At 32.6% G+C, this 72,089-nt stretch overlaps 1 protein-coding gene across 1 annotated transcript; it reads right to left on the reverse strand.

The window, feature by feature from the left end:
* Positions 1-25,415: 25,415 nt before the first annotated feature.
* Positions 25,416-30,565, reverse strand: LOC114939063 (uncharacterized). The gene has a single exon (XM_029313293.1). The coding sequence runs from the start codon at positions 29,383-29,385 to the stop codon at positions 26,392-26,394; it is 2,994 nt and encodes a 997-aa protein (XP_029169126.1). The 5' UTR covers positions 29,386-30,565; the 3' UTR covers positions 25,416-26,391.
* Positions 30,566-72,089: the final 41,524 nt, after the last annotated feature.

Below are 72,089 nucleotides of genomic sequence, written 5' to 3' on the forward strand. Positions count from 1 at the left end.
AATTTTTTTTAGATATAGATAATACGTATTTTTATTATAATATCTATATAAAGATAAGATGATGCCAAAATTTCATCTAGATGATCATCTATATAATTTTCTTCAGATAACAGAAAACACATCGCTTCTCTCATGCTTATTGTGCAAAATCAGTCAATTCCATCAGTCTACAAAACTCTATCATTTTCCTTCGCACGCGATCGTTTTATTTTCTTCTCAGAGTTCTCTCTTCCACTTAGTGAACCAGTTTCGTTTCCACGTCCATCAAGATTTACCAGTGTAGAACGGATTTCGTTCGTGACAATACACGCGAGAGCCTTTTTTTCTGCGGCGACGCAGATTTCTAACCAGTCATAAGCAACCCCTGGAGCATATGTGTGCATTTAGGAGAGCGAGAAGACGCGAGAGAGAGAAAGAGACTGAACATATTTTTCGGGAAAAAGGATTCCGTGGGAACGTGGGGAGAGCAAGCAAGAGTTGGATTTCGTGAAGAGCAGGAGAGACCGTCTGCCCGTGTTTGAGGATGATCATCAACGCGATGGTGGGAGGAAAAAAGGGGACGGGAAAATAATGTCGAATGTCGGAAGAAAGGGGGATGAAACGGTCGTCGCAGATTTTTCTACGGTTTCTACAGGGCGAAACGGAATCTCTCTTAGGGTGCCGCGAAAGAGATGAATTACTGCGGAGAGACGAAACGATGGATTTTCCGATAGCCTTTGCGAGTCATACCTTGAGAAAGGGTTAAGTTCGAATATATACACTGAGGAAGAATTGAGACTTCGCAGAACCGAATAATTGGTGTGAACGCATATATAGATTCTGAAAAAAGGGTTTCGCATAAAAAAAGGGTTTTATTACGTTATTCCTTTCTTTGAATTATTTCGCAGCGAAGGGTGACATTCTTATGGTTTACGAGGAGCAATGAAAATTCTCGTTGCAACCTTCAAGCCAAAATTCTTTTCTGACTAAAACTGGTTTAATAAAAGAAACACTGTAACTCTTTTTTTTTTCGTTCAAGCCAAAAGCTCCAAGAAGGTTACTTTCGTTATTAATAACGTATGCTTTAAAAATTTTTAAATTTTATTGTTCGAAAATACATATTTTCTATTCTTGTTGGAACAGAACTGGAAATGATTTATTTTCGAACAGCATGACATTTTTTACGAATACTCTATCTCTCGAACCATTGAATCAGTCACGTTTTAAATTATTCAGTCTTAACGTATACAATAATATATGAGCGCAAAAATTTTTAAATTATTTTAAGAAGCTATACATGTATAATAAAGATATACATAGATATAAAAAATAAGGTAAAATAGATAATTTATAAAATAATTAAATTCATGTCGATCGAAATAGATCAATGGAAAATTATTATTCCGTGTTATATATCGCGTATAAAATATATATATTTTTTACGTATACAATAATATATATAAACGCAAAAATTTTTAAATTATTTTAAGAAGATATACATGTATAATAAAGATATAAACATAGATATAAAAAATAAGGTAAAATAGATAATTTATAAAATAATTAAATTAATGTCGATCGAAATAGATCAATGGAAAATTATTATTCCGTGTTATATATTGCGTATAAAATATATATATATTTTTAAACACATATTATAGACATCGGTAAGACATGTGTTATGAAGACATGAAATACTCTCAAATTTCCACATGGGTCTCTACACGGGCTGAAAAAAATATGGATATACGTACGCAGTAGTCGAGAAACACAATTCTATTGTCGGAGCAAATCCCTTGTTTGCTCAGATATCTGACGAACAGTTGATTGAGATTTTTGAGTTCTAGGTCTGTGCGGATTACACATGGTGTCCCTTTCAAAATGATGAATGCTCTCGTATTTGCAAACTGCAGCAAACAACGTCCGAGGACTCTTTGAGAGATTAAAATTAATTTTATTTATATATATTCAACGGTTCTTTTATATTAATTTAACTGAAACAACAAAATGGCAGCAATGTTGTTATTTTCGCAATGATGGTAGAATAGAATTTTTCCAAAGTATAGTATGTATATAATAATTCAATATAAAATTATAATATAGTATCGTTAAAGTGGACAAAAAATGAAAGAAATCATATTGTAATTAATAATAAACATTGTTATTCAAGAAATAAGAAATTCTTTTTTTTTTTTTCATTTCATTCAATTATTTAATGATTTTTATTACAAAATGAACAATGAAAGATTTATCAAAATTATTAAAACAGAAGAGTATATATTTCTTTATTTATATATTAAATATACAAATTAACTAAATTAAATTAATAAATACATCGCTGCAATTTCGTTACATTTTTATTGCACCGATTACTCCATCTTCATATAGAATTTATGAAAAGAATTGCATGTATTTGAATATATAAATGGGGCACTTTAGAATTTGACATTTCATTATTGATGTATATATATTTATTCAATTCCCATTTGACGTTCAGATAAATTTTATTTTACAACTACCCTAAATTCAAATTATCAAACGTAAAGATGTATTCGTATTTTTACGACAAAATGTTGAACAGTTTTTTTATGCAACATGTACTTAATAATTATCATGACTATTAATGCACTGTACGGCTGCGTCTCTTCCCGCCTCCGACAAGTCCGACAAAAGAGAGAGAAATCGCCCCATCGTCAGGTTTATTTAATACAAAGCTGGGCGGGGTGTGTGGGGTGGCACTCGGCTGCCGCCAGATGTGGGGGAGGAGGGAGGGGGATTGCGACAACCTGTTGAGTCAGACAATATCGCGTTTTTACTAATGCCGACATCGTCGTCCCGACACGGAGAATCGAGGGGGTGGCCGCATTTTTGCCGCAGTCCCCAGCTCGGGATCATTATTATTGAGTCTGGAATTATTAACTCCGAGATACCTGTAAATCCGCGGGATGGAGAAAGCCTAGCTTTGCGCAGAAACGCAGCGAAAAAGCGAAAATAAATCATGTAGTGCGCATCAATTTCTCATAAAATTATATGCGCAAGTGCGCACACGTAAACAAAAATTATTACAATATTAGGAATATAATATACCTAATTTGGCTCTTGAAATAAACATATAATATATATAAATATATATATAATATATGTAATAATATATATACAAATATATAAATATATAAATATACAAATATATAAATATATAAATATACAAATATATAAATATATAAATATACAAATAAACAAATATACAAATATACAAATATACAAATATACAAATATACAAATATACAAATATACAAATATACAAATATACAAATATACAAATATACAAATATATATAATAAATATACAAATATACAAATATATATAAATATATAAATAATATTTATATATAAAAATATATTTATATATAAAAATATATATTATAATATATATATATATATATATATATATATAAATATATATATAAATAATTACATAAGTATGCTGTCTTCTAAGCTGGGCAATAGAGCCAAGGAAACAAAACGAAAAATTAATTAAACGGAACTGTATCTCAATTTAAGATCCCAAAGTTCCACATATAAATTAATTTCGAAACTTACATATGGAAAAATAAGCGAGAAAAATATAGGTCCGAAAAGTCGCTGAAGCGGGAATCGAACCCGCGTCTTTCACTTTCCGGGCGACTGCTCTTACCAGCTTAGAAGACAGCATACTTATATTATTTATATTGAGAGCCGATAAAAATATTTATTTCTGAGTTTATTCACGCCTTGGGCTAATCACGGCGGTATTTACTAACATCTACTAAAAAGGCAAATGAAAAATATAGGATCGAAAGGGTCTGAATAGCTTAGTTGGTAAGAGCAGTCGCCCGGAAAGTGAAAGACGCGGGTTCGATTCCCGCTTCAGCGACTTTTCGGACCTATATTTTTCTCGCTTATTTTTCCATATGTAAGTTTCGAAATTAATTTATATGTGGAACTTTGGGATCTCAAATTGAGATACAGTTCCGTTTAATTAATTTTTCGTTTCGTTTCCTTGGCTCTATTGCCCAGCTTAGAAGACAGCATACTTATATTATTTATATTGAGAGCCGATAAAAATATTTATTTCTGAATAAATAATTACGTTAATAAGGATATAATTAATAATTTATATTTTTCTTTCCTTGCGTTTAGCCCTTGTAATAATGTACTCTTAAATTTATTTTAAGCCTTGAATGAACACGTTTATTTTATAATCTTTCAATTTTAATAATGCAAAAATTAAACTCATAAAAATACCTTATTCAAATAAAAAAATGTCGTTTATTAAATTTTGTAATATTATTTTAAATAATTATAATACAATACTTGTTGTTTCACATTTTAACTACATACACAATTTAATTAATATTTTTTTACATATATCGATTTGTTTTACACATTCAATTTTAGCTTCTCTTTTTATTAAAAAAACTGGTTATAAGTTATAGAAATACACAAAAAGTTATGTACATATTATACATATATTAAAATATTATTAACATTATATAAAAATATTATATATTTATTTATACAAAATTTTATCAAAAAGATATTTCTTAACATTTATCAACAAATATTGAAAATATTAAGCGATAATTTGGAAATGTGCATAAAAAATCGCCGAATTAAGTTGAGAACTTTATTACAGTTAAGAATAAATCTTACGATTCTCTTTTTAACGTTTACTGTAATAATTTTTCGCTACAATTGACGAGTTTCGCTCGTGTCAAAAAAATAAAAAGAAATATTTAAAGACAGATTTCACGGAATCATTCGTACTTTATGACCACACGTGTGAAGCAGCCGCTTTTATTTAATGCCCACATTCTTCTTGATTTTATGCGAATAAATATTTTATTCTACGAATATAAAAACATATCTTTCTTTTTTTACTACTTTTTGATTTTATTTTATAATTTTATTAATATTTTAAATTTATTTATCTGTTGTTCATCACAGTTCATTCTGTTAGTAATACTTAAAGAAATAATAGTATTCGAGCGTCTTCTCAATTATTCAATTTTTTTATTTTTTTATGTTCTGCTTATATTAATTTTATTTTTAGAGTTAATGCTAATATACATACATATGTATATATTAATCATACTCTTCGACTTTATTAAGGCTGTAAGCAGATTGTTAACTAATTTTCTAGTAGACTGGCAACAGATGCGATCAGATATATTACGACAGATTCGCATTAACTGTTGACATAGAGAGCCTGCAGGCAAGATTTTAGCGGCAAAAAACGGAGTAGATCTGTCGAACGTAGTTTGACAGCGGATTAATGACAGAAATTCAGCAACTTTCTATTTCATTTTTATCCGCATCTTTCTATCATTATTTACACAAATATTCAGGGTGCCTAGCAGTCAGAGAAATCTGGAAAACCGGGTAGGAAAAATAATGCCGAAAAGTCAGAGAAAAAATTAATTTCTGGTCTTGAAATAAATATTTTTCATATCAAATTAATATTATTATTTATTTGAAGAGTATGATAATAAATAAATGATTTATTTGAACGTATCGAACTAACTTTTTTTCAGTGTTATATTTGGAAGAAATAATACTAAATAGTCAGGGAAAAAATGAATTTCTGGAATTCTTGGAAAATCTGTAAAAAGATAATTTTTTTCCTTAAGTCTGCTTGACACCCTGATATTCTTCGACATTAGCAGTACCAACGCGATACACACGCCTGTCGATATATCCGCGGCTTATCAATCTCCTATCTTCAAGCGAGAACGTCCTTTCGGCTCTTGTACAAACCTAGGAACGCAGATAAATCTCCGGAACGATGAGCTCCGGAGCACCTACGGGGTGTCTCGTCTATTGAGCCGATCTTCAGGGCCGTATCTCCATCGATCTATTCAAGTTCACGGGAGCATGTCCGTAGGAAGGATTTCGTGAAGCGAGTATCCGACAGAGGGAATACATAGTGAGAAGGAAAAGGAGAGAGATCGAGAAAGAACGAATGTGCACTGGCATCAGAGTAAGGACCAGGTGCATCCCCGGGAGCCTGGGAAGCGCAAACTACGGCGAATGAAAACGCCGGCAGATGCTACCACGAGCCGCGAGCGGGCTCCTCATCCGAGTCGTTCGTCGTCCATATATGAACAAGGCGCATCCCGTCCACGTCGCCGACTTTGCTCACGAGCGCGTCGCGTCGGCGCGCCGGAGATTTGGAGCCTTCATCTCCGTGTCTTTCGAGTCACCGAGTCGCCGCTCGCGGAAAATCTCTATTGTTTCCCCCGATGGGAGTCCCTCGGACAAACGCCTTACGGTTATCCTGAATTGTCGAGAATTATATATATATATATATATATATATATATATATATATATATGTATGAAAAATAATTTTTTACAGAGTTCAGTTATATAGATTTAATAGAGATGAAGAGAGGGGGAGAGATGTGAGACAGAGGGGAGATAGGGGAGAGATAGAGGGAGAGAGTGGAAGGGGAGAGGATATAAAAGAGAGAAAATAGATAAGAGATAGAGAGATAGATAGGGGATATATATGGTGACAGATTTGTTCAGTTATTAGATATTTTAATTATATATATTTTAATATATTGTGAATATTATGTTTTATATATTTTTTATACATATTTTATATATTTTTTTATATATATATTTTATATTATATATATATATATATATATATATATATATATATATATATATTATATATATATTTTTTTTAATATACATTTTATATATTTTTATATATTTTTTTATTATATATTTTTAATTAGGGTTGGGTAAGTTAATAATTTTTTTAACCTAAATTAAGTTAAAGGATTAATTGCTTATAAAATAAATATAGTTAAGTTATATTTATTAAATTTTTTTAATTTTTATTAAACAATTTTAAGTAGAATTTCTCAGCAAGGTTAAAAAACGCGGGATATTTATATTTTATCGCGAAAAATAAGAAATATATGAATAAATTTATAAAAATTGCACGACAAGAATTCTCTTGAAATTTTCTGAAAAATACACTTGTATTGAGAGAAGGAGATATCGCGAAATATATTTTGTAGTAATTACATCGATCTCCCGATTAAGTAGCCAGTAATAAAACATCGTTAAAGGCACGTGAGAAACGCTCATTACGCCTGGACGATTGCGTTAACGAGCGGTTTTTTTCTCTCTCTCTTCCATCGCATTCTTTTCCTTCTTCCAGTCAACGTTGAAAGTGTTGCGCGAAAATAAATGTGTCGTTTTGCATTACGTCCGGCCGTTTCGTCACATATTACATAGAGAACGCCGGCTTATAATATTCTCCCTGTACTTTCTCTGTGTAACTTTCACCATGGCCATTGCGAACAATCGCGGCTGAACGATCTTTATTATTTGCGTTATATACTAGCACGTGGTTACGTAATCGTTCGAATACTTTCACGGCTTCATCACGTGAAGCACACTGAAAAAGATTCATGTACTTTACATGGAAATTACTAGTTCAGAACTGGAAAAGTTACTTGCTTATCACTGTAATTTTTTTTCATTTTTTTTAAAGTGAAAATACATATTAATGTAAAAATACAGGTAAAATTACTATTTTTATGCAAAAATCATATGTAATTTTAAATTTACTATTTTTACTTTATTAGAATTTTATTTTATAAGTATTTATCTATTTTATTTATAACATTATTTTATAGCATTTATACATTATACTAACATTTTCTATGTGTGATTACATGTTCAGTGAAATATTTTTAATCTTGAAAATATTTAAGAATATATTTCATATGAAATTACATATAAATATTTTTTTCAGTGCATCGAGATAACCCGTGGAAAAGTAGAGAATATCGAAATCGAACTTCCGAATTTTTCACAATTTTTTTTCAATCATTATTTAATTATTAATTTACAAAAAATCGTTTAAAAATACCTATAACTTATCATACCATAAAGTTGGGAATAAAACTTTTTTATCGATTGAATTTAATCATATCCCATTAATAAAAAATAGTGTAGAATAATTGAAACTAAAATTGATTCTTTCACTTTATATATATTATTGTTTTATTTTTAAAAATCAAAATTTACTTTTTAATTGTAAACAGAAGTAACGAATTTTAATCGCGTTCTGATTATTACTTTATATAATGTATCGTGAAATTAGTAGCAGCATATGCGTCGTCGTCGACTGTCGAAAAATTTTGAAGCCAGCAGATGACGAATCAGAGACGGCGTGACTTAAGAGCGATTGACCGCGACTTGCCATATGTTCGACATAAGATACTTCTTTTTTTAATGTAATACACTAATTTGTATATTTTCGCACCTTCGTATTTCTCGATATTTAATTACCCTAACAACATTTAATTCTTTTAAATAAATAATTTACTTTTACAACGATTTGATTTAAAATGTAGGATTTTTCTTTAATTGGAAGAAAAATTAAAAATGAATTAAGTGACAAATGTATATATAGAGAAAAATAATTTAAGAACTTCTAATATAATATTCAGAGATGATATTCTCGTAGAAAGCAAAGACTTTGAAGTTATACTCCTTTTACGCAACGAAGGCGATAATTGAGGCCTTGACATGAGAAATAGCGTAAGTGTCAAAAATGAAACTTTACTTTGAAGAAAATATCGAGTGTGTAATCTACGATTTTTCTACATTTTTATATTTTATCTGTTTTTCTACAGTTTTTATCAAAATTAATACTTAATAATTTATATTATAATTATAAATATATATTATATATAATATATAATATAATATAAAAATATTTTATATATAAATATATATAATATAATATAAATATATTATATATGTATATATAAATATATATATATATAATTTAAAATATATTATAATTTATATTAATATTTAACTATAAAATTAAAAAAATACAAAAATAATATATAAATACATATTCTAATTTAATTCTTACTATTATTTTAAAAATTATTATTTGAAAGAGAGAAGGAGAACCGGAAAGAAAATTAAGAAAAGTATCACGTGTCACGGTCATGGACAGAGACGAGCGCATATACGTGAAGCCTACACCTCCCTTTGCTTTCGGGAACCTTTCAAGAGACGAGAAGACGCTCGAAGGAGATCACACAAAACGAAAGTGAGCGTGCGGCGGTAACGGGCCGCATTAATTCGGTCTCTCTCTTGTGTGCCAGAAGTATCCCCGAGAACTTCCAAGAGAACCTTGATGCAGTAACTTTCATCCTGCGCGACCTACCTCACGCATTTCCCCATAACTTCTTCCTCCTCTCGTAGCCTCCATTCGGTCCGTGACCCACGTAATCTGAATACATTTCGATATTCTGAGGGGATCTCGCTCCAAAAAGGATAATTAACCACTTGAGTTTTTATTTTTTTAATACATTCTCTATTTTTTAATTTTTCCTCGCAAATGAACATTCTTATGTAAAATTCTTCGAAAAATTGCGCAAAGTTTGGAATCGATTCCGGCATATTAGTCCAGTAAAATTAAACTTGAATAGAGCAAAACTTTAAAAAAATTATAATCAAGCTGAATTTTTGTGGAGACCTTTATTTCCATGTTCTAATGAAATCCTGAACAGTATCCTTAATTTCAGCCATTATCTCGAAAACTATCAATTTTTCCAGAAAAATAGTTCTTATCAAAATTGTAGTTCATAAAATTCTCCACAAAAAAGGTCATTATACTTTTTTTCATGGAATTAATCGTTTCGAAGATTTAGAGCGAAGTCTAAAAGAAGATAATGTGCAGAAAAATTATATTAGAAATATTGCAACTTTACCGCACATTTTACTTACAAACGATTAGTTGTACAAAAAAAAGTATAAGAACCTTTTTTATAGAGAATTTGATGTGCTACAATTTTGATAATAACTATTTTTCTCGAAAAATCGATATTTTTCGAGATAATGGCAAAAAACTAAAATTTACCCTCTTTTACCCCCTATAAAAAAACGTTCTGGCTGAAATTACTTTTCAGAATTTCACTAGAACATCGAAATAAAGGTCTCCACCAAAATTCAGCTTGATTATAATATTTTGAAGTCAAAGTCTAATTTTACTGGACTATATATCGAACACGCGATTAATTTGTATTCGCCGGCGGAAGCCGGTTTCGAAGAGAGATACGCGGCAAAGCGACTAATCTAAAGGAGAACGAAGAGAAATGGCGAGTCGCGCGAATCCTATAAAAGAGGCGCGGGGTCACGCTCGTCCTTATCCGCGGCTTATCGGCCGACGATTTATGCCCGTCGAAGGACTCGTTTCTCAAATTTCGTCGGGCCCTTTCTTTCACGACGTGACGTTTCCCGCGCGTTTTCTCCCGCGGGAGCTGCACCGAACGATAAAGGGAAACCTGCATTGTCACGCGAGGCATATATCGTTTTAACGAAAAACTCGCCCGTCTTTAGAGATAGAGAGGCGACGGAGCGAGATAAAGCTCCTCGTCGGCAACGGGGTATATAGGAAGCCTGACGTGAGGATGCAACTCATTACGACAGCTGTCTTCGCTGTGGGAAAAATCTCTCGGATACGGATCGGAAACTGGGATATATCCGCTTCGAACCGAACCGCAGGGGTTCGTGTGTGCGTGCGTTGAAATTACTTTACAAAATATATATTTTGCACAATTATCTCGGTATAACGTCCACTAAATATTTAGTAATTTTTTTTGTATAGAATAAATCGATATAATAAAAGCTGAATATTTACAAGAATAAATTATAGTATCTTTAAAAATTTAATTATTATTTTTAATTAATTTAAATTGATTCAATTAATTTTTAATATAATTAAATATATTGACAGTTTTGAATAATTAATTAAAATGTACCTGAATATTTGCAAAAATAAAATATAATCTTTTCGTATAAAATTTCTCGTTGCAATATTCTTGTAGCTCTTCAAAAAATGTTTTAATTAAAAACTTAATTATTATTTTTCATTCAATCAATTTAATCAATAAATTTACTTAATTAATTTGTCATATATTTAATTAATTTGTCATAAAATTAAATGAAATTAAATGATTATTTTTAATATAATTAAATATATCAGCAGTTTTGAATAATGAATTAAATATCCATAATTTTGCGATCCTTTATTCTTCATCGGTGACGTTATGTCGCATCGATACGCGATGAAACAAGTCGCTCGAGGCAACTCGCTGTACGTTAACGCGATCCAAGTCCTGCGAAGGTCCCACAGCCTTGGAGGAACATATGGTCCACGGGCCGAGGGCATCGTTCATTGGCCGACACGCAGACTCGTAATCTTGTTATTTATCACGGGATGCAAGAGCGCGGCGGTAATCTTCGTGCGTTAAGCCGGTCGCGGTAATCGGTTGAAAAATGCCGGCGATGGAGAGAGGGTTGACCGGAGATTGAAGGAAAGGGAGGATGATTTTTTCTCGCCGGTAAGACGCGCCGGAAAAATCGCATGGAATATAAACAAATACCTACATGAGAGACGTTTATTCAAAATTGCATGCGTGATGCATTGCTTTCGTGCATGAGTCAAACAGCAGCAATTATCCCGAGGAAATGATTGCAAGCGATGATAATGATTTGTTAATTTACGTACTTAACTAATTATGTATTTATTCCCGCGTTGACGTTTAGGCACATATTTTAAATTTCAATTTCAATTTTAAATTGTATCCTTATTTTATTTTATTTTTATTTTATATTTTGTTATATTCTATTATATTTTATTATATATTTTATTTTCAAATATCTCTGCTGTTAATCCAATATTTTTTTGCTTATTTTTATTGACATTATTGATTTTTCTATATAATGTGCTAAGTAAATAAATTAATATTTAGTTACACAAAATCTGGATTAATTAAAAAAAATCTTTCTTTAAATTAAAATATTCGCACTTAATCAAATTCTAATTTATCTAAATTTTTTATTTTTTTAATATAAATATATTACAACTGCTACTAAATTAAATGATGTCCCTTGTAAGAGAAAAAACGATATATTTTGCAGCTAAAAATTCACGTTTCCTTAAACTGATTCATGTAGATTTTAAATTTCAATTTTAATTTAAAATTATATTCTTATTTTATTTTATTTTTACTTTATATTTTATTTATATTATATTTTGTTATATTCTATTATATTTTATTATATATTTTATTTTCAAATATCTCTACTATTAATTTAATATTTTTCGCTTATTTTTATTGACATTATTGATTTTTCCATATAATGTGCTAAGTAAATAAATTAATATTTAGTTACACAAAATCTGGATTAATTAAAAAAATCTTTCTTTAGATTAAAATATTCGCACTTAATCAAATTTTAATTTACCTAAATTTTTTATTTTTTTAATATAAATATATTGCAACTGCTACTAAATTAAATGATGTCTGTTGTAAGAGAAAAAACGATATATTTTGCAGATAAAAATTCACGTTTTCTCAAACTGATCCATGTAGATTTATCTTATCTCTCTCACTCCGTTAAAAGAGTCCCTTATTACGGATCGACTTACGTGCGCCTCAAAACGCCGATAATTATTTAACGGCCTCGCCTTAAATGTTATAAACAGCGACACAAGTCATTAAATAAATTACTCTGTTATGCGCGTTATAATGCAAGCGCATATTGTGATACCGTGGAGCTTCTCTATTACGGTTATTATAACATAATTTTCCTCTTCACGAATACTTACCGCCGTATATTTTTCGCCGATCGTCTCACGCTCGCGCGAATACAACGATTGTCCTCGCCGCAAATCGCTATCCCGCCGACGACGGTTTAGTGTAACGAGGGAAATTATAATAATAATCAAATCGAGGGAAAAAATATCGATAAGAGCCAAACGCAGTAGGTAAACGCCGCGTATATTCTTTTTTATCCTAAATATACAATTATTATTATTATATATTAATTGTTCAATCACACGCTAAATATTTTTAATTCCTTCCATTCTCGACTATAATTAATTTGCAATAAAAGTTGGAAAACATTAAATTTTCAGACGTCACCATATGATACTAAAAAACTATTATATAATTCTTTATTGATTTTATAAACATTCTTAAGGAGGTGTCTGAATTTTTTTAATTAGTTATTATTAAATACCTGCTCTAAGATTTATTTTTCAAATCTTTCATAAATGCCTCAAAATTTTATTTCACAACTTACAGTCTAATAATAATTCAGTTTTAACAAATTTGAATTTAATTATGATTTTAATGGGAACGAAGTAAACATTTTTTGATGATGAGTCAAATAAAAGATTCAAACTCAGAAATGTTATATATTAAAAGACAAAATACAATTTAAATATGTAGACTGACATTAAATATTTACCTGACACTAATACGACTGTAATTGACAAGCTTCCAAAAAACCTTATGTCTAACTGCTTACATTTTTGCGTTCCACCTTGTCAAGTTTAAACAGATATTGTCTCTCAAAATATTATCGAGGCAAATTAGGTATAACACATATCACTCTGAGTATATTTATTAATTATATTCGTAAAATTTTCTCTTTTATTCTCAGCATTCTTTGCATTTACTTGTAAGTGACATCTCTCTTAATTGTGTCTTTTAATTATAAAATCTGTCTTTCTTGTCAATTTATAGCACGTGTTGCTCCACTTGTTTTATTAAAGATTAAATTTTGTGAGAATAAAAATAAATGCAGAATTAATAATTATTTTTATTTTTTATAAGTTTTTGACTGAAAATTTATTTATATAATTGTTTTTAAAAATTTATTTTCTAATTACGCGGTAAAGATGACTTAAAAAAGAACCGAAACGCTATTCATATTCATTGATGATTTTATTATAGATATCTACAATAATTTTATTTATACTATATTTATAATAAAATATGTACCTTATTTATTGCTTGTCTTGGCTCTGATCATTTTTTACCTCGATTTGATTACATTCAGAAGAGCCTTTAAAATTTATGTTGTATAATAATAATAATATATGTGGGAGAAAAGAGGAATGGAAGAATTATGAGGGAAAAAAGGGAAGAATTGATTAAAGTCACATACTCGGCGATTTTCACTTCTGGATATATTTATTTATTAATTAGCTAATATTATTCTGAAAACGTATGAACATTTGTACATGTGTTTTGTATCATGAGGTACTTGTGTATGGCGTTCTCTCGCATCAAATATAATCGGTAATAATCGGTACATCGAGATACATCGCGAGTGTACTGCGAATAAATGGCGGACGCGCCACCAGTATTTCATATTCATCGCGGATCCCTTACAAAAACGTGGCCTGCATATACGTAGGATATACGAGACCGCGAGAGAGACCCGCTCGTGTACACATTTTGTAACTTGTCTTCCCCTCAATAATTCCGTCGAAAAAATTTCCTCCCGTGGCGGCAGTGTGCTCCTCTCAAAAAGACATACATATATATATATATATATATATATATATATATATATATTGGTATTAGTTTTATACGGAGAGCTAATTGAAAAATTTTTTTTTAGCGAGTCGGGAATGCGTGACCCGCGATTGTGGATGGCTTCTTCTTCTTCTCTTGGCGTTTCTACCCCCTCGGGAAAGGAGGGGGGAGGAGGGCGATTCGGCGATTTTTTTTTCACCTCCTGATTCGCTTGACAGGTGTCAGACTCGTCAGCTGATCGTCAGATTATTTTTCTCTTTTTCTCTCTCTCTCTTAGTCCACTAAAATTAGACTTGAAAAGGGCAAAAGATAAAAAAATTATAATCAAGCTGTTTGATGTTTTAATGAAATCCTGAAAAGTACCCTTAATTTCAGCCAGGGCGTTTTTTATAGGGAGTAATTCTCTATAAAAAAGGTTTTTATACTTTTTTTCGTACAACTAATCGTTTGTGAGTAAAATGTGCGGTAAAGTTGCAATATTTCTAATATAATTTTTCTGCACATTATTTTCTTTTAGACTTAATTTGCTCTAGATCTTCGAAACGATTAATTCCACGAAAAAAAGTATAATAACCTTTTTTGTAGAGAATTTTATGAGCTATAATTTTGATATTAACTATTTTTTCGAAAAGTTGATAGTTTTTGAGATAATGGATAATGGAGAAAAAACTAAAATTTACCCCTTTTTTACCGTCCATTAGAAAAACACTGTGGCTGAAATTAAGGATACTGTTCAGGATTTCATTAGAACATCGAAATAAAGGTTTCCACAAAAATTCAGCTTGATTATAATTTTTTTAAAGTCAGAGTCTAATTTTACTGGACTATGATTCGCTTGACAAGTGTCAGACTCGTCAGCTGATCGTCAGATTCTCTCTCTCTCTCTCTCTCTTAATTTCTGTCGCGCAATCGTCGCTAGATGCGGTTTCGTCCGAATGATTTATTTCCGCAAAATCTTTCTGATCATCGTCCGCATTTAGCGATCGAACGCGGGATATGGACATGATAAGCGAGCGAATCTCGCGTCTCTTTGTGGATCTCGATTGTCACACTTACAAAGATAATAATCGCTCTCGTGAGCTTTCGCAGCGAGGTATAAGAGCAGCCGCCACGCAGCTCGCTTGATTTCTCTTTCTCTCTTTCTCTTTTTCTCATCATCTCTCACGCACACACTTAGAATTCGCATATAATCTAGAATTTAAATATATAATATATATAGATTCATTTTTATTTATTTATATATATATATATTTATTCATTTATTTATATACCAAAAAACATTCGTTCACAACGAATTAGAGAACATAAAAATTTAGCTAGGAGACGCATAATACAATGGACTCTACACCTAACACATCTCGCTTCTTACTTTTTCTCTTATCAAGATATATAATAAAATTCCGCACGTTCTATATGTTCACTGAAAAAAAATTTATTAACTCGACTAAACCTTTCAACTAAATTACTACTTTGTTAAATCAACATATATATTTAAATCAAATATACGTATCGTTAAATTTAATATTATACTTAATTTAAATATTTTTATAGGTTCAATAAACAAAAAAATATTTAGTTACAAGATTTAGTCAAGTTAACAAATTTTTGTCAGTGTTTCCACCCTTTTCTCTCGCTCCTTCTTCTTTCCTCCTTCGTCTTATATAAATCGCGAATGAATATCGCATAAATATATTGCTTCATCATCAGGTAGATGTTGCCTAAGTCTAACAACGATGCGGACTCGCTAATATAGCAGAAGGGGGTGGGGGGTGAAGGGGTGGCAGAGAAGGGGCGTCCAACGAGCCCGATCACAGCCATTAATTATTATTGCTGCGAAACAAGGAAAAGGGCGATCGGTAATCGTTGCCGCGTAATCCGCAATTAAGTCGACGCGACTATCGATCTTTTCGCGGCCCCCACTCGTTCCCTTTATTTTTGCCCCCCACCACTGGCGCACGCTCCTGGTTATCAACTTGTTAGTGTTTTAGTGCCTCGCCAAGTCCTTTCGACTCGTTGATTAGACTTTCTATATCAGTGTGCTATCTATAAACTGATTGGAGATCTTTGAATAGCGGGAGAGATTGGTGTATAATTCGCGATAAACTAACGTAAGGCTCGCTCTGATCGCGCAATTTTGCAAATTACAAGTGGAATAATATTTCGCAATTTCCTTTGTAGAAGCCTGGAATCTTTTCCCATCGAATTAATGTATAAGGAAGTACGTTAGAATGTGTGTATAATTATATGTAATTTTATTATGAGAAATATATATATATATAATTATATAATTATATTGTAAAAATTATATAATATATAATATATATTTTTTTATTTATATATTATTTATAGATTTTATATAATTTCTAATAATTCATAATTATATATATAAATTATATATAAAATTATATATAATTATATTATAAAAATTAGTATGTTTTTTTTTTTTAATTTTACTTGCGTTATAAATTTTAATTAAGCTCTCTCGATGTGTAAAAAAATTGGTAGAGTAAAAAGAATTCGCGCGGAGCTTCCTTGTCTCTCCTCGAGATATGTATATAATTCGATTATTATTTATTGATTTATCCTCTTTACGTTCCGGTATCGCGATACCATCATCGCTATTGGCGAGGCACTCGCGGATCGAGCCGATTTCTTTCGTCGAGTCCGCAACAATTTGCTAAATTACAGAATGCCCAAGGTTACGAGAGTATCGCGACGAGAGGCCGACGCGAGGGAGAGCCTCGTGATCGGCGAGGAAGGGAGAGAGAATCACACAGAAGGGAAATAGTGGGTGTAATGGTACAGATCTCTCTCGGGAGGATGGGGGCGATTCGCCACGATCGGGATACTTCATGGAATCTCTCGCTTATACACGCGTGTTGCATGTGTGTCCGTATATACTCTGACATTAACTAAATTGCACCGATAAAAGCGCAGGGTAAAAAAAAGTGCAAACAGTGAGGGAGCGTACGAAAGAACGGAAGAAATCCGTTCTTCATTTCAAAAGCGCAAAACGGAGATGATGTTCTCCCTCGTCGGGATTAATGAAGTCCGATCACGAATATGCGCGCGAGTAAACATAACGTGCATTAACTCGTTAGATATATACTCGTGTATCTTCAAGATTTCATCGAATATATGTATATGCGGTATATATATACGTGAAACGAGCTTGAATTCAAATGAGAAACAGATATTTTTATATCGAATTTTTTTTAATTTTTAGATATATATAAGGGTGATTCTAAATATGTGCGAAAAATTGTGGAAGATGATTCCTGCCGAAAATTAAAACACTTATATGCATATACTTTCGTCCTGAAAAATTACCCTTTCAAAAAGAGAAGTGAAAATTAGGTTTCTATTTTTTTTCTAATTTTTATCCCATTTTTTTCAACATTAATTATAATTTTGCTTGCTCTTTTTATTTTAAAATTCAATTTCTCGTCACTCAATACCAGTCAGCATTTTTTTCTTGCAAACTATTAATATTTCGAAAAAATTAAAAAAATAAAAAAGTTTCTAAAGTAATCAAACTTTTCGATGCATATTTTTAGATAATCACATTCCGATCCGTTAAAAAGTTTTAATAAAAAGTTGAATAGGAATTGCTAGTTTCATCCCCATATAACGATACGGAAGATTAAAAAAAATATTAAGTTTCCTTTTTATTAGTAGAGAATGTCCACAAAATTTTATTTTTTTAACTTGTTCGAAATTTAAAGAAATAAAAACTTAATTTTTATCTCCCTCTTTGGAAAAGTGTAATTCCTCAAAGAATTATATATATATATATTTATATAAAAGACTTCTCACTTAATTTTTGATAAAGAAATATCTCTGAAAATTTTGTACACTTATTTAAAATCACTCTATATATAAATGTTTCTTTCTCTCTCTCTCTTGATGTTTCTTTAGCTTTCTTGTTTCTTGAATTCTTAGATAGCTTTGACAGATCCGTATATGTGCATTTATATTAACGCTATAATCTTTCTAATACAAAAAAATAATATATAAAACATAAGATGGCCGAAAACGCAAGGAAAAAAGGAAACGTAGAAAGAAAATAAAAGACGAAATGAAGAATCGGACAAAATGTTTTATTATCTACTGAAGAAATAAAATATATTTGTATAAAATATATTTAATATAAGAACTAATACCTTATTATAGCCAGTGGCGCTAATTTTGGAAAACAGATCACGTTTTGCTTCCCCCAATATTTTTTTACTAATCAAGGGAGATGAAAGGGGGTAAAAATGCGAAGCCCTTCGCTTTTGAACAAGGAAAAATAATGTTTAACGCTAAAAAAAAAAACGCCCATAATATGTTTTCATGTGAACATTATTTGGCGATTTTAGACATACTTTTGACTATATTTCGACTCTACATATTTCCATCTCCCAAAGGCTGTTTAAAAAAAATCATGTGAAATACTTGTATTGTCCACCAATATTTTTCCCAAGTTTGACGCCACTGATTATAATTACTTATGATCTATAACCACACTACCTCTTTTCTATTTCTTCCATTCCTCAGTTTGTTAATTCTAAGGCTTAGTCATATGGTACAGATCGGTATAAATTATTGGTTTTGCAATTAATAAAAGATAATAATAAAAAAATTAATAAAAGAAAATATATTAAGCAAACATACTGAGGACAAAATACAAGAGGTGTTCCTTTTTAAAGAAATAAAACAACAAAACTTGACTAGTGAGTGATAGCAAGGCGAACAAATTCCGCCGCGCCAGTTAAAAACCATAAGATGTATAAATAAAACAAACGGCAAAGACTTTTTAATTAAGTCTACAACATATTTACCTATCTTTTATATTATGCTTTCAATTTAATTTTATTTTATTAATTAATCTTATTAAAATTTTATTTTCTTGTTGCACAATTAGAAATAACTTAAAGAACGAATAATCATAAGTTTTGTTTTTGCAACATTTGTGTGTCTGGAGGAGTCATTCTTTTCTATCATAAGTCTCACATTTTGCATTGTCTAATATAATAATATTACGCATTCTAGGTGTAATCTTAAAACAAAAATAGAATAGCGGTAGTGTAAGGACATGCAAATCCTGGAGAGGATCATGACCTCAAAATTAAAAAATGTCCCAATGTACCAATGGTAATATACCTATATATATAGTCTTAAAACCTATACTAATTTCGAATCCTTTGATTTGCCTTAATATTTTCTCTCGGATTTTGCATGCCCGTTCAAGAGGAACGGAAATCGTGTGTGGTATTGTATCACACGCGGTCGACATATAATCATTAAATCGCAGTATCATTATATCATAATCGGCACACACATTCTTTCTTTCTCTCTCTCTTTCTCTTTTTCTCCTGACAAATTAGTCGCGCAAGGCTACATATATATAAATATATATATAAATATACATATATTTATATATTTATATGGCACAAGAGAGATATATAAACGTGTGAGTAAATGTATGTATATATGTATAAACAATTATTTTTTTTCGCGTTTCCGCGAAAATTAATGCTCTTCAATATATTCTTAGAGAAAATGCCCGTGAAATCAGAATCACATTTTTAAAGGAAATGTATATATCTCAATCGTCGATATTTTTCTTTTTTGCGCGATAGCGTTGGGACTGTTCAAATATATATATAAATGTATATATGTATATATATATATATATATATATATATATATATATATACATCTTATATCGATGTTCTTACAATATAAAGATACAATGTCTTGGAGAATATGTGTGCAATCATCTTTTGAAATTCTCCGAAGTGTATAGGGATTTTCAAGTATATAAATTTGTCCGATTATTTTTTATCTATACACTTTCTTATTTCTCTAAAAAAATAATGATTTATGCGGATTTTTTTCAAAGTTTTCAAAATACATATCAATCTGTGATTTCATAATAACTGTGTGATTTTTTTCACAAATTTTTTTTCATCTGCAATGCTTTGCATACTCTGGAATATACTTCGAAACATTGTTTCTCTATATATCTATTGATTTCTACTATACATGGCGACATACATTGCTGAGAACAACAATTAGGGGATTATTTTCTTTTAAAGAAATCTAATAAATGGACCCAAATACCATCGCATACCGAGAAGCTGAAAATACTGTTTCAAAGAGAACTAATTGTAAGATATGTATTATTATTACTATTGACCTATAAAATGCCGTAACTCTCGGCACATGAGAAAAAGAAATAATCCCCTAGTGTGTAATAAATTGTGAACTTGATTATAAGACTTAATTAAAAATAAACTGCTCGTAACTTATAATTAAGCCTTATAACCAAGACGTATTTATTGTTAGTTTTTAAGATTTAGTTCTTAAATTATCCCTAGTGTACAATACACACGTACATATCATACATACGTCAGTGTTACACCAGAGCACGCAGAGTGTGCCGCACATATGTATATTCGTTTCTCACAAAATGAGAACATAATTATAGGAAATTTGTGTATTGAATAGAAATATACAAAAAAAATGATACCTTACGAGAAATATCTATAATCAATTATCATTATAATATAATATTAATATTATATAATAATAATCAATAATATTAATATAATAATAGTCATATGTAGAAACTTAATAATATTAATAGTAATATTAAACAAGCGAAATGCGCCTCGATGTTTCGCATCATCAATCAGCTCAACTTTCCTATAAGTAAGTCGTTTCTATAGTCTCTAAAAAAATTTGCGAATATCGGAAGATTATACTAATTGTAAGAACGCTCTGACATATCTGGTACATTCTCTTTCTTTTACCAATTCTCTCTGGGGGGAAGCACAGAGACGAACGAAATTTTTTTTAAATCAATTTTTTTTTTTTTTTTTTTGATATGCTTCGATAGATCTGCTATGTTCGTCATAATATCGGAGCAAACTCTCCTAATTCAAACGCAAGAATTAGATTATTATTTAAAAATTAATAAAACCGCAGCAAATGTTTGATATGTTTAAATTTGATTAAATCTTATTTCTCTAGATAATAGAAAAATAAAGAATACGCTGCGGTTTTAAGACCAATTAAGAAACCAAAAAAATTGTGTCCAATCTACTCATATTGGATCATCAATAAGTGACAATGCTCACATAATGAGCAGAAAAAAAATTTGCACGCAACGTTTAACCAAAGTTGCTATAAGATGCCATTTCTTTCCCTTCTTCCTCCTGTTTTTTTTTCTTCCCCTGTCTCTCACTCTCTCTCTCTCTCTCTCTCTCTCTCTCTCTATCTATCTTCTGCTTTTTGCATAACTTATCATTTGTTCGCTTTTACATGAGATCTTTACATCTAAATATACAACGTCATTACAAGCTGATTAAACCGACGGGCGAACCGGAAAAATTTGAAAAAGATGAAGAAGATAATTAGTACAATTTTTTTCTTAATTATTTATATGCCAATATAGAAAACAAATAGTACACTTATATTATTTCGATGACAATTCTTGCTCTCTTCCTTTCTCTCTCTCTCTCTCGTTCTTTCTCTTCGTCTTTCATTCTCATTCTATCTCTCAAAAAATTACATCTCTCAAGAAAAATGAGAGATCATAGCGCACAAAAAATGTAAAGTCGCAACACACGTGAATTGCAATGTCATATACGAATTACAATTGTGACAGTACATCGTTTCGCCCGCTCGGAACGCTCTTCCGCTAACTTTAGTTAATATTATTATTATTACTATTATTATTTACTATTATTACTATTATTATTATTATTCATAATAGTAATCATTATATATAATCGTCATTATTATAATAGTTATTATTATTATTGCATTGGCTCTTTTATTTTTTCCCATTTATATTCATCGTTAAATTCCTGAACTCTGAGGTAGTCTGTTCCGGGTGTGACATTACGTAGTAAAAATGGCAAGAGGGCTATATTATTACATCGTTTACCGTGTGTTACCGTGTATTATACGCTATACGTAATCGACATTACTTACGTGTGTATGTGTTGTCTGTGTATTGATATTATTCTTTTTTCTCCCTTTCTCTCTCTCTCTCTATCTCTCTCCAATATAAATAAACAGAGCTTAGGGAAAAATATCGTGTGTTTACGCTTTCGGTGTCTGATGTATGTGTTGATATATATATATATATATATTGTGGGCGATTTTCTGTGCGGATCTTCTGAAAAGACTATAGCTTTATATTCGTGCATTATTTTATATACAGAATATACCTAAAATATATCATTTTATTTTGTGGACCAAAAAATTACTGCGAAATAATGCGGCATTTTCGAGCGACCGCATATATATCTACACGCATATCTTAGAAACTTAAAAGATTTAGTCACATTTGTGTTTGTCAGGATCCTTTGCCTCTTCGGCTTTGCGGTACTTTACAAAAATTAAATTCATCGAGATATTACTTTAGAAATATTCCACATATATCTGATATTTATTGGTAATAATAAAAAAAAAAAAAATAAACCGGTACGTTGAAGAAGCAAACGATGCTAAACGTGTATAAATCTTGTAAGTTTCTTAAGATACTGCATTATTTTGTAATTTTGAATCAAAAGAACTTAATCTAATCACTTTTAAAAATTATCAACATTTTGATTTTTTTTTCAATTACAAATACTCGTCTAACGGAGACATGAATCTTCATGAAACAAATATAAGTCTTTCAAATACAATTTAAAATATGTACAAGTATATTGTGAACAGATCTCGTTCACAATAAAACAATCATTGCTCATTTCATTTTCATTGCTTTCATTTAATCAACTTATTGGATTATCATATCTATTTACAATATATACAAATTTAAAATTTCAAAAATTTATGGATCAAATTTTTTTTTTTTTACGAAGTTTAGAAAACGAAACTTAAAAACATATGAGAACTTTTTTTTTAAGATTTTGCGCGTGATGTACATATTTATCTACAATTAAGTTTTAATTTTAAAATATATCAATTTAAGACAACTTAAAATTTTATTGCTAATTAAAAATAGTAAAATTATTTTTTTTTTTAATATAACTTACGAAATAAGAGCGGCTGTCATAAAAATTTAGATTTATCCACATGTGTTATATTACACAATATATCCTATATAAAACAATGCACAGATACAAACATATAGTCTATAACTCGATATTTGATAATCTAATAATCTAATTCAGCATTTTTAAGCGATAATAAATAAAGTACGAATAAAATACGAATTAAGTTCATTACAACAACGCGCAAACTATATCTTAGATGAATTTAAATAAACAAATAAGGCACTATTGTGAAAATCATTGATCGCAATAATTTATATTGAAGGGAATGTAAAATATGCTTTTTACTCTGATTGGCAGAGAATTATCTTCAGTCCAACTCCCATCAGCGAATTTGTCTTTGAACCACGCTTCGTTCGCAAATACACATTATAGATAAACGTTCACCTTACTATAGCGAAATAGAAGGTTATTATTTTCGTCAGTCCTTATTTCGCTCGAACCAAAACGTGTACATAATATTTCGAATTTATTTAATTGTATTTAGTCCTACATGAAAATAAATGAACAACGCTCAATTGTCATTTGTAACTTTTATCAATAAGAGTTAAATTGTTTATTATTAATAGATTACAATTTATTTATTAAATATTGATGAGCTAATAATTCATTAGCGGTATCGTTAACTCTTATTTTATATATTCTCGCTATTGAAAATCAATGTTTTAATAAAATTGTAAAATTAATGTCAGTACAGGCCAACTAAAGAGCATAAAATTATTCGCGGATGTTAATAAATGTTAAAAATTTTTATTTTAAAACCATCATAACAATAATTCATTAAATTACAAATGTTTTAACTGTACGCAGTCTTCTTCAGTGAACTAATATAATATTAATCAATTATAAAATTAAAAAATTTTATGCTCTTTAGTTGGCCTGTACTGACATTAATTTTACAATTTTATTTCAATATATAAGAGCGTTATAATTTTTACAAATTTATTATTTCAATGTTTTAATCATTTTCGTAGCTTGAATTGTGCCGAATCTTGATATATAGTATTAGTTAACCGATGCCTGATTAATTATTATAAGAAATAGTTAATCACCGCAGCAGAAATCTAATAAAAATTTTATCTAAAATAAAAAACAATATTTACATTCCCTTTGATATGCCAATTATTGATCAATGCTGGATATACTTTCACAATAGTTTCTCATTTGTTTATATTCTGCATACATATATATAATTTGAAAGGAATTTTTCATCCTTTATAAAACATAAACACAAAAAAGAAAGACATAATATAAGTGAGTATAAATATTTTAAAATTTACGAGAAGACCACCTATTTTGAGAACAAAAATTATTGTAAGAAATTTTTTTATAGAAATGACAGAAAATAAACTTTTACTTCTTTAGCATATACTATTTTCATATAGTTTTAGTTAAATTGTATCATTATTCATCACATTTCGCAATATATTATTATGCTTAATCTTTTGTTTCATGTAAATAAAATAGCAATAAAACTTTTTTTAATATAATAATATTATATATTATATTACAGTATATAATTTTATTATTACATAATAATTATTACTCAATATAATTATATTATTACCAACATCATCTGAAAAATTTATTGCTAATCTGTTTACATGCACAATGGTGGTATCTTGTAACAAATATTGTAATATTTACCAAGAGAAAGAGAGAGAGAAAAAGAGAAAGGGAGAAAAGAAGAGAGTGAGAACAAGAAAGAAAGAGAGAAAGAAAAGAAGTATAATAATAAATTATGAAATGTGTGATAAAAATGAGAGCAAATTTCGATGATTTTGGAAATGAATATATATATATATATATATATATATATATATATATATATATACACACATGTATATGAAGGAACATATAGGAAATAAAGCGTAGTTGTAAATGCATAATTATATACATATATATATATATATATATATATATATATATATATATATATATATATATATAAAACTGCATATATATTTATGATACTAAAAATATATAAAAAGTATAAAAAAAGTCGAACAACTTTGCGCTTTAACGCTAAATGGCCTTTGTCCTATGATTGTAAAGTTTATATCTTTAAGAACTATTATTTATGTTATTATATAATTGTAATAATTATAATACACACTTTTTATATATATTTAATACTTTGTACAATATTTTAAGCTTTGAGAACTTGATATAACGTCATGATCTTAATTTCCGATCACTTATTGCCAATTTGAAAATGCGACGCTTACAACTTTCTCGAGATCATCGTCAGAAACGGTAACGGAATTTAAAGTTGCGATCTGTTGAGAACCGACGCGATGAAAGTAATAAGAAGGAAAAGAGAAAGATCCTTGCATCATTTCTTTTCGGTACGAATATCGCAACGACTCCGATCAAGATACCGTCGTGAAAGTTCCGCAGATATATCGATTCGTTTTTTGTATCACGTATTGAAAAAAAGAAGCACAATAATTTCGATACATCGTAAGACCCGTTTTGTCTCGATTACTTTCCATCAAATTACTTTTAGATAAAAAAACTGATTTGAGAGTCGAATAAATATTATATAAGTTAATAGAAAAAATTGAAAAAATGTCAATGCTGTCGTACGTATATACGGTACCCACGAATATATCGAATTTGTTTTAAAAAAGAAAAGTATTTGCTTTCTCGATGGAGAACAAAGTTTGAGAAAAAATTCTGTTATTCACATCATTTTTTTATTGAAAATATTGTACTATTTTTGAGAATTATAAAAAAAATATCGGAATCATTGGCAAACAATTGCATGTCAAAATCTGTGTGTATAAAATTAAACGAACAGGAAATAAAATACAAACGGTACTCATCGATCGGCAAAAAACATTACCTTTTGTTCTGTCATCAGGACGATCTCGAGAACGCGTAGCGATCGGGAAGTCCGAGTCGAGCTTGACACATGTTTTTACAACTTTGTCTAGTATTTAGTGGGGAAGTCTTTGAACTCTCCAGCCTGTTGAGAGTCAAAGGGCGAAGTGGTGGTGGTCTTCCGCTTTTTGGTAATCCGCGGCGTTTTGACCTTATTGTGCGTTAGCGCATGCTTCTTCATATGATCGTTACGAATAAATCCCTTACTGCACGTACTGCATTTGAATGGCCTTTCAGTTTTGTGAGTGTACACATGTCGCTTGAGATCGGTTTTATGGGCGAATCTTTTAGGGCATATATCGCAACCATATTTCTTCTCTTTTTCGTGTACCCCCACGTGTTTATCGTGTGATTCCTTATCTGCATACCTCTTGCCGCATTTGGCGCATTTGAACGGCTTCTCGCCTGAGTGGGAGCTCTTGTTATGCTGCGTGAGATAGCAACTTTTCCCGAAATACTTGTCGCAGTGAACGCACTTGTGGACGCCGTCCAGCGAAATATATTTTGCTTCAGGTGTGGTAACTTCCTTGCTCGGAAGCTTCCTCTTGCGTCCTCTTTTAGGTTGCACGTTAATATTCGGGTCTATATTCTCTTTCTGCTCCAGCTGTAATAAGTGATTATTATTTTGTTCGAAAGGGTGCTCAAATGGATAGGAGAACGCAGATTGTTCGATGTTTGTCACCACATTGGGCGATAAATGCAACTTGTTCGATGAATCATAGCTAATAGTTGATGTATCATAGCTAATAGTTGAAGAAGATTCAATAGATTCTTGAGGAGTAAAGGCCTCCAAGGCTAGCCCCCCCACGTTGGTAATGACTTGTAAATTATCGTTTATTAACCCTACCACTGGAGTGTAATTTGTCTTGTGATCGAAGATAGTAAAACTGGGCAACACATTCAACTGTTGTTGCTCGTTTTGCGCGTTACCAACCATAGAAGTTGGTAGTTGCAGAGTAGGGCGTTGGGTAGGCTCCAGTAGAACCGGGTGGGTAATAATTGTAACGTGGGGGGGCAAAGCGTTTGGGTACGGCTGATGCGGCATCGTAGTATCCCTCATCGCCGTGGGTGAAGTCATTGCCGGATGGACCGAGCCTTGCAGCGAGTTCATGTGATGCTGGTGGGATGAATCCATTGGCGAAGGACAATTCATGTGCAATGCCGCCTGTGGAGGTATGGGTGAACTCGTGGTATGATGCACCGACTGGCCCGGCGAATCCGTTCGCAGGTGAAGTTGCCGCTGTTGCTGGAGGCCCAGTTGGTGAGGCGCAGAACCCATTGGTTGCTGATGATGTCCCGCCAGCGATGATGGAACCGGAGAAGTGACTGGCATTACTCCCGGGTGCATCAGATGGACCACCGGTTGTTGCACTAGAACCGGTGCCGAAGAGTTGTTGCTGCTGCAGTGCGTGGTGGGCGTGTGAAGCAGGCCCCTCGTCGCCTCGGCCGAGGGACCTGCCATCAAGTTTGGGGGACTCCTGGAAGATGGTAAGTCCGGCGTAGATCGTGCGGGCGCGCCGCCGCCCCTGCTCGAATTATTACTATTCTCTCTAGTGGGATGATGATGATTGCTAATCGGTAAAGTCGCTGGATCAGGCTCCTTGCCATTTTTAACAGCGTTTTTATGCAGCGTTGTGTTATAGTGTCTCTTGAGATGGCCCGAGCTTGTAAACCACTTGTTGCATGCGGTGCAGTTGTAGGTCTTTGGTCGGCGCGCCTCGTTGCTTTTCCAGGATTGGTTCGCCAACGGTGGCGCTTGCGACGATTGTTGAGCTAAGCCAGCTCGCATCTGATGACCTGTCATTGGTTGCGTGCTCGTTATTATCGGTGAATTTTGATGTCCGTGTTCCACGGGCATATGTTGACTGCGCATGAACTGACCCTGATCAGGTATCGATGGAGGAACATTGTCTACGGGACCCATAGACCCAAGCCCGGGGTGATAATCATGGGATTGGGTGGGCAGCCAATGGTTGCCCAGCATAGAACTCACCGAATGCGATCCTATTCTATGCTGCTGATGCTGTTGATGCGGTATCAATCGCTGTTGAATCTGCATCTGAAGTCCCTGCTGCTGATGTTGTTGCTGCTGCTGCTGCTGCTGCTGCATCCTTAGGTACTCTTCCTCGAATCGATGCGTTTGCACTTTATGAGAATCCAAGTCGAGGATCTCAGCCTGCTCTTCAGGCTCCTGTTTCATGTCCATTTTGTTTGTTTGTCCACCATTGTAATCGTAACCAGGTTGTTGTTGCGGTTGATTGGGAAGAGGTGGCGATGGATGCAATTGCTGAGGACTGTGGCCCAGGTGTGACCCATACTGTGGCGCAGGTGGATAGGCAGAAGGTGATTCTAAATGATTCGTTCTCATGTGCTCACCTAATTGATTCGTGTCCTCAAAAACGGCGCCGCATTTGTCGCATTGAAGCGGCGGACTATGCGGGCTAGTAGAATTGGACGTCGTGCGATCTGCAGAGTAAATCTGCGGATGCTGATATAAATGATAACGCGGGTAAGTGTCGTTACTGTCGCGATTGTTCTGAGCATCTTCCTGTGACGGCGAAAAGTGATGAGGTATCATATAAGACTGCTCGTTTATATAATAGCTGCTTTCGTTAAACATTGGTGGAAAATGATCGTATGGCGGTATAAGCTGTATAGCAGACTGCTGCTGCTGAGGTTGTTGCTGCTGCTGCTGCTGCTGCTGTGGTTGCTGCTGCTGCAAAGATATTGAATCTTGAGAAGGTGACATTGTTGACGGTTCACTCGAATCTGCCAATATAGTTACACTATCTCGATTTACATTAACGTGACTATTATGATTGCCAGTCTTGCTATGATTATTATTGCTCTCTTCCTGTTGCGCCTTATTAGCCCACTGATTTAACAAGTTATTCTTATCATGATATTGCAGGTGCACCTTCAGACTCGCCTCGCTATCAAAGTTGACATTACACTCCTTGCAGTGATGCCTCGCATTCGAATTGTCACCTACGTATTGTTGATGTTGTTGCTGCGTCTCGACAACACTCGTCATTTCACTCATATTGTCCTCTTTCTTCTCAGCCGTCACGCGTTTCAGTCGTCGTCTACACGCGCCCGCGCGACGTACGTTATCGAACAGTAATTTGTACACAACACGAACAGAATAAATCTAGCCGGCACACACACATGAGCGCCTATTACACGCGCCTGAGCGCGCGCGCAACTATAACGAGGCGATCCTTCTCCCTTTCTTTCTAGTCTGTTGTTTCACTAAGTCGCCTTTTGTGATAGTATCCTGCGACGCAGCAGAACCTCATATGACGTAGCACGCGAAATAACACAGGAACGCGATCGGACGCGATCGTACGTGGAACAAGCGCAAAACTGTCGGTTGGACATCGCAACGAAGCTTGTGCGAAGATACACTAGTTCGGTGGGAGGAACAATGTAATCTAATCGTATCGATAGAAGGGAAGGAAGAGAGAGAGAGGTTCGAAATTAAAAAGAGAGAGAAAACAGGAGAAAATAAAAAGAAATCGGGGTTACAACGTGTTCTACATTTATCATATGATCGCGCCGATTCCGTACGTGAATTTCCAGTTCAATGTCGCCCGATAAATCACAGTCACCGCATGCAGCATTGTCGGTCTCGGTTCGACGCCGTGTCGACAACGACGACAGCGGAACAATACAATCACTTGCCGGCTCCTCGATGAAAACTGAGGATACGATTCGCGATAATGAACGTCGGACGATACCGATTAAGGGGTTAACAAAACGAAACAAAAACAGATGCGCGTATCGCGCATGATTCACATGTGGTCGGCGCCCGATAATGTTGGCGATTACCGTCTCTCTAGCGAAGCCTCTCTCTGGCTGACCGACACATCAGAATTTTTCAGAACTGATATCCCAAAACTCGATAATCATCACTTTGAAACTTTCGCGAATGTCGCGTGCGCAAAAAAAAAGATTCTGTTCATTCCAACATTGTAGAGTGTCTATCCTTCGCGCTTTTTCTGTACGCGAGATCAATCGTGAGTGTCTCGAGAGTCGATCACCTAACGTCACGTATCTCTGCTACCGCGAGAGCAACGGAACTGAACACAATGAGACGCAACCACCTCAGCCTCGCGTCACCCTTCCGTCGAACTTCCCCTCTACCTTTTTCTCTCCCTCTCACTCTCACTTTGAAGATTACACTCGCTCACTATACAATTGTATACAACCGTATCGTACGAACGCCGACAGTACTCTGGCTGAAATTCGTAGTCTGTCCTCGGACTCGCGGCAAGGCACCATCTCTCCTCCCTCCCTCGCCATGTCCCGCCCTTCCTCACCACTTCCTTCGCCAATCCTCGCCGTCCCCTCTCTTCTCGTCACTTGCCGACTCTTTGGAATCCCTCTCTCTTTCTATTTGTCTTTCTCCCTCAGATTTCAGCGCGCTTCCCCTCGTTCTCTATAACCGTCTCTGTTTATCTCGCGTACACCGTTCCCTCGCGTTCCCTTAGCTGGAAGAACTCTTACCCTCTCTCTCTTTCTTCCTCGCGCTTCAATTTCTTCCTTCCTTCTCGTTCAAACGCTTGACCGAGAGAGAAACATGGAAATGCCTTGCCCCTCTCACTGCTTCTCTCTCGCTCTTTCTTGTCTGCTTGCTTACTCCCGTTTCTCCTGCGTAGCAACCCCACTTCGACTATAGTCGATCTCCTCTGATTCCCTGCCCCTGAACTGAAGAGGGATAGGCACGCACGACAGAACGGTGGAGAGCGACGGCCAACCAAATTTGAGGACTTCCTTGCCCTTCCTGGCTTTCGTCCTCCCTCCTCCCCCCGCTCGATCTAACGAGTGTTTTGGTCGTCTTCCTTCGGGTTTGGTCGTCTCTCTTTCATTCGTTTCCAATACAGCTTCGAATTCTCCAAGACGCTGGTTGTTTTATCTTTCCGTCTTAGTTCTCTTTTTTTCGATCTTCGATGCGTTTCTTTTTTTTCAATTACGACACCCGCTATCACGTCTCTCCCGATTCTCTATGTCTAAAGAGAGAGAGACACGATGAAGATGTGTGCATGATATGAGAATCCTTGTTTGTTGCACGCCCGCTATCTGCCGATATCGTTTTTACACAGCGAGAGTTTTTGAGAGGTAAGTCTATCGAATTTGAAAAAAATATTTCGTATTGTATATCTGTCATCCCGGCAAAATAATTTTTTTTTTTTTTTTTTTATTATGCACGAAACAAATTTCTCCCTCGTGAAAATAATTATTGAAAAATAATTCTGTATTTATCTTTGCAAAGAAAAAATAATTCTCTGACAAACTGTTCCTTTAAATATAATATTTTCATTTTCAAATTATATCAAAGATGAAAATATGAATCAGTATCGATACATGAAAAATCTCATCGAAGAAATAAATGTAATTCTTGCGGCATTTAACCCGGTGTTAGGGATCGTCGCGCGAATCGTTCCATTTTCGCCAAAAAAAAAATCCCCTCGGTTGAATCCTCGAACTGCTCGAAGATCACCTAATTCCGCCGAGTAATAAACGTAACTCTCAGCAATTCGCCTAACTTTTTATTAGACCGAGTCATGAGGCTCTCTTTCGTTAGGTGTCCGCGTAAAAAGTGAACGAGGGTATTATCCGACGGTATCTAAACTCTTTTTTTCACCCTTTCCTCCCTCTCGTTCGCAGAACGACCCGATGGAATAAAAAGAAAAAAATGTGGGTAACCTTGCATTTTTTTTTTACGATTACCTTTTTTTCGCCACACGCGAACCCGGCTTCTCGGCCCGCGTGCACTTTGCATACGGAATGCGACACGTCCCTATATCCCTGCCCTCTTGTGTCCGACACCAGTCGCATCCACCACCATTGCCGCTAACCCTTTATGAACCTCCAACTATGAATATGTTTATTGTGCATTGCGCGACGGCCACCTGATGCAGGGGAGAGAACTTTGCCGCGTGTGTGGGCGGATGCACGTGTTCGTAACCAGTAAATAAATGATCGGTATTAAAATCAGATAGCGTGAGGAATTAATCCTCGAGTTAGGATCGAGAATATACCGCGATAAGCAATTCACTGAGGTTTCAGGTCTTGCATTTTGCTGATTTGCATACAAAACTAGTAAAAAGAATATTATAATTATATATAATATATATTATATTATCTAAAGTGAATAATATATACATTTCAATGTGTTTGTTAATTTTAGCAAAGCGATTTAATACAGGGTGTCCGGTAACTAACGGACCAACGATTAAAAATGAATTCTTTGGTCAATTTGGGAACGATTTTTTCTCAGCGAAAATGTCGAAAAAGATCATCATTTTTTACAACTTTCCAATATTTGTTATTATGTATCTTTATAACTAAACCTCAAATTAAAATTTTATTGATAATAATCCTTAAGGTTCGCCAGTAATAATTAATAAAAATCTTTCCTCATAATAGTAAAAGTCGACCAAAACTGGCAACTTTTGCTTTGAGGAAAGATAAAATTTTATTATAGTAAACTCTACCTGAAATCAACTGAAGAATGTAATTATGTTAGACTTTTAACTCCAAAACGTTTAGTTTTCAAAAAACCCATTTTTTTCAATCGCTTATAACTCGAAAATTATTGACTTCTCAACATTTTTGCTAAGAAAAAATCGTCCCCAAATTGGCCAGAGAATCCGCCCTTAATCATTGGTCCGTTAGTTACCGGACACCCTGTATATATCATAGTTAAAAGTTTTGCACAAAAATTCATTCAAAGCTTCGTGGACTAATTGCAATTCCCAATTTATTAATAATTCCTTGAAACTTAAAGTATACTCGGTTAAATGTCAAAAGAACAATAAGTCCGAAACGAGCGGAAAAACTCGAGAGCGAGAAACGAAACGCAATAATTCCGCAGCATTCTATGGTTAAGTCTACCTCTTCCTTCAATAGTTCGGTTAATTACGAGATTTTCAATTCCCTAATCGAATCACTAGCTTCCGCGTTTCCTTCTTTCTTTCTTTACTTCACAATTTTCATTTACCGGCACGTCTCGAAATACGGCGAAAAGGCCGTCGGTTAGCGCGGCCAGGGTAGATTGAATCAGCCTAAGCAATAGCCACCCTTCTATTCCTCTCTCTCTCTCCCCGGATCCGACGGCTTCCTTCTTCGTCTTCGCTCGGCATTTTCGAAGTGGACGCCGAGCTGACCGAGCCACTATCGGCTAGATATTCGCTGGCGTGGCGTTTGCGCCCCATTTTATTAAGGAAATCCCACCCTAATCCAACCTCTCCCGCGATCCCTCGTGTCACCAAGTCCTACGGTGCGAAGAAAATGCGGGAGAGGAACTACTAGTCTTCTTCTCGTAACACGTGCGACGACGTGTGCTTTTTCGTTCTTTTCCCTCGTTCTCTCTCTCTTTCTCGTAACAGACGGAATTGTTTTTCCCGAGCATTTTTCTTTGCGGATACAAGAAACGAGAGGGACGGACAAATCCATGAATGCGTGACGCATATCGATGAGAAAACGAGACGTGTAACGAGAATTTGACTGATTAGAAAAGTAAAGTATTAGATGGGATTCATCGATCGTGTAAATTGAGATAAATTATATCTGATTTATCAATTTACAGAACTGTTTCAATCGAGATAGACAGGGTGTTCCAGAACTGGCGGCAAAGTGTTTAATGGCAAATTTCTGGAATTATTTGGAGACGATTTTTCTCTAGTGAAAATGTTGAGAGTAATATATTGATTATAATTTAAATATGTAAAGTTCTATCTCATTCATAGGTTTATCATATTTATCTATATTATTTATTTTTTAATCGATATATTATTGAAAAGTTTATCAAATTGAATAAATTTTTGAATAATATATTCATTAGAATTTAAATATGTAAATTTCTATCTCATTCATAGGTTTATCATATTTATCTATATGTATAATAAAACTGTCATTATTTTTAGCGTGTTTTCAATTTTTGTATCTTTATAACTAAATCTTATATTAAAATTTTATTAAAGCAAACTCTATCTATAAAATTAATTGAAGGATATATTTTCAATTGCTTATAATTCAAAAATTATTTGGTGTCTCGACATTTTCGCTGAGGAAAAATCGTCTCCGAATGATACCAGGAATCTGTCATTAAAAACTTTTCCGTCAGTTCTGGGAAACCCTGTATAATATCGAAAATCGCTGAATTGTCAGAAAGGTCTGATATTAAACTGAAAGAAAAACCTGGTAGATGATTTATGAAATAATTATTCTTAAACTACTAATCAGAAATTTTGATATTTAAGCGTAACATTCTTCCATTTGTTGTAGATGAAAAAATCTATAATTGCACATACGAGAGAATTATTGCTTAATTGATATTAGCGAGATTGCAATTAACGTCGTCGACCTAACGTAGCATAAATTTTATTACGATCAAACGTGTCATTAGCGAGAATAATGACGCAAAAAGACGTAGGAGTGAAACGTTTAGCGGGAAAAAATTTCTTTTACATGACGTGCTTCGCAAACCGCAGTTCGCGAAAGAACGCGAAAGATCCACCGAAAAGAGTAACGCTAAGAGTCATAAAAATATTCCGCGAGTTCGGCAAAGTGACAGGGAGAGAGAGAAACGATTCTATATTCCGGGAGCGTCATTAAAGGAAATTATAACAAAGTGGTTCCTCTCTCGGCGACGTCGGGACTGTCATTTGGCAGCGCGGACGAGAGTTCACAGAAACGAGGTGGCGGTCGGCTGACTGGGTTGAAGAAGAACGAATATATAGGAAAAGAGAAGGGCTGAGTCAGAGAGTTCGCGCGGAAAACGAATTGAAATTTTAATCGCCCACCCTCTGCCACCCCATCGCGTTAAATGCGTCCGATGCCAACTCTAACCCAGCCAGCCTCCCCTGCGATGCGACCCTTCGCTAACCTCTCTGTCCTTCTTTTTCTTTCTTTCTCTTCTTTTTTTTTTCTCCCCTTTTTTGCTTCTCCTCTCAGAGAGCAAACTAAATGCTTTTACGCGCGTCGCTATTATGTTCCGCCGATGTCCCACCCTCGTTTTCAAGCTCGTGTTTATTCTTCACCCGATGCCGGACATTTTTCTCGTCAGCGTTCCCCGAACAGACTGTATAACACGTTAATCAGGTGCAACTCCTCCGTGCGTTCAATTTGAAATTTAATATCTAATCAAAGTTTCTTTGTATATTAAACGTCGCTTGGAATTTGTCAGAATGTTTGAGATAATTTACTAAAAATATAAAAAATTATCTTACATATCTAAGTGATTCGAATGCAGACATATATAAATAGAAAAAAGTATTTAATAAATAAATGCATAATGTAAAATAATAATTTATTCATATACGTTAAATAGAATTTGATATAAATGTTTAATTAATTTTATATGACTCAAAAAGAGGAGCACTTCGAATATTTATTTTTCTTTACAGATATTTAATAATTAACAGACATGGTGATATTTAAATACTGTTTTCATAAATTAATGTACTTATACATTATTTATTTATTTCTCATTATTTTTATCTTGCGAGTTTTAAACAAATATTTTTTTTATTATTTTTACTGAAAAGTTTTTTAAATATTATATTTTATTTAAATCAGACAATATTTAAATTATTTATTATTTCAAAGTCTTTTTATAATCATTGCTTGTCATTGATTATTAATGGCGTTGAAAAATATGAGAAACAATTATATAACTTAAAATTATCACACATATAAACATGAAATAAAATCATTAATAAAAAAAAACGATTCAACATGTATATTTTTCACTTGAGAACATATCGGATATGATCAGAACATACTCTATGTAAATAAATTGAAGCTACCTAGATTCAAAGAAATTATCATAGAATATAATAGTATTGTCAGAAGTGTCCGTTCTTCATTTCCTCAAAAGACACGCAGAGTGTGCGAATAGAGTCATTCATGCCGATCCCGCGCATCTAATAATATAATGTATCATCTATCTCCGCGCGGTATCAAATTGTTGTCCTCGAGACACGAAGGGCTCGTTTTCCCTTCGCGCGAGAACTTATTGAGAAATCGTGGAAGTCGATCGGCTCGAGACGGCCTTCTTCCTCCGATCCGAAACGCCATTGTCGGCCACGTGCAACCCGTCCAATCGCGACTGGCCGTGGTCCGCCCTGGGGAGAAAAAAAGGGAGCATTGTGTGAAATTAGAGCCCTTCTTCTTATGGTAATTGGACCACCGTATGATTGCCGGTTTACACCGTATATATGGGCTACCCTCGCGCCCGGCCAACGACTTCGAGACTTCGAGGCCCGGTGTGTTGGCCGGGCACGTGTCGCATCGTGCCGCATCGTGCCGCCTCTCCTTTTTCCACAAATCTCGTTCTGGCCGAAAGGATTCCTCGCCCTTTTCCGGATCGCGGAACTCTCGAAACGCGGAAACTGGAATAAATTAGGCTTGATGAGGGCAAAATTGTAATCAAGCTGAATTTTTGGGGAGACCTTTATTTCGATGTTCTAATGAAATCCTGAACAGTATCCTTAATTTTAGCCATTATCTCGAAAACTATCAATTTTTCGAGAAAAATAGTTCTTATCAAAATTGTAGCTCATAAAATTCTCTACAAAAAAGGTCATAATACTTTTTTTCGTACAACTAATCGTTTTTGAGTCAAACTTGCGGTAAAGTTGCAATATTTCTAATATAATTTTTCTGCACACTTTCTCTCAGACTTAATTCGCTCTATATCTTCGAAACGATTAATTCCATGAACAAAAGAATAATAACCTTTTTTGTAGGAAATTTTATGAGCTACAATTTTGATAATAACTACTTTTTTGAAAAATTGATAGTTTTCGAGATAATAGCCAGAAACTAAAATTTACCCTCTTTTACCCCGCATATGAAAAACGCTAAAATTAAGGATACTTTTCAGGAATTTCATTAAAACATCGAAATAAAGGTCTACAAAAATTCAGCTTGATTATAATTTTTTTGAAGTCAAAATCTAATTTTACTGGACTAGAAATCGATCGATGCTAATTGAATACTTCGCGGATGTATGTAAAATGTTCCATTCCGTGACTGCTATTAGGTGCGTCTGACGATATCTCAATTTGCCAGAGAATCCATTCCGCGGGATTCCTTATATTATGGGATACATAATTCAGGGAATCGCTCGGCAAATTTAATTAAACTCAACTGTTAATCAGATTTGAGATAAGCTCGCGTATGGAGATTGTTAATAAAGTATATAATATTTTACTCCGTATATATAGCTGTTGAAATTGTTGCTTAACGTATGTTTTAATTAGAAAAGTCATGAATTTCACGTCGGTATTTTATAATCGAATCATCGAATAACGGCGACAAAAATAAAATGGTAAAATTAAGTTTTAAAGTATGTGTTATTGTTTTAAATTATACGTGTTTGAACAGATTGATTAAAAGTTAAAATAAATTGTCGTTTCTGTCAAACGAGGATAAATATTTGCAATATCATATTAATAGTGAAATATATGAACTTATATCTATCTAAACTGTATTTGTACTGTTATCCTTTTTTCTCATTCTAGATTCTGTTGAATACAGCATCGTGGCCCAGTGTACCTTCCAAGACATCTTCGGAGCCGGACAAAGTACCGCAGGATCATTATCCAAGCTTGGACGAGATACAGCATTCGGAGAGAAAAGTGAGACAACAACAAAACTCGACCCAGTCGAATCAAGTTTCTTTCGCCGACTCTGACAAAAGTGAAGAATTCGTCGGATAGAAAGAAAGCCGAAGCTCAGGAAGAAGCAATTAATAAGAATATTCAAGTACTCGGCTTCCAATAACTACAGCACGAATACAAGCGAGACTATCGCAACAAATACTGTTACGCCAAGATTGAATAATAGTACAACGATGAATTATAATCGACTCGATGCCAATAATAATCTCAATTGTGCTGTTAACAATGAAAATTCAGTTACACATTCCAGGACTAACAATCCTCGCAGGAGTTATGCACATAGCAATCAAAGTGTACAAATGATGGGATTTTACGAAGAACATCTTGTGAAAAAGTTTGCATCTTTGTATCACGATAAACTAATTAAAAAATCACATAGTACCGACACTTCGCAGTCGGAAAACAAACCTAATAAATCCAACAGTCACATCCCATAACTGGGAAGAAAACTGCGAAACTTGCGCATAAAATTGAGAATAAAAATTAACTAATAAGTAGCGAAAATATGCAATGAAAAATAAAATTATCAGCAAAAATTTGGAAATACATAAATAAAAAATATGAAGGAATATTGAATTCCTAAAAAATTCTAAAAGAATCAGCTTTAATTGTACCAAGAATTGTAAAATAATTTATATATTCTACAGGATATCTTCCGATAAAAAAATAATAATTAGACCTACAAAGCCTAGATATTCCAAAATATATATACATGATTAATAATTTCTGGCAATTGCTTTGTGTTATATATATATATATATATATATATATATATATATATATATATATATATAAAATGCAAATAAATATAATAATGCTCTTTAAAATTAAATTCATGCTTTGAATTTGTCCTCGATTTGCATGTAATTTTGTTAAGTACTTTTATATTAAAAATATATAATAAATAAATGAATCACCGCGTACATTTATTTCTTCATAAATTTAAAGAATGCGTTGAAAATATTTTGTGGCCTTTACATATTTTCTTATTTCTTATTTACATACGTGTTATTCGGTCGATTGTATACATTCGGTCGTTCTGTTGTCATTTGAACGATGAGATTATATGAAATAACGATGTTGTGTACTCTAAACTAAGAGTTTAGTACCAGACCTTAGTCACAGCTACTACATAATTTAGATAAATAACGTCAATTAAAAATATTATTAATAATTATTAAAAGATTTAATTAGGTGAATAAATAAATTTTAAATTTTCACTTCGATAATGCCTATACTTGAACGAAGGATTTTTGTCTGCATATACAATTTTTCTTCAAATTTATTATATATTATAATACGTCTTCATGTAAAATACATGTTCAGATTTTTTCGAAGAAAGAGGGTGAAACACTTGTATCAAATATCAAAGCCATTACATGTAAAAATGTTTTAGCATATCGTGACATATGAAGCATAAAATGCTAATCTCCGCGTCTTCTCTCTTTCTCTCTCTTCGACAGTCACCTGTAATAATTTTAATAGGACACGATGATGATTTTACACGCGATTTCGACCGAACGTTCGAGTTTCAAATCAAAGGACAAATAAAACACATCGAAACGCACTCTCTCATATCTCTCTCCCTCTCGCGGACATTAATATTTATATGTCGCAAGCAGAGTCGCTCGGGCGATAGTAATTTCAGCAAACGGGCATTTTACGACGGCGGCGTCTAGTTAGCAACAAAGAACCAGTTAATCAAGCGTTCTCCGGACGCTGACGTCTCAAGGTTACCGCGGCCTTTTTCTCCTCGTCTCTTTCTCTCTCTCTCTCCCTTAGTCCAGTAAAATTAGACTTTGACTTAAAAAAAATTATAATCAATCTAAAGTTTTGTGGAGATTTTTATTTCGATGTTTTAATGAAATCCTGAAAACTATCCTTAATTTCAGCCAGTGCGTTTTTTTTATGGTAAAAGGAGGTTAATTTTAGTTTTTTGTCATTATCTCAAAAACTATCAACTTTTCGAGAAAAATAGTTCTTATCAAAATTGTAGCTCATAAAATTCCCTATAAAAAAGGTCGTTATACTCTTTTTCGTGAAATTAATCGTTTCGAAGATATAGAGCGAATTAAGTCTGAGAGAAAATGTGCAGAAAAATTATATTAGAAATATTGCAACTTTACCGCACGTTTACCTCAAAAACGATTAATTGTACGAAAAAAAGTAAAATGACCTTTTTTGCAGAGAATTTTACGAGCTACAATTTTTAATATGACTATTTTTCTCGAAACATTGATAGTTTTCGAAATAATGGCAAAAAACTAAAATTTACTCCTCATAAAAAAACGCCCTGGCTGAAATTAAGGGTACTTTTCAGGATTTCATTAGAACATCGAAATAAAGATAGCTTGATTATAATTTTTGCCCATTTCAAGTCTAATTTTCGTGGACCATCTCTCGATCTCTCGTCTTATCGTCGCGCTGGACCCAAAATCATCGAGCGAAATCCGAAATCGATTGGGGAAAACCGGAGCTAATCTCTCTCTCTCGTCGATCACCCCGCGACCGGAAAAGATCGCGCGTTTCCTCTTTTTATCTCTTCTCTGCGCTCCTTTCATCCTCGAGACCGGCAGTTCCTAACACAAGCGTCTTCTTTGTCCGGGCCTGATTCCGGAGCGCGCGGCTGGACCACGGACTAAAACTAAAACTAGTTTAACTGCATCCTGACGTCATCTCCGCGGCGCGATTTGCCTTAACCTTGAACATTCTCTCCTCCTGTCTTCTCTTTTCTCCCTTCCTGGTCGATTCGAGAACGCGCGAGATGAGGGGTTCGGCAAGGTACACATACGCGCGGGACATAAAGAGAGGGGTGGAGAGGGGGTGAAAAGGGAGGGGGAAGCTCGATTCTTTTGTTTGTCCGTGGCGCGATACAATTAAAGTTCGTTCACACGCTTTCCACGAATCTTTAATCGCGATATTCGACGCTGTAGGTGACCATCTTCTTTCGCGGATGAGTTTTTAGCAAAAATGTGAGTGTTCACCAGTTTTGGAGAGAAGAAAACGGGTATAAATGATCTCGTAGGTTGTTTGTTTATTAATTTGGCGGCTAAAGCTTTTTAATTTTATTTTATTTTATTATATTTTTTATTAAATAAGCAACTAAATTCCAGGGTTTATTCAAAAGAAGAGCAAGTGCTTAATTTTCTTACTAATTTTAAGGGAGGCAAATCTCTAAAAACAGAAAAATATTTCATACCCATACAGCACAAGATTGCAGCAACATTTCATTGCAATATTACAACATTGCATAAACATTGTGAAATGTTGCAGCAAGATTGCTGCAAGGTTGCAGCAATGGTAAAATGTCCGCTTTCAGAAACATTGTTCTATAACATTGCAGCAATAATGCAAGAAAATTTATATATATATAATATTACTATTGGATTATTGGAAATGTGCCGAATACATGATCGGACTGAATGTTCTGTAGCTAATATTTTTTGCGTGAATTTTATTTTTATAATATTTCTGAAATGTTGCTGCCACATTAAACTATATTGCAAATTCATGCCTATATAAAATTTCTGCAATATTGCTACGCAATGTACAATATTACAATGTTGTTGCAATATTGCTGCAAACTTGTGTGCATGTATCCCATACAGCACAATAAGATTGCAGCAGCATTGTAGCAACATTTCATTGCAATATTACAACATTGCATAAACATTGTGAAATGTTACAGCAAGATTGCTGCAAGGTTGCAGCAATGGTAAAATGTCCGCTTTCAGAAACATTGTTCTATAACATTGCAGCAATAATGCAAGAAAATTTATATATATATAATGTTACTATTGGATTATTGGAAATGTGCCAAATAAATGATCTGTACCTTAATATTTTTTGCGTGAATTTTATTTTCATAATATTTCTGAAATGTTGTTACAATGTTGTTTAAACTATATTGCAAATTCATGCCTATATAATATTTCTGCGATATTGCTATGCAATGTACAATATTGCAATGTTGTTGCAATATTGCTGCAAACTTGTGTGCTGTATGGATACTTCTAATAGAGAAAAATAATACAAGTACAAATAAATTTAAAAAATCGAATAATTAGTAATAAAACAAAATAAAATAATTTCCATGCATATCTCAGCTGAGATAAAAAATATCAATAATATTATTGGAAATGTGCCAAATACATGACCTGTAATATTTTTTGCGTGAATTTTATTTTTATAATATTTCTGAAATGTTGCTGAAACGTTGTTTAAACTATATTGCAAATTCATGCCTATACAATATTTCTGCAATATTGCTATGCAATGTACAATCTTGCAATGTTGTTGCAATATTGCTGCAAACTTGTGTGCTGTATGAATACTTCTAATAGAGAAAAATAATACAAGTACAAATAAATTAAAAAAATCGAATAATTAGTATTAAAACAAAATAAAATAATTTCCATGCATATCTCAGCTGAGATAAAAAATATCAAATATATTATTGGAAAAATGCCAAATACATGATCGGACTGAATGACCTGTAATATTTTTTGCGTGAATTTTATTTTCATAATATTTCTGGAATGTTGCTGCAACGTTGTTTAAACTATATTGCAAATTCATGCCTATATAATATTTCTGCAATATTGCTATGCAATGTACAATATTGCAATGTTGTTGCAATATTGCTGCAAACTTGTGTGCTGTATGGGTACTTCTAATAGAGAAAAATAATACAAGTACAAATAAATTAAAAAAATCGAATAATTAGTATTAAAACAAAATAAAATAATTTCCATGCATATCTCAGCTGAGATAAAAAATATCAAATATATCTTCGATGTATAAAGCGTTAATAGGTGATACACCAACGGGTATATCGAAAGGATTAATTCGGGGTATCAGCACCTGAGCCTCGCATGATCTTTCGCTCGAGGAGAGAGAGAAAGAAAGGAAGATAAAAAAGAAGATGAGAGGAAAAGAAAAGGCCATAACGAGCCCCAATCAGTCCCATTCCCATCGCGCGGCTGCGTTCTTTACTCCGATGGTTTTACTCTCGCGCGAGTCGAGAACAGGAAATAATTCAAACCGCGAAAACCTATAATTTCCGGGGGTCGCGTCGTCTCCCACGAGAGAGATCTTATCGTCGGACGCACGAAAGAGAGACAGAGAAAGGGTGAAAGGGGGATGGGGGGAGAGAGAGAGAAAAGGGCGGGGAACGAAGAAATATTATCGATACTATTGGTAAATACAGAAATACCGTTCCCGCGGGCGAATACCGCGGGGACCAGTTTCGTGGTATTCACATTAATTTTCGATGCGTCGTCGATCCGCCATGCGAAAGAGACCGCGGTTCGATTTCTTCTTCTTGCGTCCCGGCTCTCTCTCTTTACTTGAAGAGCAAGAAGAAGAACGCGAAGCGCCGACGAGGACGGGGCGCAAAAATTCTTTGTTCGCGTCCGCTCGGTTCCTCGCGAAAATTTGACATCGAGATTCGAGAATTTCAATTGCGACTACTAGGTAAAAATATGAGATTCAAGAAAGACGTCAGGATGTGCCCTTAGTTTTTTGCATTCTGACAGGTATAATCATTTTGACAGATTATGTCATTCGTGTGTTTGCTGCATGTCTATTATTCATATTTTTCGTTATTTTTGTTTATACAAAATTATTATTATGTGCTTTCATGACATGATACATTTATATTTATGTTGAGACAAAAATTTTATTTTATTTATTTGAATATATAATGGATTTTTAATTTGTGGAATTAAATCTTTATAGATAGAATTGTAATTATAAAGATTTTTTTTTTAATATTAATTTCAATTAAATATAATTTTTTAATTTTTTAGACACAATGTAAAAGTAATTTTATTTTTTAAAATATGTATAATTTTATATATATAAGTTAATATTTTAAATTTCTTTTAATATGTATTTTTGCATTCTGACAGGTATAATAATTTTGACAGATCATGTCATTCGTGTGTTTGCTGTCTATTCATACTTTTTGTTATTTTTGTTTATACAAAAATTATTATCATGTGCTTTCATGACATGATAGATTAATTTATTTATGTTGAGAAAAAAATTTTATTTTATTAATTTTAATATACATAATAGATTTTTAATTTTAGGAATTAAATCCTTATAAATAGAATTGTAATTATAAAGATTTTTTAAAATATTAATTTCAATTAAATATAATTTTTTAATTTTTTTATACGCAATATAAAAGTGATTTTATTTTTTAAAATATTAATTTAAAATATGTATAATTTTATATATATAAGTTAATATTTTAAATTTCTTTTAATATGTATTTAGAGCTGCTCGGGTTTGCTGACAAAAATTTTGTATTCGGAGAAGATGTATATGCATTTATGTCGTTACTTTGTGGAGAATCGTTTTAACATCGTCTTTGTTACTTAAGATGTGTTATAACTTTGAATATGGTTTATATCGGTGTCTTAAACGTCAACTTTTAATGCATAACGATTGCCAGATGGAATTTCTGGTTTACAACGGTTTTATGTTAGACGCGCTATAAAACGGGAGAACATAAAAAGTATATATGATTTAGAATCCGATTAGAAATCTAAATATTTAATTAGGCTATTATCCGAATATTCTCTCGGATAATATAATAGCAGTATATAATATAAACATTCTAATTATTATAATACAATAATTAGAAAAGTAAGAAAATACAAATGCAAAAGAATGAATAATATGTAAGATATTTCCTTTCGAGAAAAAAAATAACAGGTATAGATTGAATTTCATCGAATTTTACTCGGTTATCTTATCGGGACAGTAAACTTTTTTTTATTATAGAGAAAATGAGAAGACTGTAATCTAAAGCATTTATTATTCTGTCTATTCGACGAGATAATGCAAAGACGATAAAACACGTTGCATTATAATACTATATATTTGCTGCGGAGAGCGCAGAGATAAATTCCTTATCTGATTTTGTCCGTTCAAAAAAGTTCAAATAATAATAGCAATGCTCAGCATGACATAATTTTATTACTAACGGACCAAATTTTTTCCCACGGTTTCTCTAATTTTTTATTTCAAAAAATTAAAACAAAATGAACTGAACGAAGAACTTCGTTAATTAAGCAACTCAGATCAGTTTTTACCAAATTATAACATAATAAATTAATATATTAAATATATACTTTATTTTATATTATTAGCAAAAAATCATCTCTTTAGATATTTAATATTTGAATTTTTAATTAAAAAAAATATCTTTTCGTAACTCAAAAAAATTGCGTTCTTTGCGAAAAATGTATTAAAGCGTAATACGATTCAAATTATTTTCGTCGTATATTCATTATAATTTGCTTAGCAAATTATTGTCCAATTTAACTGCGCGAAAAAATATTGTCCGTTATTCTTTCCGCGGAGATTCGCTTGTTGCAAGTTTCCTCGAGATAATGTAACTTTGTTCGGGACGCGTTTAACTCTATTCTCTGAACGTCTTGGCAAAATATTACGTCACCGAGGGTTCAAATGAATTTACGACGCCTAAGTATTACACTTTCAAAGTTTCTGTATACTTCACCTCCACTCATTCGCGTTACGCGAATTTAGTGTGGAACTTTCTTTATCCAATATGCCCACTTATCTAATATTCATAGCCAATCGTTCGTCTTTTTATCATTGCGTTCATTATTATTCACATTTTACTTACCATTATTTTTCGTATTTATCATTTAATATACCTAAATAATAATAAATCATTGATTACATTTCGAGTAAATATAAAAAATTTTGAGAAATCGAAATAATTTAAAATCAGATAGAGAGAAAATTATATATGTACATGTCGAAAAAAGATGTAAAGTCTCTTAAAAGAGAGATCATAATCTAAAGATTAGATTATGGCTTTTATACATATTTTCAAATATATTTTTATGATAGGTATGATAATGCCTTCTTAAGAAATTAATTTTATTCTCACAAGTCATTATTGCATTTTTCACAATTTTTTTCGAGAGTTTGCAAAATCATATTTACGATTAAATAAAACTAAAATATATATATATATATACATATAAAAGGCAATAAGAGCTAATTAAGTTCTGTTATTAATATTTATTTGTGGACAAAAATTTTAAACATAAAATATTAGACAAAAAGTTCGCTCGTCAAACTTTTGTTTTAATTTTTTGAAATAAAAAATCGAACTTTTTTGTCTAATATTTTATGTGTAAAATTTTTTTCCACAAATAAATATTAATAACAGAACTTAATTAGCTCTTATTGCCTTTTATATGTATATTAATTTTTTAAAAACTGTTACAAATTATATTAAAATATATATATATCTAAATCTGAAACAACTATTTACAATTACTAATAAATTTATGAAGGATAATTCTGAATTGATAATCACGAAGGCAGACAAAGATTAAATATGTAATTAATCAACATTCTTCAAACACAAACAATATATTGAATAGTAATAATATTAGTAATATTAATGACGAAAAGAAAACTTATTTAGTGTTACTGTTTGTTCCTTCCATTAGTAAACAGTTTATTAAGATAACAAAAGATATCAAAGTTTGACACATTATAGCAGAAACAAATAGGTTTGTCAAAGTACATAAAGACCTTTTGAATTATGAAGATCAAAAGAATGTGGTTTATAAGATCAGCTGTTCTGATTATATATATATATATATATATATATATATATATATATATATATTATAATATATATAGTAAAATTAAAATTATATTATGAAAATTATATTATAAAATTTATAATCTGTAAAATATTACATAAAAAAATTTTTAAATGGTTTTAAGAATATTTTAAAATGATTTAAAAATTTGGTGTGATAACATTTCTTAGAATTATTTAAAAAACTTTCAAAACTATTTTTAAAAATGTTTTTCTTTATCTTTATATATTAGTTTAAATCTATATTCAAAAATATATTTGAAAATATTTTTTAAACGTGAAAAAACATTTAACATTTAAAAAATATTTTCGCGAATTATTTTAAAAAATATTTTTAAAAGATTTCAAAACTATTTTGTGGTGTATGGGAATGCTCCTTTACATGCTCGTTAAGATATATCGGCAAATGTAACATAAAGTTAACGTGACTTTCATTCTGACATCAATTTTCATCCGTTCCGACGGCCGAGAGGCTCTTCTGGGAATTATCTTGTCCTTCGTGATGGCGAGTCACGATGTCACGGGGGAGAACGGATAGTCGTGAGTCAAAGGAAATTAGGGCAATCATAATTTGCCGCGGCCAAAGCGATAAGAAAACAGGCCCGAGAAGTGCATTCGCGCATCGGGGGATGGTTGGGACACGAAGTCTCGCGGATCCACTTCGGGTGGTGAAACGGAACGAAAAAGTAGCGAGAAGAGGAGACAACAAACTCCATTGTTTCGCGAACAATGTTGCATGCGGGATATTTCCAGTATATATCTGTCCGTTTGCGCAGGAGAGCCCGAATAATGTGCATCCATGATGCATTATGCGAATCTCGGGTAGGGGAAGACCCTAACTTCTTCGGGATTTGTTGTGATATTGGGATTTTTCACGATCAGCATTGGGGATTTCAGTAATTTACAAACTGTCAGAATCGCCGGCAAACGACGATTAACAGGTTCTATCTTTAGGAGAGTGTTTATTGAAATATTTTATTAAAAAATGAAAAAATTAGGCTCGTGTGGATTTAAAATTATGCGAATCTCGGGTAGGGGAAGACCCTAACCTCTTCGAGATTTGTTGTGATATTGGGATTTTTCACGATCAGCATTGGGGATTTCATTAATTTGCAAACTGTCAGAATCGCCGGCAAACGACGATTAACAGGTTCTATTTTTAGGAGAGTGTTTATTGAAATATTTTATTAAAAAATGAAAAAATTAGGCTCGTGTGGATTTAAAATTATGCGAATCTTGGGTAGGGGAAGACCCTAACCTCTTTGGGATTTGTTGTGATATTGGGATTTTTTACGATCAGCATTGGGGATTTCAGTAATTTACAAACTGTCAGAATCGCCGGCAAACGACGATTAACAGGTTCTATTTTTAGGAGAGTGTTTATTGAAATATTTTATTAAAAAATGAAAAAATTAGGCTCGTGTGGACTTAAAATTATGCGAATCTCGGGTAGGGAAAGACCCTAATCTCTTCGGGATTTGTTGTGATATTGGGATTTTTCACGATCAGCATTGGGGATTTCAGTAATTTACAAACTGTCAGAATCGCCGGCAAACGACGATTAACAGGTTCTATCTTTAGGAGAGTGTTTATTGAAATATTTTATTAAAAAATGAAAAAATTAGGCTCGTGTGGATTTAAAATTATGCGAATCTTGGGTAGGGGAAGACCCTAACCTCTTTGGGATTTGTTGTGATATTGGGATTTTTTACGATCAGCATTGGGGATTTCAGTAATTTACAAACTGTCAGAATCGCCGGCAAACGACGATTAACAGGTTCTATCTTTAGGAGAGTGTTTATTGAAATATTTTATTAAAAAATGAAAAAATTAGGCTCGTGTGGATTTAAAATTATGCGAATCTTGGGTAGGGAAAGACCCTAATCTCTTCGGGATTTGTTGTGATATTGGGATTTTTCACGATCAGCGTTGGGGATTTCAGTAATTTGCAAACTGTCAGAATCGCCGGCAAACGACGATTAACAGGTTCTATTTTTAGGAGAGTGTTTATTGAAATATTTTATTAAAAAATGAAAAAATTAGGCTCGTGTGGATTTAAAATTATGCGAATCTTGGGTAGGGAAAGACCCTAATCTCTTCGGGATTTGTTGTGATATTGGGATTTTTCACGATCAGCGTTGGGGATTTCAGTAATTTACAAACTGTCAGAATCGCCGGCAAACGACGGATTAACAGGTTCTGTCTTTAGGAGAGTGTTTATTGAAATATTTTATTAAAAAATGAAAAAATTAGGCTCGTGTGGATTTAAAATTATGCGAATCTCGGGTAGGGGAAGACCCTAATCTCTTCGAGGTTTATTTTGATATTGGGATTTTTCACGATCAGCGTTGGGGATTTCAGTAATTTACAATCTGTCAGAATCGCCGGCAAACGACGTTTAACAGGTTCTATTTTTATGAGAGTGTTTATTGAAATATTTCATTAAAAAATTAAAAAATTAGTGTAATAGCTTGTGTGGATTTAAAATCAACTAATCAGTAATAGGCAGACTTAACGAGCTAGATTGTTTAGGATGTTAAAAAATGTTTTATTAAAACCATAGATTGTATACCTAATGTGTTTATTCAAAATTGATTAAATGACGTAGGTGATTGTGTCGTAAAAGAATTTTATATAATAAAATTTAATATAAAAAATATAATAAAATTGTATAAACTATAATATATCACTTTATGTCATCACGATCAGCTGATATTTTAATTAATGACAGAAATGATGGATACTAAATGTAATTTAAAAATGATATACAGAAATATATATATATATATAAATCGATCTCCAGAAAGAATCTTTTTATAATTCTTTACACACAACAAACTTATATGTCAGTAATAGAAATCCAAAACGCATCAAAGAAACAACAAAATGATCGATTAACCCTTAGTTAGTCCCGACGGTTCTTTTCGGCACCTTTAATTTCGACTCATGGATTGTTTGCGTCTTTGCGTTATTTGGATCAGTAAAAACGCTTTAAAAAATCTGAAGAAATTCATGGAGCTTCTTGCAACCTTCAACTTGAAGTCCCAATCATAATATTTCGATAAAAATTATTTTTTTATATAGTTTGTTATTAAGAAATGGAGGTACCTAAGAAAAAATCACTTGTTCACTGGGTCGCAAACGACCGATGAGTCGGGACTAAGGGTTAATAAACGTCTCGTTCTTTGTGTTGTGAAATATTCCTTTCAGTGAAAATGCTGTATAGAGTTTTCAAGGATTAAACTTAGCAGAAAAACTAAAAGAGAGAGAAAAAATTTCTAGTAATTTTTATATGATGTTGAATAGAATTCCTCTTTCAAATTACTTTATCGCGTTTTAGAAAAAAAATCGCAGTTGAAGCCGCAAGAAGGAGCTATTGTATTTTCATGACATTTATTTATAACATGATAGAGCAATTTAGAAACCAGAATTTTTATTAAATTTTTATTCGGTGCAAAAAAATGTTACCTTTGAATTTTCTCTTCGATGATTTTATTTAACACAATTATTTAACACAACAAAATATGCAATTTGATGTCATTTTGACGAACTAAAATTTGATCATATTTAGACATGAATTTGACATTATTTTGACATTTCTGTTCTCCTTGGGGAAATAACTGCTATGCCTTGAAAATAAAACACAGAATTTTAATTCGATTCGAAGAAAAATGTAGCCACAAAAGAAGAGATCCTGCATCCTGTATCGAATTCTGCGAAGGATTATTGAAAAGTCTGGAAATCGTAAACGCATCTCGTCTTGCGTCAGTAATTTGGCGGGAAAACGAGAAGCCGGCGAGAGAGGAAGAAAAGAGCGTCATTGCGATAAATCATCCCGGGCTCGACAGGCATTGAACACCACGAAAGATTTTCTCTCTCACACCGGTCCAGGGCCAATCGGCGCCGCTCATTCCCGGCGCAACCCCGTCCGCTCGACCAATCACGACGCGTCGCGGCCGATGATCGATGACCAAAGAAATTATCGATTGTCACTGCCGCGACGATCCTCGCTTCCTCTCACCCTATTCTTCGCGCGCGCGATTTTATTCCGCACATACACTCCTCTTTCGCGCGAAGCTATTTCCTCGCTGATAATTATTCGCGCCGTCGTGACTAGGCAGAATTTTCCTTCCGGAGCTCTGATTTGGATTTTCAAAGGATCTAGAGACGTTCCGATATTTCTTCATTTAAAAATAAGCCGCGTGATTAATTTGTACCATAGGGTTCTTAAGGTTGCGTGATGTGTAAATATTTCGTGCAGAGGTCTTAAAAATGTATATCGTTCATTTGGAAATTTCTATCTTTGATTTTGATTTTGATTTGAATATACAGATATAATTCTGTGATAATAGACTATTTATCTTTAAATTAGAAAAAATGTAAAACAGCGTGAAAAGCGTTTTAATCTTTCACATTCTTGGTATTTAACAGACTGTACTAATATTGAATAAAATTTAAAATTCAAGTTGCTTCTTCTTTTACTATGAAGATTAATTTGACATAATATAAGACAGATGTGAATTAAAATATTTAAATAAATAACGAATTAAAATAATTAGAACTCCTTTCCCAGATTAATTTACAATTACAATGGTTAATAAAATTATAAATTTCTAATATATTTTTAGATATACAAACCAGAAATTTTTCTGTTAAAAAATTGATTATTTATTATAATATTAATTTTATTAGCAGTATCTCTTGGAATTTGAATATATAGCTAAAATATCTACGAGACTCATTTAAGCCCATCTCAATATTGTCAATAGTTTGAATAGCATTCTTTAATTGTTTTGCCTAAAATTCTCCAAATCGAATTTTTGCCCATACTTATTTCTATGTAAAAAGTAGTCTCCCCCATGAATGTATTTATTTTCAAAAATAAACCAATTTGAAAGAAAGATTTATCTTTTTTAAAACTGGTCCATCTATCTCCATTAAAATTAGACCAACTTTTCGATTTTTAAAAGATGAAACATTGCAGAATACACACACACACACACAATTTCTATTAAACGTAGCTATAATAAATTGTAAAATTAAAAGAGTTTAATAGATTCTTCTGATATTTTAGTAGAATGCATAATTGATATAATATTTATAAAGAATGCTTCTTTCCTTTCCATTATAATAACAATTTTTAACATACCTTATCCAAATTTAAATTGCAATTACGCTTATATAAGCTCAGCGATATTAAACCTAATTAAAATACCAAAACCGAAAAATGTTATCTGACTTATATATGAAGGAAAAAATCCATATATACAAATTAACATTTTTTTCAATCAAAACTGACATACAGGATCATTCCGTTTTGATTGACGAAACTTTGACGTTAACAATTTAAGTTAACAGGATCATAAAATATCCTGATCCTCCGTCATCATCCCACCCTTTAATCGGTGACCCAGAAAAGCGCTGGTCGTCAACTTCAGTCGGCCGATTACGTCTCCACGCACTGGTTACAATCGGTCGGAGCCAATTTGGGTTCTCGAGAGAGTTAATTTCAAGAGGCCACACCTCTCCGAGTTCCACGGTTATATGAGAACGTTCTTGCGCTATCTGTTCACGGAGAACATGCAGTACGAGGGTGCATGTCAACGATCCTGATTAGCTTCCGGGGAGTTAAAGATAAGGGAGAGACCTTAACTCGGTCGCCGATGTGTCACATGGCATAAGTGTATTTTTTCACATTCTTCTCACAGTTGAAAAATTTTGGTTAAATTAAACGGATGTCACATGTCCCAAACGGTCCACAGAAATTTTTCTGTTCATTCAACATAGTATGAATCTGGAGACACAAATATTGCGTTAATATTTTAACACAAAAAAAAAATGCAAAACTTCAAATAATTTAAAATAAATTTTGTGTAATATTGACGTCATTTTAATGTAAACATTAACAAAAAATATGTTATTAATAAATAAATAAATTAATTAATTAATAAAATTAAATTTTAGAAACGAAATCATATGAAATCATATACTTTCGACTGATGAATCTTATACAAAAGCAATTGTAATTAAATTATAGAATTTACTCTTTATTCAAGATAACAATGTTTCATAAAATTTCTTTTTGCGTCTCCTCTTTGAATGTAATTAAATAAAATTTTGAAGACAATTTTAATGAGCAAAATTTTCAATCAATTAATTTCAATTTAATTTAATACAATTTTAACTCTCAATTAAACTACATATTTTTCTTAATTAAATGGTCGATGTTGCTCTGTATATTATTTTAAGAATTGTATATTGTTACTTTAATATCTCATATGATTCGGAGGCCCATTTATGCATTTCCTTAATCAATCCTCGAAATATAAATATGCAACTCGTCCACATGCATATTACATTATTCTTGAGTTGGATTCGAACATACCAAGTAAATCGAATTATCAAGCGTCGTCTGGAGGCTCTTTAGACACCGTCCGCAACGAGATTATAGATATTGCAAATGGACACGGCTTATCTTCGGATGGAACGACCAACCGGACTTCAACCCCGCCGAAGATAAGGTGGCCGGGGGTGAGTTTCGAGCCGCTCCCTTTACGATTCGATAACTGCTATTCGCATTTGCATTTTTTTCGAATTTTCCGTCCCTATCCAATTTCGATAATACGATTCGGCCGGCCGTTTTCGCGCCCGCCGATCGAAATTTCGGTCTTAGATAAAGTCAAGTGTTTTTTTTTTTTTTTCACTCGTACATAACGTCCGTTTAATAGAATAGTCGGAAATAAAGCATATAAGTAACAGAGGAGAAATCGAGAAGGAAATAAAAAATATATCTTACAAGAAATAAATAGAAACTACGCGTTTCTATCGATTTATAAATTTTTGAAAATATTTTTTGTCGCATTTTATTAATTGCAGATATTTCTCTGTATACGTGTGGTTTTGAAATTAAATCAGAATATAATATTCACAGATAATTTAGGATATATCATATTTCATATTTATATTTTATATTTTATATTTTATATTTTATATTTTATATTTTATATTTTATTTTATATTTTATATTTTATTTTATATTTTATATTTTTTTAATATTTTATATTATATCTCGGGTTCGACTCCCGATTCAGCCGACTTTCGGACCAATATTTTTCTCGCCTATTTCTTTACAGGGGAAGTTAGGAGAAGGAACAAAGAGGAATTTTTGAGATCCCAACCATAGGATACAAATTCCTTAGTTTCCAAATTTTCTTTCTTTCTTAATTATCGTAATAACATCGCGTGTGGCTCTATTGGCTGAGAGGAATGGAATGTAGATCGTGATTTTATATTATATTTTATATTATATATTATATTTTAAAATAATTGTGTTAGTGTTGCAACAAATCTAATAATAAATATTATCATAATAAATTTAATCAATAAAATAATTATATTATATAATAAATATTTTAAAAAATATTCAGTGATTCAAAATATGAAAACTATTAAAGATTTAATTTTTTTCAATTTGATAGTAACTCAAAACATTTTTACTGTCAAATTCTCCTTTTTTTAGGTTCATTTTAATGCATTTTTGTAAATTTTATTAAATTCCTTTTAATAGTGACACAAATACGAAAAAAGTTAAACGAACTTTAATCGCTCTTGCATAATCGGATACGAAGAGCTTAAAAAAGACGAAAAGTGGATCATTTTGACATGGAATTATGTACGGGGAAAAGAGATATCGCCGAACGTGAGATACGTACGTACGTAAGCGCCTGCGCGAAGCTAAACGCGCAGCGAGGCCACCCCATTCGCTTTGTTCACCTTTTCCTTCCCTTCTTTCTATGACACACAAAAGATTAACATTCTTATTCGTATTTCATCCTGGTCCGCGAGATGTCGTGTCGCGGTTATCTAACCATGCAGCGTGCAACGCGTTCGCACGTCATCTCGTAACAAGCATCGCTAAAGTCCAACGACCGGTCACATAAGTAAACTTTATTTACGTCCTTACGAGCAGTGAATCAATTAATTTGCCCCGCCAAGACAGGTGTATTAAAAATGAAAACGCGTTGCTATAAAAAAATTAAAAGCTCTAACTGTACAAGATTACATATTTGTCATTCGAAATAAATAAAAAAATTAATTTTATAAAAATACATTTTTATATAATTAATTTTATCAAATTTTATTTATTTTTTTAAATTTTATTTTATTTATTTTTATAAAATTGATTTTATAAAAATAAATGTTTTATGTGCAGTTGAAAATAGCTCGAAAATTGTGATGACATTTCGACGAATGTAGAATTGTTTTATTACAAAGAAATGAACGCTTTTGCTGTGTCTGCACAAAAAATATGAGAAAAAGTCAAATATTCGAGATAGCCATAAAGAATCTTAACAAAAGGGAAAACAATGACAGTAGATTTATGTACATGCCAATTTTATCAAGAAGAAACATGTGAGTGAAAGTTTACTTTTGTCCAAGGCAACTTTCATAAAGTTTGAAAACCATTCTTTATCGATCAGCTGTATCGCATCCTTTATACATATATATATATATATATATATATATATATATATATAGACAAATTTATTGTTTCCAAATATTTAATTCTCTCTTTCTCGTTCTTGTGTGAAAACGTTTCGTAAAATTATTTCTTCTAGAATTATTGTTAATATTGCAAATAAAAGTATTAAATTAATGACTTGCAGCTGCCATCATCAATTTAATTTGACAATTGTAATTTCTTTAAATGTGTATCATCTCATAACTACTTTTAAATAAAACAAAACTCAAAATTAAACAAAAAGGAATCACATACACTGACAAAAAATTTATTGAATAAATATTTATTTCAATACTGGCTAATAAATTATTTGAAACTAATAATATTGATTTGATGTGAAAAATATTTATTTAATATAAGAAAATCCTTTTCAAAACAGATACACATTTATTTGTTTTAAATAAATGATTTATTAGGCAGTATAAAATAAATATTAATTTAATATTTTTTTCGGTGCAGCAATTTTAAACTTTCTCACTGTGGATTTTTTTCTACTTCTGTAAAATGTTTTATCAACCTATAAATTAATGAGCAGTTTCATGATTTTTTTTTTTTACCATCACCATCGTGTTCCTGCAAAACAGGATTTTCATTGACGATTCACAGAGAAGAGTACGTCGATTTTCTCTCGGGATGATAATAGAAATAAATCGCCGTCGCATTATCGAGGATAGAACGTGAGCTCCTCTTGGTATTTCCGTCTCACGGTGGAGTTACCTGCAACAGTTTCCGTTTCTCGAGCGGAACGAGATAAAGAGAGTCTTTAACAAGCATTCTGTACTCTCTCTTCTTCTTCGCCAATAAAAGAAAACTTGGTCCCGATGCGCCCATTGAGACGGAATGCGCGACTCAACTTGTATCGCGAAAATCCGCTGGTGAACCAACGCGGACGCTGCTCGAATTGCATTAAAAGCTCGTTATCGAGGACTGGAATTTCATTGACGGATAAAAATCTTTTCTCGCACACTTTGTTCGAAATGAAATGACGCGTCGACAATTACGATAAATTGTTGTTACGACGTAGATAAATATTATCTGAACAATACGTTTCTCGTACTGTAAAATAATCATCGCAGTTTGATTTTTAGACGGTGAAGTGCTCTTGAAAAGAAAATTATTATATTATTTTATTTTCTGCTAACAGAGTATTTCTCGCATTTTTAAATTTACAGTCAGTTGTTTTAAAAATAAAATATTTTTATATAAAAATTATAATGTTTCGAGGAGAATAATATCCTGACTTTCAGGTGGCGGTTTCCAAAGTCAACATAATTTATATTAAAATTATATCAAATTATTAAAAATATATAAATTGTATTTTTTTAGACATTCTACCCTTATATAACTTTTTATGTCGAATATTACGAGGAATCGATTTATGTAATAAAAATAAGGTGATTTTTCCTTTAAGAAATTAGATTGACCTTTAAATATATTTAAAAAACCACCTAATTTTTATATATAGAACTTTTCCTGAAAATGTTTTATTCTTAAGATAATCAAGTGTAAATTTTAAAACAGGAACCCGCATTACATAATTGCTAATATTATATAAGCGCAGACGGTAGAGAGATTTCTCTATATGTCCGAAAATATAGAAGAATATTTATTCACGGTGTTCGCGTAGCAAAAACATTCGACACCCTGCGTTTGACTGGTCCGGATGATGTCTAAGAACATAACGTGTATATATGTACATACACGCGCATATACATGTGTACATCTATATACAGTCAAGGAACATCGTAAATCCACAGACCGAGGTCGAGCTAATAGCGCTCGGCCCATGCAATGTTATTAATCACGCGAACGGCTTGGCAAGGGTCTCGCGAACTTAATTAATTAAATAATATAATAGCCGGAGAAACTAGGGAGGTATAACATTCTCTCTCTCTCTGTCTCTCTCTCGTTCTCCCTAACTGGCATCCTCGCGCCAGCTCGCTCCTTCGACCTCCCTTTAGTTCGCCCTCTTTCTCGCGTATCGGAAGCGTCCATCAACCCCAGCATCCCTGAGGCATTGTTTCTCCTTGCTGTCCAAACCTCGTGGCGAACGCGTAAGATATCGGTACGACGCAATTGTTACAACTTCTCTCTTTCTCTCTCGTTCTCGCTTGCGAAATTATAGTGTAATAATATATATATATATATATATATATATATATATGACGTAATTAATGTGCACGAAGTTATCACAATAAAATAATATTAGATTAAAATTGCTGTTTCAGAAACATCTAGTCAAAGCAGTATTGCATGTAAAGTTTTAGTATTACATATTATTACACAAGAATTATATATATATATATATATATATATATATATATATAATTCTTGCGTAATAATATGTAATACTAGAACTTTACATGCAATACTGCTTTGACTAGATGTTTCTGAAACAGCAATTTTAATCTAATATTATTTTATTGTGATAACTTCGTGCACATTAATTACGTCAATATTATTGCAAAATGTGTAGTTATTATTTTAGGATTACGTGTGTTCTAAGGTAAATATAAATGATTTTAGATAGATTTAAATAAAAAAATTTTTAATTTTAATTATCAAAATAAAATAAAAAGTGTATAACAAGAATCTTACGAAACAATGCTTGTCAACCCTAAAAGACTAATACAATTTTGACAATTATTATTATTTATCTAGAATCTTTTGTCATTGTTAGAAACGTTATTTCGATGTATTATTATTATAACTCAAGATTTAAATACACAACAAGAAAATTCAGTATTATAAATCTATATAAGAAATAACAGCAGTTTTAAATTTTCTTTGTTTTACCTTTGATAGTGTATTAAAATTAATACTGTTTTTTAAAATTAAAAAAATTATGTATAACTGTTTTAATCATTTCAATTAATTATAATAATTCTTTCTTTTAACATTTTGATCGCTTTATCATATTGAACAAAATAATAATGAAACAATCATCTTAAGGGGATGCTGCTGTTGTTCTGTTTTACCGACTTTAAGTTAGATTAGGTTCACTTTTTATTGAATACATAGATTGAAAAATGCTAATATTATTCTTCTGTATTATTCTTTCTCTATTGGGAGCGCCATATTTTGTGCACAAATAAACTGCAGAATTTTTGTATTAAATAACTATTGTTATGAGCTGATGCAAGAAGCCGATAAAAAAAACTGTAATTTTTTACCTGTTATTGTTTTTTATACGAAATTACAGCGCTCTCCATTCATTAATACCAGTACTTTAATTGTGGCGAAAAGAATTTTTCAATCTGTCACAATTAATTGTTGATCGCCAGTGATAAAATTTTCACAAATAATAAGATGCAATTTAATTCGACCAAAAGCTGGCTATTCATTTATTAAAAATAAGTACACACTACACGTTTCGACCCACATTGTGGTCCTTTTCAAGTGTTGTTCTTACTCAGCAATTACATTAATTAAAAATAGAAACATGAAAGTTGTCCTGTCATATCGACAATCTGTTAGTTACTGTGTAGAACTAAATAAGAACAACACTTGAAAAGAACCACAATGTGGGTCGAAACGTAGTGTGTACTTATTTTCAATAAATGAATACCCAGTTTTTGGTCGAATTAAATTGCAATCTTATTATTTGTTCTCAATCTGTATTGCCAATAAAAAGATAAGCCCTTGAACTCACAGTCGGTAAAACAGTCACGGTCAGTATCCCCTTAACACACATCTCCGAATTCTTCCGCAAACTTTTCCGTGTTATATCTTTATCCTTCATTATTTTTTGGAGAGGAGATCGACTTAAATATCACATCTTTGACAATTCCAGAATACGACGACGCGAAGTCCGTTACGCAGAGAAAGGGATTCGTGTCATTCCCTCCTCGTCTTTCTCTCCCTTCCACCTCCCTCTCGCCACCACCCTTCGCCTTCAACCTCCTCTGGTCATCGCTTTATCAGTGGATGCTCGTTTGGCGCCGGCGGCATGCATCATTAAGCTTCCAGCGTGCCGTAACGCCGACGAGGCTTACTAACACGAAGCCCACAAACACGCTTCGCCGACAATCCCTCGTAACCTCCCTCGAAACCGTCCACCCCCACGCTTTCCGGCACCCTCTGCCACCCTTGTACGTGTCTCCCGACCCCCTCCTTCACACATATACATGCCCGAGTCTTTGCGCGTATACGTGTGATTGTGTGCGGGATATGGAATACGTGAATGTATGCACTCTCGTGCACACACATATTATATATATATATATATATTTGTACGCACACAAGCAGGTACCCTTTCGCGTTCCTCCACCCTCGCGCTCCACAGCCCAATTCCCCTTAACGCTAATTTATCTTAATTACATTCTACGCGCGTCGGCATGCGTCCGTGTTCGCGCGCGTGTGAGCGTGTATTATGAGCGTGTGTAACGTGCGCCGGTGACACGTCGACGATATGTGGAAGCTTTTCCTCCACCGACGCGCAGAATTTTCGAGAAGAATACGAAATTTGACTCGTATTAGTCGAATAAGCTTTAGATATAGATTTTCTTAAAAATAATTTATTTTTTCGTGTTAAATCTTGAATTATTATTATGTCTTAAAAAATCGAGAAGTAAGTTCAAACTACTTTTTTTATATATTAAGAGTGGATTTATTTCGAGATAGATGGGAATAAAATTATTTTCTAATGTTTTCCTATGTATTGTTTCTAGATCGTTAATAATAGCATAACGTTATTATTTTAAGATGTTGCTATTATTATTTAAAAAATTAAGAAATTAATTATTAGGTTTTAATTAGTTCAGTTTTAAAATACAAAAATTAATGATTTCAAACGTACTGCAAACATAAGGATCCGAAGGGGAATCAAGAATAGACGTTTGTCCCTCTCCCTTGGAATCAGCAAAAAATTAAACATTTGCTCTCCCTTGAAATAAAACGAAGTTATTTGTACATTTAATATAAAATAATAAAATAACAAAAAAGTTTAATTAAAAGAAATTAAAAAGAACAAACAATGAAAAAAGGCAATTTTTCTCGACATATTTTTTACCATCGAAAGATGTACAAATTTTAAATTATAAATATTCTAATTGTGCAAGTAACATTTTTTTTTATCATACTGCACCCCTAGAAAAAATGCAAACTGTATTTACACAAATATCATTAGAATTTATTCTATTTTTTTTACAGTTTTCAAATCCATTCTTATTCATGTTTCATTAAATCACATTTTTGTAAATTATCACTAAATAAACAATTATTATTTTTGAAGCATGCTATTTTTGCATGTTATTTTTTTAGATTATTTTTTATTAATTATTAAATGACATTTAAAATATTATTTAAAATAATATCAAAATTTGAGATTATCGATATAAAAAAAATGCAAAAACTATATGGATATTAATTTAAATTAAATTTTTATATAATAATTCCTTCAAAGATTATGATTTCAATTATTGCGTTCTAAATAAATATATTATTTTTATGTATAATATATCCATTAATTTTGATAAATAATTTAAAATACAGTATCTTTATACTGAATTTTTAAATTATTTATTATGATGTGCAAGTTTAATTTGAAGGCACATCTAATAGTACGTATGACGAAATCGCTTACGAACACATACACAATACACACAAATATGTATGCAAACGTGTTCGGGAAGTGTGTGCATGCGGTTGCATGGGAGCTTTAATCTTCGCGTCAGGGAATATCCGCTTCGGATGTTCCAGGGTCGAATTTCGGCCCTGCGGTCTCTTTATCTTCCTCTTTCTCTTTCTTTCTCTCGTCCACATTGACTCGAAATTTCTCGGTGACACCATATACCAGGGCCTTCCTCCCCTTTCTTCTTCCACCCACGCCGTAAGTTTGTTCGTCCAATTTTGTACAGTTTGCAGAATCGCGCGATTTCCCGGATTAACGAATTTTCAGAGGGCACCGGTCGTCTCCCTCGGTTTAATGCGAGCGGGTTTGTTGTGTTTATGGGGCACTAGAATTTCACGCGCGTTACGATGAAGGCTGCCTGGCAGAGTGGCGATACCGGACGTCAAGAATGGTACACGTTGAATTTTAAAATAACAGAAATTTAAAGGTATTATTTTATATATATTAAAAACTTGCATTACAAATAAAATGTATTTTTATATTTAAAGATTTTCTAAAAACTCAAACACAAATTATTATAAAATTTTTAATAAATTACTTGAAACTTAATAAAAATATGCCAGCTATTTCTTCTGATAAATTATATATAGTAAATGAAAATATAAAATAAAAAATGCAAGAAAAACAATTTGAGTATTTTCGTACAAATTTATATTTATTCTATTTTTTCTCACAGTTTTCAGATCCATTCTTATTCATGTTTCATTAAACCACGTTTTTGTAAATTATCATTAAATAAGCAATTGTTATTTTTGAAGGATGCTATTTTTGCATGTTAATCATTTTTCATATTAAATTATATTTAAAATATTATTCAAAGTAATATCAAAATTTGAGATTATCGATATAAAAAAATTCAAAAACTATATGGATATTAATTTAAATTAAATTTTTTAATAATTCCGTCAAAGATTATTTCAATTAAAATTATTGCGTTTTAAACAAATATTTTTTTATGTATGATATGTCCATTAATTTTAATCAATATACTTTATTAAAATAAATCTAATATAAATATTTATAAAACTGATTATTATTATTCAAAATAATATCAAAATTTGAGATTATCGATATAAAAAAATTCAAAAACTATATGGATATTAATTTAAATTAAATTTTTTAATAATTCCGTCAAAGATTATTTTAATTAAAATTATTGCGTTTCAAATAAATATTTTTTTATGTATGATATGTCCATTAATTTTAATCAATATACTTTATTAAAATAAATATCTATAAAACTGATTATTACTGATGATCTCTGAAATGTGTCCAATTCTTCAATACTGCTTTTCCTATACATATATTCTACGAACAGCATTCTTCCGGCAGTTACTACCCTTTCGATTGTTAGCCTCCCCACGAGCCAGGCAATCGAATAAGAAGGTCAGATACGTGAAGCGGCACATACAGAGCCCCGTTTTCGATGGGGTTGGTCCGCTTGCGTTTATCTTGAGATTGAGCATTAGGATTCAGTATATAGCGCCGGCCTTGCCACGGGAAGATAAGGGGGTAATTTCTGCCCATCGAGGGGGTCAGAACTGCCCGTAGCTCATCTCCGCAACGTATATATACGTGGCCACTTGGTCGACTGGAACATCCCCTGGCCGAAAGTCGTTTCCACGATCTTCGACGCAAGGCCTCGGCTTAAGCCCTCCATGCAAATTAGATACGGGATCTTATGGAAGACGTAGCGGTCAAAGCGCCGTAAATAATTGCCGTCATAGATAGGTAGAGCATACGGAAGTTTATCTTCAATGATTTACATCGGCCGAGCTTTATACAATTTTCTTCATTTACTTATATAGTTCATAGCATCTGCGACCGGATGAGCTGTAAAATAATACTATTTATATTTTATTATCTGATAAATTGAAAATATTTGATCTCAATAATTGTGCAGTAATTATTACAAAAATTCGAGGGTTTTAAAAATTTTATAATAAATTGTTTTTATACGGAGAGAATTTTCTCTTAGAATTTACCTCGAAAATCATGGTAATCGTGAGATAATACGGTAAATATTGAAGGATTTTATAAGAGTTTCTCTGATTAATAGTTTTTACAATAAAAAAGATTAATATATGTACATAGTAAAATTAATCGAACATCTTGTTTATTTTATTGTGATAGATATTCATATTTTTTATTGTGGTAAATATTTAATCACAAAGAAACTTTTATAAAATTCTTCCAATATCATATTGTTCCACGATTACCATGATTTTCAAGGTAAATTCTGAGAGAAAATTCTTTCTGTGTACGCTCTGCGATAGTTTGATAATCAATATTTTCTTTGCAAAAATATTATATTAAAAGCAAAGTGATAAATATAAGGCCAACTTATCGAGCTGAATATTCGAGATGTTCAGTCAACTACCATTTATTACATGTATAAATTATAAAACTACAGTCATTATATTAAAACTAACGCAAATTACAATCATTCTATAAACGTTTCGACCGCACGCGGTCTTCTTCAGTATAATTATTGAAATATAAATTCTTACAATTCACATAATATCGAAATTTAATTATAGTTATTCAGAATCAAGAGTTTTTGAGTAATTAACGCGTGTTTCAATCCGTCCTGTCCAACAATGTTCGCCTCGATATGATCCCTGATTTTGTTCAGATCTCGGATAGTTTCATCGTTAATATGCGAGAAATTAACCCGTTCCGTAGGCGCTATCATCGTTCTTCTTGATAATTTTGTTACTTATTAACAGTTATTAAGGATGACACATAACAAACCAACAATACAGAAAGACAGCTCATTTTAAACCTGGAGTTTAAAATGAGCTGTCTTTCTGTATTGTTGGTTTGTTATGTGTCATCCTTAATAACTGTTAATAAGTAGCAAAATTATCAAGAAGAACGATGATAGCGCCTACGGAACGGGTTAATTTCTCGCATATTAACGATGAAACTATCCGAGATCTGAACAAAATCAGGGATCATATCGAGGCGAACATTGTTGGACAGGACGGATTGAAACACGCGTTAATTACTCAAAAACTCTTGATTCTGAATAACTATAATTAAATTTCGATATTATGTGAATTGTAAGAATTTATATTTCAATAATTATACTGAAGAAGACCGCGTGCGGTCGAAACGTTTATAGAATGATTGTAATTTGCGTTAGTTTTAATATAATGACTGTAGTTTTATAATTTATACATGTAATAAATGGTAGTTGACTGAACATCTCGAATATTCAGCTCGATAAGTTGGCCTTATATTTATCACTTTGTTTTCAATATACGAGCGACAATTGTATTAATTTATTTTTTTATATTAAAAGAATATTTAAAAATATATTAATATATTTAACTAACTTTGCAGGCAAATCAATTTTTTTAAACCGTGCAAAATATATAATTAAATAATGCTCAGTAAATATTTTGATGAACTATATATTGGGCAAAAGTACTATTTTCACGCATTTGTTATATTTTTTTTTATGAATTGTATTTGTTTTTAAATGCATGTTTTATTAAATTTAGTTGATTTTGCAAATTAAATAAATAATGACTGTTTTCTAGAAACACATAAGTAATATTTAAAATGTGTTTATATTTATATAATTTATAAATTATTTAATTAAGAATTGTAATTATTCCAATAAATATTTCCTATAAAACCAAACAAATTTATTGAAATTTTGACCTAACTGGCCAGTACAATTTAATTAGAAACACTACGTTTCGACCCTTAGGTACGGGTCCTTTTCAAGTGTAACTTTCAAAATGTTGATTCGACAGCAGTAAAATTACTAATGTCGTTTCTAATTAAATTGTACTGACCAGTTAGGTCGAAATTTCAATAAATTTGTATGGTTTTACTCATCACTGGCGACTTCATTAATTTTATTGTTATTTCCTATAAATTTGTATCTGTCATTCTTTTATACGGAAAGTAAATTTGTAATTAATATTTTCTTAAAAAGTAACTATATAAATAATTATATTTTGAATAGTGTGTGTTTTTTAAACATGTCAAATGAAAGAAATATCTGAAATTTGGTGTCACTTTCTCTTGGAAATAATGTGCGGATTCAAGTATTCGTATGCGTGTTTCGGTCCCTTATATTGGGTAAAAGTACTATTTTCACGCATTTGTTATATTTATTTTTTTATGAATTGTATTTGTTTTTAAATTTATGTTTTATTAAATTTAGTTGATTTTGCAAATTAAATAAATAATGACTGTTTTCTAGGAACACATGAGTAATATTTAAAATGTGTTTATATGTAAATAATTTGTAAATTATTTAATTAAGAATTGTAATTATTCCAATAAATATTTCCTATAAATTTGTATCTGTCATTCTTATACGGAAAGTAAATTTGTAATTAATATTTTCTCAAAAAGTAACTATATAAATAATTATATTATGAATAGTGTGTATTTTTTAAACATGTCAAATGAAAAAAATATCTGAAATTTGGTCACTTTCTCTTGGAAATAATATGCGGATTCAAGTATTCGTATGCGTGTTTCGGTCCCTTTAACGATACCGATACCGACGACACGCATCAGCGTTCCGAGAACTAAATGCGGTGCGTGCACCGAGAAAGCGTATATATATCGCGGCGTTGCGTGACATTTCAAATATTTGAGCGAAAAAGCGGCTACCGCCCGATAATGACGAGACGCAGCCGAGATCAGAACGATTCCGACGATACCAAGTATCGCCTGTCACGCCTGTTTTCTACACGCCCGGCAAATTACACGCCGCGACGCATAACGTAACGTGCTTGCGAATTCTAATTGAAGTTGCGTGTCGCGGGACTCGACAGTACACGATCTCCGAAGAGACGAGAACCCCAAGGACGCGCGAATGAGTTTTGACATCTGGAATTGGATCTGAATCGCTGACCTTCTTCTTTTGTTCCTCTTCTTCTTTTTTTTTTTTTTTTTTTTTTTTTTGACGCGGTAAATGGAAAAGATTGTCAAAAAACATAAACGATAACGCTAAGAGACGCAATATCGATAATTGTACATTCGTGCGAAAAAATGTTCCTTTCGCACATTTCTCTCATTTTGCATTCGCATTTTTCATTTTGCTTCGCGTCCCACGTGAGAACGATGCTCGAAATATGTGACACGCTTATTACCTACGTATTATTTTATTTTTATTTTTATTTTATTTTAATATATATTATTAGACGTTTTAAAAAATTTTTTTATAAAGATATTGCTCTATTTCTCATATTTTTTATGACACTTTTACTGACAAATCAAAACACCTATTTACGGACTTTGACTTTCCAGGAGCTTAAATTTTGTCAAGACCTACTATTTTTTTATATATCGCCCGAGGATCGATTTTTCTTCAGGACAGTGAGGGGCTTCTTAGGGCGGCTGAGGTCACCTTTCTGATTATTTACGAAGTCCTCCCAATGTGTTTGTCCGCTCGACGTTTCTTCGATAGGGTGCCACACCGTAGAATTTTCTCGTATACCGAAGTCCACCAACCCCTTCCGATTTCATGTCCAACCAACACCCTCGAGGCTGTTTCTCGGACCAATCTCGCGAGATAAAGTCAGACTATATATGTATCTATATATGTACTATGAACACGATGTAAAATTAATATTAGATTGAGCAGAGTACAAATACTCGTGACAGGTAACAAGAGTATTGTTAAATAAATATAATTATATATTTAAATGTTTTATTAATATTTTTTGTAAAGCTAAATTAGGTAAGTTCTAGAATGACTATGTAGAAATATTAAAACATTTGTGAATTAAAACAATTTCCATTGAGTGAAGATTATATATTTTGATAGCTTGCATATTAAAAAATTAAGAAAGAGAGATACAAACAATTTTATTTATTTAATAGAAAATGAAAATCATTGCTTGGAAAAAACAGAACAAAAAGTTATAAAAATTTTATTACAAAATATTTATTTCTGTCTATTTATGACGTTTGATAATTAATTATAACTAACAATGAGACCGTCTTTTTTCAGTTAAAATTATTGTTAAAAATTTCTGTTGCTATCTGGACTCGTTGAATTGTGAAACGGAATATTCGGTTATTTGTATAAAGTCGCGCGTTAGAAAATAAATCGGGCATCCAGTTTCCGAAGACAAAACGCTTTGTCGCGACTTAATTAATTTAAATTTTGGGAGTGCCGCGCGTCTGTTTTTATCATGCCGCAAACGATCCATCTTAATTAATTTAGGAGTACTATGCAGTGTCGTGCATCCACTTTTAATGTGCAATCATCATTAAACGTAGACATTTTTGCGACTGATTATGAGTACAATAATGAATTCGCAATTAATTATTTTGACGCTATAGTTTTAATTCCATATTTATATATTACAAATCACAATGCAGTTACACATCAGCTGTTGCGTATTGAAATGAACTTTTATTTTACAATAAGAAACGTCATATATGTTTATGTATTTAAATTCTTTATTTTTTGATACTTGTTTTTTTTTTTGCTTTATTTTTGCATACGTATTTCTTATTTTTTTAATTAAAAAAAATTTTTTTACAAACATAAAACAAGATAGTATCATCACTCAATATTCTTAAGGGGATCCTAAGCTAACCTAAGTTTCCTTCTTGTTTTATCGACAAAATGTGAGGTTAGATAAATTATAAATCTATTTACTGGCTATACGGATTGTTTTTTACCCGAAATTAGAACGCTTCGCCCTTTGTTAATATTAATACTTTAATTTGTACAGGAAAAAGATTTATCAACCTGTATAGTTTCGTATATCTTGATTACAGAATTATAAATGCTTAGGACCAAGATATATAAAACATATCTGTAACCAAGATATATAAGACTATACAGATTAATAAATTTTTTCCTGTACAAATTAAAGTATTAATATTAACAAAGGACGAAGCGTTCTAATTTCAGGTAAAAAACAATCCGTATAGTCAATAAATAATAGTATATTGTGTATCAAGTGCGGAAAGTTGACAATTGGTCACGAGAGCGGGGGATGGACCACCCCACACGAGTGAACAATTGTCAATCCGCACGTGATACACATACTATTTTGTCTTACAAGTACAGGCAAAGTGGCTTTGTGCGCGTTTTCTGTGCGCGAGGTGGCCGATCGCACGCCGCCATCTTGCGGCGGCACGGTGCGGGAATAGCCGTGTTCAAAGTCATTGTCCACGGCTGAAGCCGTGGGCAATGACTTTGAACGCGGCTCAGCCGTAGGCAATGGCTTTGACCGCGGCTTATTCACTCACCGCGTTGCCGCTAGATGGCGGCGTGGGAAATTGGCCGCTTTCCACACAGAAAACACGCACACAAAGTGCCACTTTGCCTGCACGTGTAATACAAAGATTTATAGTTTATCTCACATCTTGTCGATAAAACAGGACAGACTTCTCAAAGACATTTAAGATCACAAGTTTATCGACACAAACAACTGTCATTCTTGACGTGTGAAAAATAAATACGCAACAATTTTCGGACATAAAATATTTCCGATAGAGCACGTATTTCATTAGCGTTTCCGCGCGCGTGAAGGTCCAAAGTAGCCTCTCGAGCACATTTCGGGATATTTCATCGTTAAGTGGAGCACAGAGAGAAAGAGAGCGGAATCGCGGGAGCAGGAAGACGAGAGAAAACCTCGACGCGGAGAGGACCAGCAATGTTGGTAGGTTCGAGCACAGGGGTACGTAAGGAAGAGGGAAGGACAGAAGAGGGCTGCGGGCGGCAGAGATGAAGGAGCAGAGAGAGGGGTAGCCCTATCTCTCGTGCACTCCTAACTAACATGTATTTTGCATAAAGCTTACATTACTTGAATTACAATGCTCCAGCGCCGTCTCGGGCCACCCAGTCTCCCATTCCTCCCTCTTTCTCTCTCTCTCTCTCTCTCTCTCTCTCTCTCGCTCTCTCGCTCACCCTCGCGCGCTCTCCAGACCTCGACCAACCCAGCCACCCACCCAGGAGAGGAGAGAGACGCCGGGATGTAAATTGCTTCCAGAGCTGTGCCAAGTTAGCGCGCAAGTGCTCGACACTTGCGTGTGTACGTCGAGTTTGCACGCGTGTATGCGCGCGTGCAGAGGCGAGGATGTTCCTGGACAGCATATAGCTCCGCGCTATTACGTGCACGGTCAGAGAGAGAGAGAGAGATAGAGACGGCCATGGGAGGAAGGGAGGCGCAGGAAAATTCATTATCTCAGTCATTCCGGAGTGAGAGCGTTATCGGGCGCGATATAATTGATCGTTAAGCGGCCGCTCCGGGAGCGTCGACGTTTTAGATCGCGTCCTCCGATAACGCGGCGAATTATCGCGGCGATTATGGAATTTAGTGGCGCCTAGAATTTAGACGCCCCTTCCGAAAATCCTGCGCTTTTCTCGCTGAAAATTACCGTTTCGGGATTTCTCTCTTTCTTTTCGGTGATGCGATTCATTCGGATTCTTTTGGAGCGAAGTTTAGTCGCGAACTATATTTAAAATCGAATTAAATTAATTTTTGATAAATATGAAAATATTTGATGATGGTTATTATTTTTCGATATAAAAAGATTTAATTCGTGATTTTTGAGTCGGACAAGAAGGGTTGTTTTGTATTTTTTTTTAATAAAAATTTAAAAAATTGAATTATTTTATTTTAAAAATTATAGATGAGATATAATAATTGATAAAATAAAGAACAGAAATTTATATAATTTTTTATCTATTGCATATTTTAACATATTTTCATATTCGAATATTTTGCATTTTTTTATTTTTTAAATGTTTTTTTTATTTCATATACACGATATATTTTTATAATAAAATTAAAGAAAAATCTGTCAATAGTTAATAATACTAATAATTTTCAAATGATTGAAGAAGAAGGGCAAATTGAACTTTACATTCTTCAATCAATTTCAGGTAAAATGTACTTTAATAGAATGTTAAGATTTAAAAACTATGGCAAAAATTGGGAACATGCAAAAAATGAACTCTCTCGGCAATAATCATAGAATTTAATAAAATGCTTCATATATGTATGTTTTTTTTTTTTTAATTACATCCTGTATTTACATATTTTTCTCGTTTACTTATATATTAATACCACTAAATTATACAATCATCAACGAATTTGAAATCGGAGAACTCGATTAATTTCAGGTAAAATGTACTTTAATAGAATTCTAAAATTTAAAAACTATGGCAACAATTGGAAACATGTGCAAAAAATGATCTCTCTCGGCAATAATCAAAGAATTTAATAGGGTGCTCCATATATGCATGTTTTTTTTTTTCAATTATTCTGTATTTACATATTTTCCTCGTCTACTTATACATTAATACCACTAAATTATACAATCATCAACGAATTTGAAATCTCGAGAACTCGATCTAATTTCTGAATGAACGAATTCGATATACTTCTCAGGTGTATTTGTCGCACGCCGAGAAAAATCGGAATACGCGAGAGAGAGAAGCGCGAGAAAGAGACGGACTTTCCGCAAGGAGTAACTCCGACACTCGGGGGAAAATCCTGCGCGCGTAGGGCATCCCCATACCGGACGCAGCCCTTATTGGCTTTTTCCACGCGTCCCTTTTTTCTTCCTTCCTTTCTCTCGCCCAGGCTCCGCACCTTACATTATTCACGCTTACGTGCCGGCATGAGCGTAACGAGGAGCTCCGGCGCCACCGGGATAATGGAAACGACGGCGGTCGCGAAAGGGCGGGAAGGGATGGGAAGGGTGGGGGAGGGAGAAAGAGCGAGTGTACGCGGGGGGATAATTATGGTTCCGCGCGTCCTTGATGCGTGATCCTCCGTGCCTCTTTTCCGGTCCGGGAGACCGCACGCATACGTGTAACATACATGTATATACAGCTCCTGGGATCAGATCGTGCGCGGGCTCTTCGTTACCGGACAATGATGGAAGGGAGAAAGGGATAGTCCGGTAACCCGATGACAAGGTGTAAATCATCGGTCGGATTTCGTATCGCAACGATAAGTCGGACATTACCGACGTGTACGGTACACGCGTGACAAACGGACCTCGCTTGAGTTACGGATGATGCATCGGCTTCTATGTACGATCACGAAAATGATGCATTGGTTCCGCCACATGGATTCGGAGGAGAGGAAGAGAGAGCTTGATTTATCGCGAACGCGATTTGGATGCGAGAGAAGAGACGCGTCGACCTTAAAAGTTTCTTCTTCTTTTTCTTCTGCTCTCTTGACCAGAAAATGAGCTTTCGAGAGGAAGACGGATAATAATTCGTGACAAACTCTTTCGCCGAATTCTTTAAATATAATGCTTCTAAGCTGTTTCCAATTTCAAATTTCATACAAAATTTTTCACTATTATATACTAATGTCGTCATTATTTATTTCAATTAATTTTTCTTTTGACCAGGAACTGAGCTTTCGAGGGGAAAAGACGGATAATAATTCGTAACGAACCTTTTTGCCGAATTCTTTAAATATACTGCTTCTAAGCTCTTTCTAATTTCAAATTTCATACAAAATTTTTAACTGTTATACTAATGTCATTATTATTTATTTTGATAATTTTTCTCTTGACCAGGAACTGAGCTTTCGAGAGGAAAAGACGGATAATAATTCGTAACGAACCTTTTTGCCGAATTTTTTAAATATACTGCTTCTAAGCACTTTCTAATTTCAAATTTCATACAAAATTTTTCACTGTTATATACTAATGTCGTCATTATTTATTTCAATTAATTTTTCTCTTGACCAGGAACTGAGCTTTCGAGAGGAAAAGACGGATAATAATTTGTAACAAATTTTTTTGCCTAATTCTTTAAACATATACTTCTTCTCTAAGCTCTTTCTAATTTCAAATTTTATACAAAATTTTTAACTATTATATACTAATGTCGTCATTATTTTTTTCAATTAATTTTTCTCTTGACCAGGAACTGAGCTTTCGAGAGGAAAAGACGGATAATAATTTGTAACAAATTTTTTTGCCTAATTCTTTAAACATATACTTCTTCTCTAAGCTCTTTCTAATTTCAAATTTTATACAAAATTTTTAACTATTATATACTAATGTCGTCATTATTTATTTCAATTAATTTTTCTCTTGACCAGGAACTGAGCTTTCGAGAGGAAAAGACGGATAATAATTCGTAACAAACTCTTTTGCCGAATTCTTTAAATATACTGCTTCTAAGCTCTTTCTAATTTCAAATTTCATACAAAATTTTTAACTGTTATACTAATGTCATTATTATTTATTTCGATAATTTTTCTTTTGACCAGAA

Source organism: Nylanderia fulva, unplaced genomic scaffold, assembly GCF_048542155.1.
Source record: "Nylanderia fulva isolate GAGA-0341 unplaced genomic scaffold, ASM4854215v1 Scaffold31, whole genome shotgun sequence".
Taxonomy (NCBI): Eukaryota; Metazoa; Arthropoda; class Insecta; order Hymenoptera; family Formicidae; genus Nylanderia; species Nylanderia fulva.

What these genes read in the sequence shown, in the direction of transcription:
- LOC114939063 (XM_029313293.1), bottom strand. Translation starts at nt 29,385, where the DNA reads ATGAGTGAAATGACGAGTGTTGTCGAGACGCAGCAACAACATCAACAA.